Source organism: Polyodon spathula, chromosome 1 (genome assembly GCF_017654505.1).
Source record: "Polyodon spathula isolate WHYD16114869_AA chromosome 1, ASM1765450v1, whole genome shotgun sequence".
NCBI lineage: Eukaryota > Metazoa > Chordata > Actinopteri > Acipenseriformes > Polyodontidae > Polyodon > Polyodon spathula.
The window spans coordinates 53,187,381-53,248,328 of record NC_054534.1 but is presented as its reverse complement, the minus strand read 5'-3'; the positions used below and the strand labels follow the sequence as shown (position 1 = coordinate 53,248,328).

Sequence of the window (60,948 nt, the reverse complement as noted above, 5' to 3'; positions counted from 1 at the left end):
ACGTTGTCCTCTGAAGTGTGTGCCATCAGTCGACTGCTTCTTTTCACACTGCAGACACCATGCAGCCACTTCAGAGCTACAGCGTTAGAGGACAACACAGCTTTGGCAGCTTACAAGCAAGCCCACAGGCGCCCAGCTAGACAACAGGGGTTGCTGGTGCGTGGTGAGCCAAGGAGGTGGTAGCGTTGAGCTGAGCTTAAATAATAATTGTATATTCTAAAAAGAAAGATGCCACATGGCAAGAAATAGCAGAACAATTGGAAATTGACGGTATGTCTATCTCTCTTTATTTCACCTTAATTTTAGTCAAAGTGACGGGGAGCGCCACACACGGGTTCATATTTTTGTAAAATGACGCTTCTTTGTTACCATTAATAATAATCACATTCACACAATTACTGCCGATTTTATTAAAACTGTTTTCATAGAAATATGTGTAGATGTGTTATTTTTGAATAATTTACGTTAAACCAGAACACACAAAACTCACTGATAATTTTTTTTTTTTTAGTGTGTGGTGTACCAATACTCTATTTCTTTGTTTTGTTTATTTTATTTCATCTCCACAAAAGGATCAAAAACAGACAGTATTTTCTAGCTACAGTTACATTTGTCGTTTTGTTTATGTACTCGTGTTGTTTGCTTCTTTTTCGGTGTGCATAGCCCTTACGTCTAGATCAGTGGCATAGCTGTCAGCCATGTGCAAAAATCTTGATCACCAGCACCCCACACCTGCCCCCCCCCCCAAACAAAATCTAGGTTTAAGGTTATTCATAAATCCCATGGTTTTTCAGTAGGGGTCTCACTGGTGTGAACTCTTAGGGGTTGACATGTCTGTTAGTTATTACATTATTCCATCTCCAACACAGATAGTGATGGCAGCTTTTGTAAAAACGGTTTCCAAGAGGAACATTATTTGAAAGAACTTAGAGGAAAGCACAACAGAACTTGTTTTTTTCCTAGGAATTTTCCAGAACACTAAACCCCTCCCCCCATTTCAACAGGTCAAGAGCTGAAGGGAAGCAACCAACAACAGGATACGGCAAACAATGTTTCCTCATTGTAAAAAAAATGATAGAAGTAATTTCCTCTGTTAAAAAAAAAGCTGGAACATCAGGCAGTTAGGATCATACAACTCAAGTGAAAGACTCTTACAAGTGCAGAGACTAGAACAACACACAAGGTCTTGGTCTGAACAGTTCTAATTAGATGTTTGGAAACAAAGTGGTCACCCAAAGATGAAGTGGATAGTACTTTCTTTTGTATATATGTTAAGTGGGGTTTATGGTTTTTTTCTCAATAATACTAATAATGGTACTGCAGATGGGCATATACCTGTTGATAACAGTAGCATCAGCACAAATAATATTACTGGCAATAGCATACGACTGAAAACAAATTACTTTGAAGGACTAGTTAGAAGTATAAAACTCCCTCAGCCAACAGTGAAGGCACCTGAAGAGGCAAAGGCAGATGAAGCCACCACCAGATTGAAACATGCAAAGGAACAAGTGACAATTCAGAATGGAGCCAAGGGGGTGCCTAGTGGAAACAAACTTTCCAGACAGACCTACAGCAAGATCAGCATCAGCAAACCCAGCTTTGAGACGACAAGGGGAAAGTAAGATTTTTTTTTTTTTTTTTAAATGGAAATTGTATAGCTGTTGCTTAATCACTAGATTAATGATTAGGTACACTATTAAGTAATACCCAGTGTATACATTTATGAATAATTATATCTTATTGAGCCATGCTCAGTGTTTAATTATACTGTTTTAGGGAGATGGTCACTGTTAGATGGTCGCTGTTAACTGCTGAGCATGGTAATTAATAAAGCAATTAAATGATTTGTTTAGTTTCCATTTAATAACTGCTAATATTGGTTAGCCTAGAGTTGAGTCTGGTCTTAGGTTAATGAAATAAAAACATAAAAATGATTTGGTAATATCCTATAATAGATAAATATATAGATGGATAGATAGAGATGAAATGCTGTGTTGGTTTACTACATGGCTCAGATAATGAAGGCCTGAACTGAGACTTGAACAGACTGTTTAATTGTGTGGTTTAGGCGTACACTGGAGAGATGAAATACCATTAAGTCCAATGAAAAACTTAATATGCCTGTTTTTTGTTGAACCCAGATGTAAAGGTTATAGCAGGCAGTGGCGTAGTCCTAAATCTGAAAGTACCAGACTAAAATATAGATTTTCCTAAACAAACGAGGTAACATTTAATTATTTAACTTGAGATAACATTGTGTCTCACATGCAACTTTTATAGGCTACTCCCTCTGATCAGAGCTGCCAGATTGGCTCGTTTTCAAAGCATCTAGTGGGTAAATACTGTCTTTGGTGGTTTGGTTATTTTTTGGCTATTTTTATCATGCATGTTTTTTTGATTATGAGGTCATCGCTATCTGCATCCAATAAAATTACTAATCACACAAATGCTCAGTTACTTTTTATTGGTCACCAATTTATGAACTGTATCAGGACAATTATATATATATATATATATATATATATATATATATATATATATATATATATATTTTTTTTTTTTTTTTTTTTTCAACTGTATCCACTGACAGTTCTAGACAATTTAATTTTACACGATATTCTGAATACATATTTTTTTCTGGACCTACCACATTTGATCTCATCAGATTAAAAAAAAAAAAAAAAAAAACAGAGGTTCTGCTACTATAAATTGTGAGAAAAAAACAAGCAAAGCAGAAAAATAAATGCATAGTTTATAACATTACTGTTTTTATTTTAAATAAATGTGTAGCACTTATTTAAACATTTTGCAAATATATATATAATATATATATATATATATATATATATATATATATATATATATATATTATATATATTCCTTTATATTACATCTTAAATAGAAGTGCGTTTTTTGGCTAGTTAAAAAAACACAGTTTGGTTACTTTTTGGTGGGGCATTGAAAAAAAAAAATATCTGCCTCTTCTGCCCTTGATGCCCTTCTGCCTCCCTCAGCTAAGTCAGAGGCTGTGTTCGCCCAGCTAGATTGCATTCACAGTCTGCGGCTGGTGTCACAGATTTTGAAGAGTGTGAACGGCTTTGGGACATTGGCTGCCAAGCAGACAGAGGAAATTGACTTGTGTGAGATCCTTATTGCAGAAGTGGATTTTGTGGCACTTGATTACACAGTGATTGATGGAAAATATTTGATTGAAAACATGCTGTCATATTGTGGTATTCATCATAAATGTAATATCCCCCATAATTATCTAAATTATATTGAAATGCACTGCTTAGTGTTTAAACAGAGCAATTCTACCACATAATGGCCTTGCAGATAAGTGCTCCAATCAGCTGTCACAAAGGGATTGTTTGAATTGAGATGTGTTTCACCCTTGGTGTTTTTACCAGTAACTGCACTCACAACAAGACCAGCAGGTTGTCAAGGAACACTCTGGGCATTTTACAGACTCATGCAGAACATTCCAAAATGCCCTTCTTAAACTTTCACATTTAAAAAAGTGCACCACTGTGTTTTTTTGCTCTGATACCACACAGTTTCATCAACACTAGGGGACATGGCAAATGTCGGGTTTTGGAAGTGCTTATTTCAATAACTTTAAGGTCCTGGTATTTGCATCTAGTAGACTAAATCATCAGAGTTTCTGATATTCCTCTCAAGGCAGGTATGAGAGCTCTGACAGACTCCTGAACAGATTGGGAGACTCAATTAAGGATTGCATATCAATGCGTATTTTATATCTTATGAAAAAGATTTGTCTGAGATGCATACATACATACATACATACACACACACTCTCTATGTAAGCAATACAACACGACAGGGTGTGGGATTTGCCTTCAGCTCCTGGAAGTTATTCTAGTACACCCAACACCCAGGTGTGTCGAAGATTAATTATGGCCTCAGCTAATACTAGCGTTATGGGAAGAGGAAAAAAGAAAAAAAAAAAGATAGTAATTTTTTTATTAGTCTTTCTGCCTTTAAACCAGTGGTTTTCAACCTTTTCATCTCAAGTACCAGTGTTTCCAGAAGGGACCATGAGGTGTACCAGTAACTATGAGCAATCTAAGCCTGATTCGCTCTGGACTAAAATTCACCACTAAACAGGTGGTTTCGGAATTTTTACAGACATCGGTAAAATCCCATGTGAACTGTTCATTTCTTCCTTCTCTGGCCACAAAATCTCATTTGATTTTGAATTTATCGTCTTTTGTTGATAAAAACTAATCCATGTCTGGGAGGCTACTAGACTTCTTCTGCTTTTTTTTTTTTTTTTTTTTTTTTTTTTTTTTTTTAATTTAGTAGCCGGCAATTATTTTTTATTATTTTTGCCCAATTTAGAATATTCAATTATTATTTAAACTCAACTCACTGCTACCACCCCTGTGCTGACTTGGGAGCAGCAAAGATGATCACATGCTGTCCTCAGAAGCATGTGCCATCAGCAGACTGCTTCTTTTCACACTGCAGACTCACCATGCAGCCACCTCGGAGCTTCGGCATTTGAGAACAACGCAGTTCTGGGCAGCTTACGAGCAAGCCCGCAGCCACCTGGCCAGACTACAGGGGTCGCTGGTGTGCAGTGAGCCGAGGACACCCTGGCCTATCTAAACCCTACACAAACATTTTTATAAATTATTACCACTCTGCAAAAATCCACCCCCCCACCCCCCCTAAAACAAAATCCTGGCTACGCCACTGATCAATACATTTGGAAAGGGGAGAGTCCCTTGCAGGTCTTCGCTTGCATTGGTGTCCATGGTGAAGGGGGCTGACACAGAGGGGGCGGTAAGTACAGACGCTCTTGTCAGAGCGTGTTGCAGCTGAGCAAAGGCATCCTCGTGCTCGGCAGTCCACTCAAAGTGACGATTGTGTCCAGGAGGCGGTGCATGGGGCTAGCAATGATTGCAAACCCTTTTACAAACATCCTCTAGTAAGTCAGTCCCAGAAAACTTTGGAGCTGCCGTGTTGGCTGGATGTGGGCCACTGCTGCACAGTGGAGGCTTTCCCAGGGTCAGAGGCTATGGCCTCCTTGCTGACCTGATGACCAAGGCAGGTCGTCTGCCGCCTGAATAGGGTGGCACTTATCGGGATGCAGCCTGGATCCTCTGTAGTACCCGCTGCAGGTGGCACAGGGCCTTGGAGAAGGTTGGGCATGTACCAGCAGGTCATCCAAGTACACACTTGTGTGGGGATGCGGTCTTTGTCTTGGTGTCAGTCTTGCCAGTAGCTGCTTCTCAGGTCAAGGGAGCTAAACCAAGAGGACCCAACGATAAGGTCCAGCAACTCATCAATTTTGGGAAGTGGGTATGAATCTTTCCTGGTAACCACATTCAGTCAGAGGTATTCGATGCAGAAACGTAGTCATCTTGTCATCTTGTCATCTTGTCATCTGTCATCTGTCAACGACAGATGACAGCTGCAGCCTAGGGACTGCTGGATGACTCGATCACCCATGCCTCCCATATTTCGTGTATGATTTCTTGTCCACCTCGCGCCTGAATAGGGGTAGCTGACATGGTGGCTTCGCTTTCCGCCGTCTCTTTGCACTGTTGCAGCTGTCTGGGTATCTGGCACACCACTCTGTGGGACCTGTCCAGGCCCCATGCACTCTGCCGCCAGTGGGCATGATCCACCAACGCTGGCCAAGGCTCATCTCTCCTTGCTTCAAGTATCCGATGTGACGCTCTGCGGGACCCAGCCAGGTCACGTGCACTCTGCCGCTGGTGGCCGTCATCTTTCAACGTTGGCCAAGACACGTCTCTCCTCACTGGTGCTGGCTTGTTCCTCCATCTAGACGACCTCCCTCAAGAAGTCCTCCTTGCCCTGGATCAGTCGCTCCAGCACGTCGCTCATCTCTCTGTCTCCTAACCGCTCAACCACGCTTGGGGGTTCCATCTCAAATCCCACTTCTGACATCAATGTAATGTTCTTGCAGGAGCTAGAAAACAGGAGTAGAGTCTCTTTTTTTAAAATGCTTTCATTGACACACCTCTGTCAGCTACTCAGGTTACACGCACATGCAGGCTAGTTTTACAAATACACAGACAGGTAACAGACAGCGGCGAGAAATACAGAGCGGGGAATTACAATTAGAAACAGTGGGAATGAGATAAACACACACACAGCATGTAAATACACATACGCAATGGGAATTACAGTACACAGATTGCTACAGTATTATTCATTTTAATACAAGACACTGATAAAATTAAAATAAAAATGAAACTTGTATAAATGTGCTCAATCCTAGCAGCAGCAGAATTCATATAACACAGTACTAACAATAAATTATTCTACCAACTTATTTTCGGCACTTAAAACTCCTCCACCGTTAGTGCCAGAAACAGACAGTTTCTGACATTTGGGTCATCAGAAGAAAGATTTTTGCTATTTTCAAGGTTTCCACCAAACTTATCTGCATTCGTTTGCTCATTACTACCACTAAATAAACAGTGCAATCCTATAAACTTAAAATGTCTGTTTCACTTCAACCAATCGCTCAAGATTATATGTGAGTCCACACTTATGAAACTGAAATTTTGTAAATCAATTGTACACAGTGTGAAACCAAGTATGGCTGCGGGTGCTAATGTTTCTAAATGAGACAAACAGGGTCAGGGTGGGTTCATACTTCTGTCGCAGATGAATGCAATTTGTCAGCTGCAGACAGCTATAAAAGCTGTGTAGCTTCGCTCTGATCATGCAGCAAATGTTCACATTTTTAAACATTATCCAATCCTATGCAATTTCAGGTCGCAGGCGCATGACGCGTAATAATTAGAAAACCACTGCAATCATTTTTTGGCTATGGGCACTAGCAGATGTTACAGATGCAAAAAGGACAAGAACCACTGCTGGTATTAATTCATTTCCCTAAGCAGTTTTGTCCAAAAACAAACTTGTCAAATGTAGGTATAGAATCTTGGGTAGACATTTTCATAATAGCATGGTTTTAATTTTAAAATATCTTTCCACATTAGCTGGATTTACTTTTTGATTTTAGAAAACAAGTCACATACACTCCCACACACATCTTAATGCCAGTTACTGGCACTCACTGTGTAATCAGATTTCATCACTAGCATTTGGAACACCTACTCATATATAATGACACATGCAATATTGTGACTTGTGTACCCCCACTAATCAATAATGTAGAATATTTGAATACATTGTTTTGTTTACTGCTAATTAAGTCAAATGGCAATATGAGCAGATAAATGAGAATGGGCAATTATGGTAAAGTACAGCACAGTCATTCAAAAAGCACCACTTTGCAGTTGGCATAACAGATTAGAGGGCTGATTGTTGTCACTCGATTGACATGTGCAAGTTCATATCAATTCTCAAAAGAGATGAATCTATGATGAGCCATTCTAGAGAACAAACATTGATGCAAAATTTTATCACCAACGTTTCTGATGGAACTTCGGCAGTAATTATTTAGAAATTGTCTCAAAGCCTTTTAGAATAATTTAACCACTTCATCACCATCCATACTGGTCCTATAGTCAGAGCCCAGTGTTTTTTGCAAATACAAAATAAAACTAAATGCAGATATAAAACAAAATAATTATAAAGCAAACATCGAATGACATTTTTAAATTGGGAGGTTTATACAAAAAAAAAAAAAACTTCAAATAAATGCTTGCAATCGTAGTTGTCAAGGCTCAGTCGTTACCATGGACACGGTGTGAAGGGAAACTGAAGCTCTGACAAGACCTTGTGCAGATGTATAATTTGGAGTGAATCACTTGGGAATTACAATTGTGATGGAAGAGAAGACATATTTTTTTTGGGACAGACTAAAACGATAACAGAATGCCCATTGACTATAATGGAGAAAGGAATGACCATTGAATATAATGGAGAAAAGAATGCCCATTGAATATAATAGGAAAAAAGATGAATAAGGAATTAAAGCTTGTATCTGAAAATCCTTAACAGAAATCTTAAAACCCCTAATAGCTTTCTTACAAATAAACTTTTATACAAAATAAAAGTGGAATGGCGTGGAATGACAGGCCGGTAATACCTAAAAACAGTAAAATCATAGATACAGTGGTTTGCAGAAGTATTCACCCACTGCAAAGTTTTCACATTTTGTTGGCACCTGAGCGTACTCCATGACGCTTTCAAATTAGACTTTACGTGTAGAATCTACACAAACAATTCCACATTGATACAGTTAAAAAATGCATATAGAATATAAATAAGAAAGATTTACAGATCTACTGCGGCCCTAAATCAGCACAGGTGCAAATGATTTGTTTGAAAGGTCATAAAATTAATGAAATGGGTTCAGCCTGTGTGTACTTAAAGTTGTTTAACTGGTAGATAATTTCCCTCAGGTATATAAAGACTTTTAAGCTGCAACTCACATAGAGATCCAACAAAGGAACCATGAAGACCAAGGAGCTTTTGAAAAACAAGTCAGAGATAAAGTGGTAGAGAGGCACAAAGCAAGAGAAGGGTACAAGAAAATTTCAAAGGCACTGATTATCCCTCTCAGCACAGTGAAGTCCATCATTAAGAAGTGGAAGATGCATCATACCACCCAGACACTACCCAGATCAGGTCGCCCTCCCAAACTGAGCAGCCAGACAAGCAAGAAACTGGCTCAGGATGTCACTCTGAAGTCTGAAGCTAACAATGAACTTGAGTGATCTGCAAAATTCTGTGTCTGAGATGGGAGTCAGTGTTTACACATCAACAATAAGCCAGTCCCTACACAAAGCTGGCCTGTATGGACAGGTGGCAAAAAGAAGCCATTACTCAAAAAGCCTCATCTTAAAGCACATATGTAGTTTGCAAAAAAGCATGTAGCTGATACTGCAGACATGTGGAAAAAAGTTTTGTGGTCAGATGAGACAAAAATGGAACTTTTCGGTCTACATTCCAAGCGTTATGTTTCGCACAAGTCCAACACTGCACATCACCCAGTCAACACCATCCCAACTGTCAAGTATGGTGGTGACAGCATCATGTTAAGGGGATGCTTCTCTTCAGCAGGGATTGGGAAGCTTGTCAGGATAGAGGGGAGAATTGATGATGCAAAGTACAGGCGAATCCTTGAGGAAAACCTGTTTGAGTCAGCCAAGACTCTGAAACGGGAGGAAATTTACATTTCAGCAGGACAATGACCCGAAGCACAAAGCCAAAGCCACACTGGAGTTATTGAACAAGAATTAATGTTATTGAGTGGCCCAGTCAAAGTCCTGACTTGAATCCAATCAAAAAATTATGGCGAGACTTAAAGATTGCAGTCCATCGACAATCCCCAATAAACTTATCAGAACTGGAGCAATTTTCCTGTGAAGAATGGACAAAAATTTCACCATCCTACTGTGCAAACCTATTCAAAAAGACTCATAGCATTAATTGCTTCAAAAGTTTCTTCTACCAAGTACTGACTTAAAGGGCTGAATACTTATACCAGTAAATTTCATTTTGTACATTTTATTTGCACGTTTTGCTGACATTTAACCTCTTCCTCATATAACAGTGTTCAGTTTAACAACTACAGCTTTGACTAAAAAAAGTTTGTTTGAAAAAACTGTGCATAAATTATTTGTAATTAAGGAAGGACAGCATGTATCTTAAAACCCCAATACCATTTCTTACAAATAAACTAATGTACAAAATAAAAGTGGAATGACATGGAATGACAGCTGTTTTCCAGGAATACCAAAGAAAACAGTAAAATCCTAGATAAATAAGGAATGACAGCTTGTACCTGAAAATCCCTAATACCAATTTAACTCCTAAAATGCCCCAGTTACTTATTCAATTTGTGTTATTGGATAACATACAACTTGCTATCTGTGCCATGTTTGCGTGCAGTTTTTGTACCAAAATCCAGGATAAATACATATGTGTGACGTAAAAGGGTCCCCCCTCTATTAGAATCAACTTTGATATAAATGGCTGTGACAGAGATCGAGTGGCAACTAAAAAGGAGAACTGTGCTGTGATAATCGTGAGTGTTTGTTTTGTTTTGTCATTATTAAATACTGTTTGTTGTTATTTAGACAGCTAACATGATCTGGAGTTGTTTCCAAAGGCCAGCGCTAAACCCAGGTCAACATCACTGCACTTTGTATCACTAAAGAACTGTATTCACTACGAGCACTAGAGAAAACTTTGTGGACTAGTGTTTGTGTTTGTGTATGTGTTACGTGTGGGTGAATTGAAACAGGACTTATTATTTCGAAGCCAACCTGCGGATTATAAATAAGCAATACACGCCACTATATTGCTTCTTCAACATTGTTATTATTTACTGCTGTTTGCCATCAGGCCATTGGATTTAAAACAATTAAACAACACTGTACCCGGATTGTCTTTGTCTGTCTGTTTCTTAATCACTGCTGTATTACCTTCACCTGCACACAGTTAACCTCTTGGCCACAGTGGCCCAAACCGATTTTACCCGTGAAATACCCCGGTTACTTATTTAATTTGTGTTACATTTGTGGGATGTAAATAAGAAGCTGGAACGCAAATAAGAAGCTGGGGAATAAGAAGCCATTAAGTATTATGTTGTTTGTTGTGGCAAAGACACATCAAAAGCTGAAGTCAGGCTTGATGATCATTCGCTGAAATAAAAAATACTCCTAACTTCATCTTTAATGTATTTTGAGGTCCAAGACTACTGTTAAAATTGTTGTCCAATGCATCTGATATTGCCTTTTGCACATCGCCAGCAAGTTTGAAAGAAATGTTACTAATATTAATGTTCTCCATTTTGATTGCCCACAAATTTTCGGGACAAACTGTACTAGTATTAGAGCAAAAATAATAAAATGTTAGCCATGCTTTTGATTATTATTATTATTATTGTTATTATTATTATTATTACCGGTATTAAATACAGCGATTAGCTTTCTTGTCCTTCAAAACAATATGCAGTTTTCAAATAATGCCTCATCATTAGTCTTTTCATTGAAAAGTTATGCCTATCTTCGTCACTAGAAAGCGCTAATACTCAGATGGCAAATGTGAGATATTAGTAATTTTCTTGGATGGCGCATTCAAGTATAAGACTATGTGTTTCTAAGTCTATATGGTATGACAGTAAGGACCCCAAGGGTGTCCGTCACAGTGTCATTTAGTATCCCAACCATACTGTTTATAAATTAACTATTTTGTAAATAAATTAACTATACTGTTCACAAATTAACCAATGAATTGTTTCCTGAACTGCACCTTATACTTTTTCTCATTATTTTGTTTATGCCTAAATAAAGACAATTACTAGATAGTAACAGTTATAGATGGACAATTTCATATTTTAAAGCATGCAAAGTTAATGAAAAACAAGATAATTAATTAATGGAATGATGTATATCTCTTTGTTGTTGTTATTTTCCTATTTTTATTGTTTTATTGGTTGCAAAAAATGCCAGGATATAGACATGTACAAAATATATAATTAATTAATTTGAGAAATCACATTTCTGATATTTCTGCATCAAATTGTACCTCACTATTACTAATATATTTCTACATATTAGTCACTAATAATGTTCCAACTTATCACAAGGTAAAATAAATAAATATTATATATATATATACACACACACACACACACACACACACACACACACACACACACACACACACACACACACACAGTGCCTATAGAAAGTATACATCCCCTTGAACTTTTTTCACATTTTGTTGTGTCAGTGGCTCAGTGTTTCATGCATTTAAATGAGTATTTTTTCCACTTATCTACACACCATACTCCACACTGTTAAGGGGAAAAAAATTATATATTAAAAATACAAAACTGAAAGATCATAATTGGATAAGTCTCCACCCCCCTGAGTTAATACTTGGTGGAAGCACCTTTGGCAGCAACTACAGCTGTGAGTCTGTTGGGATAGGTCTCTACCAACTTTGCACACCTAGATTTGGCAATATTTGACCATTCTTCTTTACAAAACTGTTCAAGCTCTGTCAAGTTCCTTGGGGATCATTGATGGACAGCAATCTTCAACTCATGCCATAAATTTTCGATTGGATTTAGGTCGGGGCTCTGACTGGGCTACTCAAGGACATTTACCTTTTTGTTCCTTAGCCACCCAGTGAGACAGACTGCAGTTCAAAAAAATAACTATTTTTATTATAAATAAACAAAAATAAAGTGCACAAGGGCAAAATAACAGATTTTCAAACACAAATAAAGCAAAAACAAAACTCACAAAAAAAAAAGTTTCCAGGCTGGGCAATGCCTTCACTGGATTCAAACTTTCTACACAACCAAAAAAAAACCAACCTGCTTCCTCAGCTCCCTCTCCCCCAAATGAGAAGCTGAGGCCTCCTTTTATATCAGGTGGCTGGGCGCTGATTGATCGTTAATCAACCTAATCAACTAATCAACCCCAGCCACCTGAACATAATAAACCCAGGCAGGCAGGGGAAGTTAACCCCATCCCTGCCAATTTAAAAGGGCAGAGCTTTGCTCTGCCACACACCTCCCCCCATGTACAACGTACACCGGCCGCAATCGGCCAACTCCCCCCTAGCCCCCCCCCTCCTCCCGAAAAGAGTCCAATTATGTCCCTTGGGTGGGCTGTTATGGTGGGTGGTGGTGGGCTGGGTTGATGTCGGAGCCCCCAAGCCTTCTTTGGTTGAGGGGGCCCCGAATGTCCAGGGTAGCATGGCGACGGCGGCCCTGGCTCCCTCTGGTGGCGGAGGCGGCGACGGCGGCCCGGCTCCCTCTTGTGGCGGATGCCCTAGCATTCGGCGGTACTGACTACCACGTCTGGCCCTAAGGCAGACAGGCGGCGACGGCGGCCCCAGACCCACTGGTTGGCGCGGCGGCCCGGCTCCCTCTGGTTCTGGGAGGCGGCGGCGGCGGCCCGGCTCCCTCTGGGCGGAGGTTCAAAAAAACAGATTCTCCTGGGCCATCTGGTGGCACCAGGCGAACTGTTGCCCTCTTCTCCGAACTTTCTCTAGAAAAGCCTGGAGCAACAGTATTGTGCGAGCGTCTGGTGGGGCGGCGGCGCGGCGGTGGCTCCTCTGTCGCCCGGGTGGCGGAGGCGACAAAACCAATAAGCCTGCCCGGCTCCCTAGATGTAAACTTATGGCGGCGGCCCGGATCCAAAATGGAAAATTACCTATATGGTAACAGTATCCTGGGAGACAGTCAACATGGTTTTAGAAAAAGGAGATTGTGTGTAACCTGCTTGACCTTTTTGCGGATGCAACATCGGCAAAGCTCCCTTTCAAACTAAGCGCAGTAGGGATTCAAGGAAATGCACACACATGGATAGGGAGTGGTTAACATTTAGAAAACAGAAAGTACTGATTAGAACCTCAAAATGGAGCAAGGCGGTAAGCAGTGGAGTCCCTCTGGCTCTGAGAGCGCCGGCGGCTCCTCATCCCTCTCTGGCTCTGGGAGCGCGGAGGCTCCTCACTCCTCTCTGGCTCTGGGAGCGGCGGAGGCTCCTCACCCCTCTCTGGCTCTGGGAGCGACGGCGGCTCCTCACTCCTCTCTGGCTCTGGGAGCGACGGAGGCTCCTCACTCCCTCTCTGGCTCTGGGAGCGACGGCAGCTCCTCCTCCCTCTCTGGCTCTGGGAGCGACGGCAGATCCTCCTCCCTCTCTGGCTCTGGGAGCGACGGCAGATCCTCCTCCCTCTCTGGCTCTGGGAGCGACGGCAGATCCTCCTCCCTCTCTGGCTCTGGGAGCGACGGCAGCTCCTCCTCCCTCTCTGGCTCTGGGAGCGACGGCAGATCCTCCTCCCTCTCTGGCTCTGGGAGCGACGGCAGCTCCTCACCCTCTCTGGCTCTGGGAGCGACGGCAGATCCTCCTCCCTCTCTGGCTCTGGGAGCGACAGCAGATCCTCCTCCCTCTCTGGCTCTGGGAGCGACAGCAGATCCTCCTCCCTCTCTGGCTCTGGGAGCGACGGCAGATCCTCCTCCCTCTCTGGCTCTGGGAGCGACGGCAGCTCCTCACTCCCTCTCTGGCTCTGGGAGTGACGGCAGGCTCCTCCTCCCTCTCTGGCTCTGGGAGCGACAGCAGCTCCTCACCCCTCTCTGGCTCTGGGAGCGACGGCAGCTCCTCACCCCTCTCTGGCTCTGGGAGCGACAGCAGCTCCTCACCCCTCTCTGGCTCTGGGAGTGACGGAGGCTCCTCCTCCCTCTCTGGCTCTGGGAGTGACAGCAGATCCTCCTCCCTCTCTGGCTCTGGGAGCGACAGCAGATCCTCCTCCCTCTCTGGCTCTGGGAGCGACGGCAGATCCTCCTCCCTCTCTGGCTCTGGGAGCGACGGCAGCTCCTCCTCCCTCTCTGGCTCTGGGGACGACGGCAGCTCCTCACCCCTCTCTGGCTCCCGGGAAGGCGGCTCACCCCTCTCTGGCTCTCGGGAAGGCGGCTCACCTCTCTTTATTGGAGTGACCGGTGGATCTCCCATGTCTACCGCCAGGTAATTAACCACCATGAGGGCAACCTCTGGGAAGGACGCTGGGTGGTGTTGTTCCTCCCACTGTTCCCACCTCTCCCCATCTCGACGCCACAGCGTGTTGATAACTATGGGGAGATCGTGGACGAGGTCTGCCTCAGGGTGCATCAACCAGTCCCAGATCTCCTGGGACGGTGGTGAAGGTGGTGGTGCTAGAGGTAGTGGGGTGGCCCCTGATGCCCGGGGTGAACACTGCACCTCTTCCTGGGCCTGGTTGTAGGGGCATCCTGCCCAGTTGTGGCCGTCCTCCTCACACCGGCCACACCAGTTTGCCGGTGGCACGTCTGGGCAGGACCGCCAACGATGGTCCTCCTTACCGCACCAGGAACACCAGGGGAAGAGGCTGGCCGGGTCCTCCAGCGGTGGCTGCAGCAGCTTACATTTCTTCAGCTGCTGCTTTTCCTGCCTTTGCCGCTGTCTGCTCTTCTTTCCCATTTTTTTTTTTTCAAAAAAAAAAAATAAATAAATAAATACTGCTCTGAGCCTCTAGGTGGCGCTATCCCACTTCTGACACCAAATGTGGCAGGCTGGCGAGTGGATAGAGGCCCAGAGACAGACTGCAGTTCAAAAAAATAACTATTTTATTATAAATAAACACAAAAATAAAGTGCACAAGGGCAAAATAACAGATACTCAAACACAAATAAAGCAAAAACAAAACTCACAAAAATAAAGTTTCCAGGCTGGGCAATGCCTTCACTGGATTCAAGTTTTCTACACAACCAAAAAAAACCAACCTGCTTCCTCAGCTCCCTCTCCCCAAATGAGAAGCTGAGGCCTCCTTTTATATCAGGTGGCTGGGCGCTGATTGATCGTTAATCAACCTAATCAACTAATCAACCCCAGCCACCTGAACATAATAAACCCAGGCAGGCAGGGGAAGTTAACCCCATCCCTGCCAATTTAAAAAGGGCAGAGCTTTGCTCTGCCACACTGGGCTACTCAAGGACATTTACCTTTTTGTTCCTTAGCCACTCCAGTGTAGTTTTGGCTGTGTGCTTTGGGTCGTTGTCAGGTGAACTTCTGTCCCAGTTTCAGCTTTCTTGCTGAAGGCAGCAGGTTTTACTCAAGGAATTCTCTGTACTTTTCTCCATTCATTTTCCCTTCTATCCTGACAAGTGCCCCAGTCCCTGCTGATGAGAAACTTCCCCCATAACATGAGCTAGTTCCACCAATTGGTTCAAGTGGAAAACCATATCCACCTTATGGAGGAAAGCGGGGTTCATGCGCAACAATACCCTGTTTCCATCATCCCAAATATGCATACAAGTACTATGCACTGCCAGAGCTTGTAGCTCACTAACCCACTTAGTGGAGATAATGGCTAGCAAAAAGGCTCACTTCATAGAGAGATATTTAAATTCTATGGAATGTATGAGCTCAAACGGGGTCTTGTTGAAAGCCTCTAATACCACATCTATACTCCATTCGCAGAGGATGTCCTTTCTAGGAGAACGTAGCTGTCGAGCACCTTTTAGAAAACGGGTCGCAAGAATATGAGCACCCAGGGAAACTGAGTCAATGGGGACATGGTATGCAGATATAGCTGCCAGGTATACTTTCAGCATAGAGGGGTGCCTGCCCTCTTGTAACAGATCTTGAAGAAACTGTAGAATAGTTGCTGTAGGGCAATAAATGGGGTCATGACCTCTGGTCACACACCAATTTGGAAAATATCTCCACTTATATGCATGCAGTGCCCTCGTAGAGGATGCCCTAGCATTCTGCAGTGTACTGACTACCACGTCTGAGAGCCCTAAGGCAGACAGATGGTCCCATTCAGGGGCCAGACCCACAGTTGGAGTCCGGCCAGTTCTGGGTGACAGGGTTGGCCTCACAGTAGCTGGCAAAGGTTCAAAAAAACAGATTCTCCTGGGCCATCTGGGGGCACCAGGGGAACTGTTGCCTCTTCTCCGAACTTTCTCTAGAAAAGCCTGGAGCAACAGTATTGGCGAGCGTCTAGGGCATCGACGCCCAGTGGACCGCCGCAGAACTAAAAAGGGAGACAAAACCAATAAGCCTGACTTCTATTAGATGTAAACTTATGGAAACTATAATAAGATTCCAAATTGAAAATTACCTATATGGTAACAGTATCCTGAGAGACAGTCAACATGGTTTTAGAAAAAGGAGATTGTGTGTAACCTGCTTGACCTTTTTGAGGATGCAACATCGACAAAGATTAATTTCAAACTAAGCGCAGTAGGGATTCAAGGAAATGCATGCACATCGATTAGGGAGTGGTTGACATCTAGAAAACAGAAAGTACTGATTAGAACCTCAAAATGGAGCAAGGTAGTAAGCAGTGGAGTACCACTGGGATCAGTACTAGGTCTGCTCTTCCTAATCTACATTAATGACTTAAATTCTGGTATAGTAAGCAAACTTGTTAAATTTGCAGACCACACAAAAATAGGAGGAGTGGCAAATGATCTAGACTGCATTCAGAACTGGGCAGACACATGGAAAATGACATTTAATAGAAAAAAAAGTGTAAGGTACTGCACACAGGCAATAAAAATGTCCAGTTACAGCCAGAGGCCAACGCTTCGACCTGTCCTGTACAGGAGCAGGGGAAGGGAGCATTGTAGCCACCTGTTGTAATGCCTCCTGCTCTCTGTGGGAGCATTGTAGCATCTCCTCAGCGACTGGCTCGAAAGCATGGCTTGGAGAGATAGGTGCATCAATTTGTTTGCATCGAACCCTGGCCTGAGATGGCCAAAGCTGTCTACGCACCACTACAAGTCACGACAGGTTTCTACCTAAGGCTTGCCCTTAGAAGCCTGAAATGTGGAGCAGTGTACTGGACACTAGGCACAGCTCTGAGGCTATCTGCTCAGGGAAGGGCGTTGACCGCAGGATGCCATCCAGGTAGGCCATTAGGAGACCTGCCATGTTGGCTAAGCGCGTTTCCTGCGCTTCAGCTGCACAAGTCTTCTTAAAGTGGGCCTCTGTGATCCTGCATTGGCCATTGCTCAAACCTCCTCCTGGAGGGGCTAGCACCAGGGCCACTATGGTGGAGTTCACCGGCAGAAACTGCAGTAGCCCCAGTGCCTTCCAAGGAGGCCAGCAGGGCTGTGTGCTTGGAAACGCACTACATCGAAGCCAGTCGGTGCCAGGAAGATTGAACCTCCTCCATGAAATCCGGGAATACCAGAAAAGGCTGGGGGGTCGAATCTTAAGCCGGTCTGAATACAGAATGGCGCTGATGGAGGGGTAACTTCCTGTACCACTGGAAATCGCGTCCTGGTCCCCTTCGCTCATCTGCTCATCCAGGTCCGGGATGTTGTCAACCGCCGGTACAGGCGGGGGTGATACCGGGGCAGATTCTGAGCACCGACGCATCGAGCCGAGGGGTCAAGCACCGAAGCACTGATGCACGGGATGTCCATGCACCAAAGTGCCAAAACACCGAGGCGCCGAGGCTCTGGAGCACCGAAGTGCTGAAGCACAAATGCACTGAGGCTCTGAAGCACCAAATCCATGAGGGTATCGATGCAGTGGGTGCCTGTGCCATGAAGGCAATGAAGCACCAAGGCATCAAGGTTCTGCGGCACCAAGGGTGTCGAAGCACCAATGTATGAGGCTCTGTAGCAGGGAAGCACTGAATGCACCGAGGGTATTAATGCAGAAGGTGTCTTTGCAACGAAGGTGCCGAAGCACTGAGGGTGTCGAAACACTGATGCAAAGAGGCTCTGAGATACCAAAGCACCGAGGGCACTGGGGGTATTGATGCAGGGGGGTGTTTATGAGCTGAAGCATCAAGGAGCACTGAGGGTGTCGTAGCTCCAATGCACTGAGGCTCAGAGACAGCTATGCACCAAGGGCACAGATGCAGGGAACGATTAAACACCGAGCTGAAGGAATGCCAGGGCCTGGTGGAGGAAGCGACTCTCTTTCTCTCTCTGTTTGTTATTTTTTTAAGCTGCAAGAGCAGAGATAAATCACAAACAGCTGATGCTGTAGGTTAGAAAGCAGCCTACTATCGACAAGTGATGTAGGCTGTTGAAATGAAAGAAGTTTTCTTTTTTTAAATGGAGCACAATTTGCTTAGCGTTTCCTCAATCCTCAATTGCGAAGTTACTGATTCCGGGAAGTGGCAAACTGACTTCCAGCAATATTTGCTTGGAATTAGCAGAAAACTCGAAGTGAGAGCTCTTTTACAAAGATACAATCATGCAACTGGAGAGGTTAGTTATACCTACCTACCTTATCTACCTGATGGTGAGAAGAAAAAGAGAATGAGTTCTCCATGTAGTCGTGTGACAAAGTGGTTTGCAGTGCGCAGATGTAGAGGTGTTGCTGTGCTCAAGAGAAGGACAACAACAATGTTACTGGTGAAATCATGGTTATATTTGTAATCCAAAGTCACTTGACAACAGTATATAATAATATTAACTGGCAATAAACAATGATGTGTATTGCTCGGTAAAATCATGGGGTTCAGTCCCAAAACAATAAACGCAGTATTTAATATACACACAATACACAAACATGGTCAGAAGTCCAAAGTGAATGTGTAGTGCTCATGCTGCAAATACAGTTTATTGTGAAACAAGTGCAGTGTTGTCCGGGTTTTGTGCTGGCCTGTAGCAACAGCTCTGGATCATGTAATAACAATAAAGTATATATTTAGATACAACAAAACACCATAACAAAGGAACATATCACCTTGCTACGTCCCCTTTCTAGATGGCCAACTTCCACTTAACCCTGGGAATTAATTGTCTGGACATCCAGTCCAGGGCACTCTGATCCCTTTACACAGTGTCCTCACAAGTCGGGAGTGAAGTTAATCACCAATAATCCCTCTGTCTCTGTCATAAGTGACTATTTATTACCTCGGTGAGGTGGGAACAAGGACGTCACTCCATAGAGGGACCTATTGGCAGCTTTGATATGAAATGTTCAGTGAATACCTGACCTGTGGCAGGCATATCCCAAAAGTATAGTTGGTGGTTGTCTTCAAATTGAAAGGGAACCCCCTCACACGAACATGGTCACACACACTGCTCATTATCCTGAACGTCTTCGCAGCTCTCTCCTCTTTCTTTTTAATGAAGCTTTATAAAGTATTCAGCTACAAACAATTGGACTAATTAATCAATTACAGCGCGATTTCACACATGCTTTAAAAAAAAAAAAAAAAAAAACATATCAATATAAAATAATCAAAATAATCTTAAATTATAATAACTAAAGTGTAAAGAAAATATAACCTGTTAAAAAAAACCCTACCGGTTTTTAAATTTCTGTTAGGGATTTTAAGATACAAGCTGTTATTCCTTATTTATCTATGGTTTTACTGTTTTTTCGGTATTCCCAGCCTGTCATTCCATGAAAACAGCTGTCATTCTATGTCATTCCACTTTTAGTTTGTATAATAGTTAATATCTATGTAATAACATAATGGGTTTAAGATTTGTCTTAGGCACGTTAAGTTATAAGCTGTCATTGTTTTTTTCCCTATTATATTAACTGGGAATTCCTTTCTGCATTGTCAATGGGCACTTCGCTTTGTCATTAATTTTAGCCTGTCGCATTTGTTTCTAAAATGCCTAAACTGCACATAACAATTAAACCACGCTGCAAAGATTTCTCCTGACTTCTATTGGCCAACTGTTTCATCCACTGGAGCTAGCCACTTGGGCATCAGTTGATAAAAATATGTGAACGTACCACTGCTAAGGGAAGTAAAAATACATTATTTTCTGTTGTGGTACATGAAACTAAGCGACAGTGTGAAAGATGCAGTTCAGAATAATTTTGACAGCTCTGTAGGTATTACTGACATGCTGTTTGGGCTCAGGTGCCAGTATGAGAGCTTATCCAATACCGTGATTTCTTGTCTCATGTACCCTGTAGTTTCCATAGACTGTATTCACTGATTGTAACTGACAAACCATGAAAAAAGAAAACGTAGCGTTCTGTTGTATGGTTGTGTTTAATTCTTAATTTGAATATTGTGTTTGAGTAAAACAAAACATTTTAACAAATAATTTCACAGAGCTTTAGCTTTATGTTATTTGAAGAAGTCCATCCATGCATACATTTCCACGACATCAGAATATCAGAAACATTATCCATAAGTGTGGCAAATGGTACTTCCTCTGTCTGAGGAGCTGAGCAAAAACTGCAAAACGTTTGCCTTTGAACTTCAGTGATCTGTATCCTTTAAATAAGCTAATTCCACTATTCCATACAACACTGAAGGTCATTGTTTTACTATACTGTAGTTACTATAAAAATCTTAACCAAAAAGTGTCTGTATCAATATTGCTTCTGTCAGTGAAGTTGCAAAAATATATACTGTAGGAATGAATTTAAGAAGGAACTTGCGTGCTGATACCTTCATCCTAATCATGTTGGAATATCGATTGTTGTGCACTGTATAGAATATATTATCCATGTTGTGTGTTGTAAGACAAATCAATAAACACATCAAATGACAAGCTTAATAATCTTTAAAAAAAAAGAAACCGGTGATTTATTATTACCACTATTCATGAAAGAAACCTGTCCCAATGAATCAACATGTAATAATTATTTTTTTTTTTCATAAAGAAAGTAGCCAACTAATGCCTGGGTTGGATATGGTCATAAGTGTAGTTTGGTGTTCATCTTAGCCCAAGCCATCCACATAACAAAACCACCACAAAATTCTGCAAAATAAGGCTCAAATAAAAATTAAAGGATGCTCAGGGGTGAGATGATTGTATAGTTATGAGGGGTTCTGATTGTGCCGTTCAGCAACGTATCAGAGTGTAGCCATTCTCACACCTATCATGATTCATAAGAAGAACAAGAAGGACAGAATTAAAAACAATCTGTAGCAAATGAATAGATCTTGACTTTAGGACTGAGTAAAATAAATTGTATTTACTATATTATTATTAGTTTATTTAGCAGACACCTTTATCCAAGGTGACTTACAGAGACTAAATTTTTTTACAACTATAGATGTGTATTACATCATCCATCAAGACTAAATGCAACTGGTGACTATCTTCCACATCATTTTGATGTGTTGCAATTTACTAAAACTGGAAAACTTTGCCATCTGCTGGTGGTTCTCAAAATTTAACACTTTTACAGGATTTTTAACATTTATTTTGCACACTTCAACACTGTACAGCTTTCTCACTACCTGCATTCATCATTTGGGTTTTTATGCACAGTGACCTTCCCATTTCCCATTGTTTAAGGTGGTTGTAGTTTTTATGAAGCCTGTCTGTCATGCAATTCCATAGACTACAGTGCCATTAAAAATATTTGCCCCCTGTCTGATTATCTGCATTTTTGTGCATTTTTCACATTGAATTTGGTCAGATCTTTTTGTGGGTTGTAGTAGTATATAGAGGGAGTCTGAGAGAAAAAAAATTACACCACAATTTGGTGCTTCTTTCATTTGTTTGATGAAAAAGTCAGAATGGAGAAAGTCTGGGATTGTAACGAATCTTCCCAGGAGTGGCCGTCCTGCCAAAATCTCTCTACGAGCAAGGTGTAAAATCATCCAGGAAGTCACAAAGAACCCTAGAACAACATCCAGGGATCTGCAGGCCTCTCTCGCCTTGTCTAAGGTTAGTGTTCATGACACCACCATCAGAAACACACTGGGCAAAAATAGGATTCATGGCAGAGTAGCAAGGCAGAAACTACTGCCTACTAAGAAGAACATGAATGCTTGTCTCAAGTTTGCCAAAAAGCACCTGGATGATCCTCAAGAGTTCTGGAACAATGTTCTATGGACAGATGAGTCAAAAGTGGAATGTCTGGCAAAAACCAAACACTGCACTCCACAGTAAGAACCTCATACCAATGGCCAAGCACAGTGGTGGTAGTGTCATGATTTGGGGATGCTTTGCTGCATCAGGACCTGGACAACTTGGCGTCATTGAAGGAACCATGAATTCTGCTCTGTATGAGAGAATTCTACAGGAGAATGTCAGGCCGTCTGTCCATGAGCTGAAGATGAAGCAGCAATCATACAGCAAGAAAATGATCCAAAACACACAAGCAAGTCTTCATCAGAATGGTTGAAGAACAAGAAATGTATAGTTTTAGAATGGCCTAGTCAAAGTCCAGACCTAAACCCCATTGAGATGTTGTGGCAGGACCTGAAACGGGCAGTTTATGCTTGAAAACCCACAAATGTCACTGAATTGAAGCAGTGAACTTGAAGGAGTGGGCCAAAATTCCTCCACGGCACTGTGTGAGACTGATCAATAACTACAGGAAGCGTTTGGTTGCAGTTATTGCTGCTAAAGGTGGCGTAGTCTAAGGGGGTGATTACTTTTTCATAAGGGGGCATTGGGTGTTGCATAAAGTTCTTTAACAAATAAATGAAATAAGTATCAAAATTTTGTGTTATTTGTTCACTCAAGATCCCTTTTATCTAATATATTAGATTTTGATTGACGATCTGATAACATTCAGTGTCAAAAATATGCAAAAATGCAGAAAATCAGACAGGGGGAAAATACTTTTTCACGGCACTGTATATGCTTTACGTCTCAAATGTGCAGTTTCGAAACAAACATGATTTTGCAAAAAAATGACATCTGGTACTACAGTAGATAAAATAAAGTTTTCAGGGTTCTTGCCTTCCCTACCAGGCATCTGTTACTCTTGCACTTCCTGGATCATTTCACCTCACCAGTGTCTTTGAGGTGAAGCACCTTATTAGCTGCACATCATCTCATTCATTAGGGAAAGCAGCACGATTTTATTTTATTTTTTTAACTGGAAAGGTGGCTGTAGGGATGGAGAGAATTTTACTCTCTAGGTGAAATTACCATCAATATGCAAGACTATCAGAAAGCAAGGCCTACAAACACACATTTCTCTATTCAAGTGTAGTTTCAAATATGTTTTAAAATGAAAATACACAAGTTTCTTTAAAAAATGCAAGAGACTATATACTGATGTGCAAGGTGTAGAAAAATCATGGAATTATTTTGTTACCAGCAATCAGGTCAAAGTCTCCTGACACTGTCTCCTTGACTTCCCAGTTGCAGTTTGGTATACAGATTATCTTTTTGGGCATCTCTTGGGAAATATTAACTCAGACATTAGACATTATATTATTTTCATTTTGATTTGAAGATATCACCTTTTTTTTTTTTAATACACTTCTGCTTTGTTTCCCAAAACACTTTCTTTCCAGCTAATACTTTGGTGAATTAAATCTTAAAACTACTTCATTCTTAACTGTAACAGTATTTGACCTATTAAATGATAATTAATCCTGAATAGAAATACTACTGGTAGCCAATAACATAAAATAAATCAACTTTAAATTGTCAGTCAAGTGTACTCTTTATTTTATTTTAATGTAGAAGGCATCCACCAGGCAACATTCATAACTGAGAAATGCATGTTTATTTTTGATTAACATTATTACCTCTTCGACAGTTTCCCTTTTTCCATTCCAGAAGTATATAAATTAAACAAGCAAACCAAATCATTCTCAGCATTTTTATTAATATTTGGGTCAACATTTTGAAAAATCAATGGCTATATTCAGTGCTTGCAGTCCTGCATTACCATCTAGGAGCCATGGGAGTTCAGTCTCACACTCATCCAGCCCATCACTTCTCATCATCAAAGCTTCCAACAGAGATGCTGTTATATGCGGATGGTGATGGTTTTGTGATATTCACAGCTGAACCCTGAGAAATAGGCTAGGTAATATATTGCAAAGGGCTTAAGTATCTATTCAATGGAAATGTCTTAACCCTGTGATGCCATTTGATGGGCTCATATAGCAACACATGCAAAACTATAAAACTAGCAAGGAATTGATCAGAGTATACAAATATCTGAGCAACATTTGGAGTGATCGCTTAGGTTTTCCTCTTATCACTGTTTTTCTTCTGAAATTATCTTTCTTTGATTATTAATTTTTTTAATTTTTATATTTGGGTAAGCACAGGATCTTCAGAACAGTAGATGGGTACCAATAACAAAATGGATGTCAAAGCTTTGGTTATCACTCCCTTACTCAACACCAAAAGCTAAATACCACTGAGATACCATTTTGTATTAAACTAAAGTAACTCTATCAGAAAGTGAGCACTATCCTCAAACAACAAAGCGAGTTTGGGGTAAAAACATTGCACATGGGTCCTGCTATGGTACTGCATTAACAGTGTTTATCACAATGGAAATGATTTGAGGGACTGCCCTTATAAGAATAAGCAATTTGGTAAAGGTACTGACTGAAGCTGAAATCCAACCAGTAGAGTGAAAGATTAAAAAAAAAAAAAAAAAAAAAAAAAAAAACTACATGCAAATATCAATTCAAATCAATTCAATTATAACCATGCAATGGTTGGCTACACATTGTCAAGAGTATATAATACAAATAAATGTATGGTGATTTGCTTGATTTTTAAAAAAGTCTGTCTGCAGTACATATTTAGTTAGTTTTATATTGGCTTAGAGCTGTTAATGCTTTGTCTCATCAACACAATTTGTAAATCTGTTGAGCTCATTCCAACATAAAATCTTCCTAAAACCTGTACCAAACATTTTTTTAATCAGTTATTTATAGTCAGAATGTTGTTTAAAGCCTGTTTGTATTTCAAATTTGAATAATTTCTCCTTGCTAGATCACATCATTTTAACGCATTCGTCCAGCAAACAGGCCCACCCAATGTACTACAAGACAGCACAGTTTTTTGCTAGTGGAGAAAGCAGAGTGTATGTTGTGGCTGACAATCTGATTCCATTAAACTCATTCACTGCTGACATATAAGTGTGATTATGATCAAAATCCACTCTCTGGCAATCTTTCCAAGAAAGTAGAGCACACAGAGGCTTTTATAGGGTAGTGTAAGAGTCTCCATCCACCAGTGCAGAGGAATGCTGTCAAGAGCTTAATATATAGATCTATATATATATTATATATATATATATAATATATATATATATATATATATGAATGTACTTACATGAATGTCTTTATGTGTTTATTACATAATTTTTTTACCTTACATTTGTTGACTAAATTAAGTAATGCTGCATTATTATAGCACAATGGAATAAGGCACAAAAGCACTAAGCCTTGTAAAGAAAGAGAAATGGGTAAAGGTAAAATATAGCTTTGCAGAGTCAGTATGGTGAAATATTTTAGATAACAAAAAATGTTTTATAAATAAATCTCAATCTAAAGCAAGAAAGATTACTTTAAAAATAACAGAATTCAAGTATTTCTTCTAAGCAAAACCTTTTACTTTGTCTTCTTTGAGAAACTAATTGTGCCAAAAAAAATCCTTACCACTTGAATGTGCTGTATTTCAAATCCTTTTATACATTAGCTAGTGAAACTTATCCCAAGAATATTAATGAAACATGAGCTACACCAAAGGCTTTACATTTAAAATGAATCACTTAATATTCCATTTTGCCTGAACAGCATTTTCCTAATTAGTAGTCAGCATGATTAGTCAGACTAATCTGTCTCATACACTGAAGAGTATTTAGAGTATAAAACTATATATATATATATATATATATATATATATATATATATATATATATATATATACACACACACACACACACACACACACACACACACACACAGAGTGCCTATAGAAAGTCTACACCCCCTTTCAAAATGTTCAACTTTTGTTGCTTTATAGCCTGGAATTAAAATGCATTAAAATAGTTTGTTTTTTTCCATTTATCTACACATCCTACTCCACAACTTCCAAGTGAAAAAAATATTCTAGAAATTTGTAAAAAAATGAATTAAAAATAAAAACTGAAATAGCTTGGTTGAATAAGTGTCCACTCCCCTTGTAATAGCAATCCTAAATTTGGTTAGGTGTAACCGATCGCCTTCAAAATCACACACCAAGTTAAGTGGTCTCCACCTGTGTTAAATTGTCGTGATTCTCATGATTTCAGGATAAATTCAGCAGTTCCTGTAGATTCTCTCTACTGGGTAGTGCAAAGATTCAACCGTGAGCACCAAGGTGCTTTCAAAAGAACTCCGGGACAAAGTTGTTGAAAGGCACAGATCAGGGGATGGGTATAAAAAAATATCAAAGGCCTTGAATATCCCTTGTAGCATGGTCAAGTTGATTATTAAGAAGAGGAAGGAGTATGGCACCACCAAGACCCTGCCTAGATCAGGCTGTCCCTCCAAACTGGATGACCGAGCAAGAAGGAGACTGATCAGAGAGGCTGCCAAGAGGCCAATGGTAACTTTGCAAGAGCTACAGACTTTTATGGCCAAGACTGGTCAAAGTGTGCATGTGACAACAATATGACAAGCATGTCATATGGTAGGGTGACAAGAAGGAAGCCATTACTCAAGAAAGCCCACCTTGAATCCCGTTTTGAAGTATGCAAAAAAAAAAAAAAAAAACACTCAGGAGATTCTGTAGCCATGTGGCAAAAAAGTTTTGTGGTCTGAAGAAACTAAAATAGATATTTTTGGCCTAAATGCAAAGCCTTATGTTTGGCACAAATCCAACACAGCGCATCACCCAAAGAATACCATCCCTACTTTGAAGCATCGTGGTGGCAGCATCATGTTATGGGGATGTTTCTCATCAGCAGGGACTGGGGCACTTGTCACGATAGAAGGGAAAATGAATGGAGCAAAGTACAGAGAAGTCCTTGAGGAAAACCTGCTGCCCTCTGCAAGAAAATTGAAACTGAGACGGAAGTTCAGCTTTCAGCATAACAACGACCCAAAGCACTCAGCCAAAACTACACTGGAGTTGCTAAGGAACAAAAAGGTAAATGTCCTTGACCTTAATCCAATCAAGAATATTTGGCATGACTTGAAGCTTGCTGTCCATCAGTGCTTCCCAAGGAACTTGACAGAGCTTGAACAGTTTTGTAAAGAAGAATGGTCAAATATTGTCAAATCTAGGTGTGCAAAGTTAATAGAGACCTATCACAACAGATTCACAGCTGTAATTGCTGCCAAAATGTGCTTCCACCAAGTATTAACTGAGGGGGTGGAGACTTATCCAATTGTGATCTTTCAATTTTGTATTTTTAATATATAATTTTTTTCACAATAAAAACTTTTTTCCCCTTAACAGTGTGGAGTATTGTGTGTAGATAAGTGGAAAAAATCCTCATTTAGATGTATGAAACTCTGAGGCACAAACACAACAAAATGTTAAAAGGGGGTGTAGACTTTCTAGGGGGTGTAGACTTTCTATAGGCACTGTGTGTGTGAAATTATATATATATATATATATATATATATATATATATATATATATATATATATATATATAATGTACATATGCATACACATACAGTACTGTGCAAAAGTTTTATGCAAGTGTGAAAAAATGCTGTAAAGTAAGAATGCTTTCAAAAATATATATGTTAATAGATTATATTTATCAAATAACTAAATGCAAAGTGAGTGAACAGAAGACAAATCTAAATCAAATACATATTTGCTGTGACCACCTTTTGCCTTCAAAACAGCATCAATTTTTCTAGGTACACTTGCACAAAGTCAAGGATTGTGTACGCATATAGTCAGGTGTATGATTAAACAATTATACCGCACAGGTGCTCATGATCATCAATTCAATATGTAGTTTGAAACACAATCATTAACTGAAACAGAAACAGCTGTGTAGGAGAAACAAAACTGGGTGAGGAACAGCCAAACTCAGCTAACAAGGTGAGGTTGCTGAAGACAGTTTACTGTCAAAAGTCATACACCATGGCAAGACTGAGCAAAGCAACAAGACACAAGGTAGTTAAATTGCATCAGCAAGGTCTCTCCCAGGCAAAAATTTCAAGGCAGACAGGAGTTTCCAGATGTGCTGTCCAAGCTCTTTTGAAGAAGCACAAAGAAACGGGCAACTTTGAGGACCGTAGACGCAGTGGTCGGCCAAGGAAACTTACTGCAGCAGATGAAAGACACATCATGCTTACTTTCCTTCGCAATCAGAAGATATCCAGCAATGCCATCAGCTCAGAATCGGCAGAAAACAGTGGGACCCTGGTACACCCATCTACTGTCCGGAAAAGTCTGGTCAGAAGTGACTTTCATGGAAGACTTGCAGCCAAAAAGCCATACCTCCGACGTGGAAACAAGGCCAAGCGAATCAACTATGCATGAAAACACAGGAACTGGGGTGCAGAAAAATGGCAGCAGGTGCTCTGTACTGATGAGTCAAAATTTGAAATATTCGGCTGTAACAGAAGGCAGTTTGTTCGCCGAAGGGCTGGAGAGCGGTACACAAATTAGTGTCTGCAGGCAACAGTGAAGCATGGTGGAGGTTCCCTGCAAGTTTGGGGCTGCATTTCTGCAAATGGAGTTGGGGATTTGGTCAGAATTAATGGTCTCCTCAATGCTGTGAAGTACAGGCAGATACTTATCCATCATGCAATACCATCAGGGAGGCATCTGATTGGCCCCAAATTTATTCTGCAGCATGACAACGACCCCAAACATACAGCAAAAGTCATTAAGAACTATCTTCAGCGTAAAGAAGAAAGTGATGGTATGGCCCACACAGAGCCCTGATCTCAACATCATCGAGTCTGTCTGGGATTACATGAAGAGAGAGAAGCAACTGAGGCTGCCTACATCCACAGAAGAACTGTGGTTAGTTCTCCAAGATGTTTGGGCCAACCTACCTGCCAAGTCCCTTCAAAAACTGTGTGCATGTGTACCTAGAAGAATTGATGCTGTTTTGAAGGCAAAGTGTGGTCACACCAAATATTGATTTGATGTAGATTTTTCTTTTGTTTTCTAATTGATAAATATAAACTATGAACATGTCTATTTTTTAAAGCATTCTTACTTTACAGCATTTTTTCACACCTGCCTAAAACTTTTGCACAGTACTATATATATATATATAATATTATATATATATATATATAATATATATATATATATATATATATATATATATATATATATATATATATATATATATATCACAAAAGCAGTCTGTTATTAACTAAATACACTGTAACACCTTAATTCTCGGCATATGGTGTGTATAACATGCATAACTAAGCTGCCTTTGGTATATGTACTACTTTAGCAAAACACCAAAGTATAATATGCAGAAAACTTTAGCAAGCAGAATTTCACCGAAAATTTGTAAAAGACTCTATATACTATATACCATAAAAATTACAGTAATGTTAAACAGAGGTGTCAAACACTTGGACAGTTTTACCAAACTCCAAATGATGAGGCTTCCGTTAAACTGGAGAAGTTGGAAAGGAATTGCAATGAGGTATATAGATGTTAGCTTTATATCCTTCTAATGGATTTGTAGCATCAGAAGGGGGGTCATCATATCATTCTGTGCATGAAAGTAACAGAATTGGAATATACAGGTGGCGGGGGTCTTAAACCATTCTCTGTGTCTTCTTGGTTTCTGGTCTCCAACTCCCCCACTGACAAAGAATGCTTCTAAAAAGAGTCATAATCTAAATACTGGATACATGGCTTATCTTCACAATTGCTGAATGATCCATTCAGCGCCAGAAGCCAAACAATTCTAGGTGTCTTCAAGCTAGATGGGAACCAGTCCTTGTCGTAAATCCAGCCGATAAGGGGCCTCATTGGTACGAGAACAACCAATGAAAGATGCTTCATGTGGACTTAGGCACTGCCCAAAATAATCGGACTAGCCAATCACAGGGTTGAAGAGAGAATCACAAAACCCGCTGACTTTCAAAATGTAAGCTGTGAGCTTCTGCTGTGTGAGCGAGCTTCTGCAGCATGCTGCTGCTTCCAGTCGTGACATCTGTATATGGAAATGGATAAGTATTCAACATGTTTAATATTAAATACTTTATGACTCGAGAAAGTAACTGAAGCAAGTGCTATCAAGTTAAAGGGAAACTGTTCTAGGAATAGAATATAACTTCTTGTTTTACAGTATGTAAGAAATCTATTATGTTTGTTTGAAATGTGCAACTCAAAAGGAGTTGCCTCATAAATGCAGAGAATTTCATCATTGCCCCATTTGAGTTAATTTGAATATATAATCAACCGAGGTTGATAACATATTATTAGTTTATATATTATTCTAAACTAAATTAACACAGTAAAACTAATTTCCGGATTCCGTTTTGAATGGGAAGTTGAATTCATTCTTTTGCATATTGACATGATTAATTACAACAAGAAACGTGTATTGAAAATACTAATGCAAAGTAGACACTTTGTGTGATAAGACATATTCAATATTAATATATTAATCAATATTATGCTAATGATGTTATGGCCGTTGTAATCGTTTGACTATGGAATCAATGAACTGGTTATTACTATTCACGCATATCTCTAGCCAATAGCCTTCCCTATCTGTAATATTAGATTAGTTGTGCACCCCCGTTTCTCTTAAATAAACAATTGTTTAGTATTTCTGACACATTGTGTGGATGTTAAATGTTGTCAAGGGAATCCGAGTTCTACATGATATCACCGAACTATTATGGTATGTCTCAGTTATTAACATTTGGCCGTTCTTAAACAGTACTTATATATAAATATATTGTATACCAAAGTCACTACAGATTATTGGGATTTTAGTAAGGTTTTTATATGATGCTTAAAACCAAATTGAACAAATGCTCTCCACAAAATACTTATGCTTTATGAAAATATTGTGTCTTTATAGCAATAAGGAACTAATCCTGAATCTATCTCAGACAAGTTAAAAACAACAAAAAAACAAAACACATTAGAGTGTAGATTAATTACAGACCAACAGAAATCAAGAAAACAAAAGAGAAAATAGGGAGCCACACTGGGATTTGAGGTGTGCCTAATGCAGAGTCTTTGGCCTTGATTATCTCTGCCTGGTCATTCCAGGTCCCCCTCCCAGGGAGATAGAATTGGTGAACAGTGGTGGTGGAGGTAGGGAGAAACACAAGACAAGACAGGTAAGATCACAGGTATAAATAGCATGAAGGTGTGGAGGATATTACCTGATTCAAAAGGGGGATGTGAAGTGAGGTTGTCCCTGTGCCTTTCAGAACTGCAATCAAACTTTAATATACTCTTTCACAGAAACTGGTGTGCATATGTCCACACAAGGCTCTCACCAACAGTAGTGATGGACAATGTGGAATCATATGTGACCATGTCCACAGACCCATGTTCCTGGAACACTGGGGGTTGCCCGGTCAGGTATGTACTGTAACACATTTAAACTTGGATCACACCAGAATGACTTAATAGCAAACAAAAAACTATAAAAGAACATCTACAGAAAAGTTGCAGCCTTTTTGATAGGTTCACTTGGGTGTAATTCACATTTCTCAGGTGCTATGTATAGCATTGCCGACTAGCCACTAGATGGCATGCATTGATACAAAGGAATCTGATGTCTTTAATTTCCATCTGTTGATAAAATGTACTTGTCATATTAGCTTTCAAAGAAGGCAGGAAATAAGGAGGGGGGGGGGGGGCATAGTGACATGTACTTTTGTTGAAAACATTTTAACTGATACTTTCCTTAAAAAAAATAACAAAGTAGATTTTTTTACCCCTGCAACTATCTAGTATTTGGTTGAAATATCAGATTAGTAGTTCATTATTTTATTTTTAACACACATTTTATAGAATCTCAAATGAATGTTACTGTGGCTGTCGTCCCCGTAAAAAACCTTGTCAGTGACTTGAAAAGCTCAATGGAATTTCTTTCCTGGTTCAAATAGGAATAGATAAATAAACAACTACATTTCCTTGAGATAAACTGTAGCAATTCCATTAAATACCTGTTTTATACATGTTACAACAGAGGTATTCATATGTTTCATTCCAGATCTTTTGCTTGGTAAACCGGGTTTTATTGAAGTTTTGTTTTTATTTGTTATTCAGATATCAGATGATGAATCGCCCTGCCTATCGAATGAAACACAAAATAGTCACCTCTTTAGAGTGGAAGTGCTGCCCTGGTTACATTGGATCCAAGTGCGAACCTAAAGGTCTGTGTATGTGTTATTTATTTATTTTTTTCATTATAATATATTTCTATATTAACATGCTTATTAAAAAAGTAAATTCCTTTATTTATTTTTAAATAAAACAATTCTGACCATTGGTGAGTGAAACGGGATACTGTTTTTTTTTTTTTTTTTTTTAATTGTTTTAAAACATTCCAAGAACACAACAGTTCAGATAACTGTGATAGAGATAACAGAGAGAGAACAAAAGAAAACAGCCCTTAGAATATTGGGGGATGGAGTCTCAGCTGCTTGAAGTAGATGAGGAAGAGGGTTGCCATGCTGTATGGAACATTGCAGTGGAGCCACAGAGGTTGAATTTGTAGTGGTAGTGAAATATAGTATTGTTTAAATAGAAAACATGTGGCTGAAAACTTTTGACACCATTTAAAGCCCCTGCTCGGCCAATTTACGATATAAAAGCATTAAAACAACCTTCAGCTTCTATGCATTGGGTCTCATATGGCGCATAGGATATGATGTCAGGTCATTGATTTCCCTATTTCAGAACACTGCTAGTCTATAGCTGCAGTTAACAAAATTATTTGCGACAGCATTTATCTGACTATTATGGATTAAAAAAGTCAAATAGAAGGGTACTTATATGGACCGCTGAGGTCAGACTACCCCAATTTAACACGGTCAGGCAGCAATAGTAAATACTTCAAGGTACATAGAAGCCTACACAGAAAAAAACAGTCTGTACCGTAACTGGATGAATCGTCCAACACACATTATTTTGGTAAGCTTATAATGTGTATTATCCTGAAACCCATGCACGCAACTTTTGGCCTCTCAGGAAAATCATTAACTTGACATCTTGTTGCCACCTGAAAGGCTCCAATATGTCAGCTTCCTCAAATGTTATTTGACCCAGAAAGTCGACAAAGAAATTGAAAATATCACTAAACACACGACTTGTTGACCAAATCGATGCAGCAAGAATCATTTATTGGATATGCGGAGTACTTATAGAGATTTGTTATTTTTGGGTACAGGTACCCTTTGTGATTGCATAATATCCCTAATCCAGTGGAGATTGTGGTGCAGTATGCTTCCAGTTCAGCAGAATTACACGTCTGGTCAGTAAGGTTTGTAAAAGCCAAACTGTCCAACTGTAATTTTGACAAGTTAATATCCTTGCGCGTAATTCCAAAGAGTGCTGACAGAGGGGAGCTACTGAAGTTTAGTCTGAATATTTTTAGAGAAGGTGGACCAGAGAACCAGAAAGAGATCAGCCTGGGACAAGATCAAAACATATCATATTACTGAATTACAAATGGTACATTGAAATTTTGTTCTGTTCGATATTTTATTTTAAAACACTTAAACTCAAAATCAATTATTGTAAGGTGACATTGGTTTAATGTTGGGAAATATTTTTAAGAAAAATAAAAAACTGAAATATTTTGCTTGCATAAGTATTCAACCCCTGTGCTGTGGAAACTCCCAGTTTGCACCTATGAAAGAAATTGCCCAAACGAGGACACAATTACCTTACCATTGGCCTCCACCTGTGAACCATTAAAGTTGATGTCACATTTTCTGTATAAAAACCCCACTGTTGAAGGATCATTGGTAAGGCTGTGAATCTGAAGGAAAATGAAGACCAAACAGCATTCTACAGAAGTTAGAGATAAAGTAATACAAATGCATAGATTAGGGAAAGGGTACAAAATAATATCCAAGTGTTTGGATATCCCAGTGAGCACAGTTGGATCAACAATCAGTAAGTGGAAGCTGCATCACACCACCCAGACTTCCAAGAAAAGGCTGTCACTCAAATCTCAATGCTCAAACAAGAAGGAGACTTGTGAGAGAAGCCACAGAGAGGCCAACAATCACTTTGAAGGAGCTACAGAGTTCAGTGGCTGGGAGTGGAGTAATGGTGCACCAGTCAACCATATCAAGAGCTCTGCATAACACTGGCCTGTATAGGAGGGTGGCAAGAAAGAAGCCGTTATTCAAAAAGTACCATCTGAAAGCATGTCTGGAGTTTGCCAGAAAGCATGAGAGTGACCCAGCTGCGATGTGGGAAAAGGTTTTGTTGTCAGATGAGACCAAGATAAAGTTTTTTGGCCAAAACTCAAAGCGCTATGTGTGGTGCAAAAACCTAACACTGCCCATGCCTCAAGACACACCATTCCTACAGTGAAGTATGGTGGTGGCAGCATCATGCTATGGGGATGCTTCTCATCAGCAGGGACTGGGCATCTTCTTACAATTGTAGGAAGAATGGATGGAGCAAAATACAGGAAAATACTGCAAGAGAATCTGCTTCAGTCCGCTAAAAAACTGAAGCTTGGAGGAAATTTACCTTTCAGCAGGACACTGATCCCAAGCACAAGGCCAAAGCAACATTGGAGTGGTTCAGGAACAAAAAGGTGAATGTCCTACAGTGGCCCAGTCAAAGTCCTGATCTCAATCCCATTGAGAATCTGTGGCACTATTTGAAAATTGCAGTCAACCTGGAGCAAATCTGCCAAGAAGAATTGGCCAAAATCACTCTGACACTGTGTGCAAAGCTGGTACATACTTACCCCAAAAGACTTAAAGCTGTTATTGCAGTGAAAGGTGGCTCTACAAATATTAATGTGTGGGAGTTGAATACTTATGCAAGCAAGATATTTCAGTTTTTTATTTTCCTTAAAAATATTTCCCCAACATAAAACCAATGTCACCTTGATTTTGATTTTAAGTGTTTTAAAATAAAATATCGAACAGAACGAAATTTCAATGTACCATTTGTAATTCAGTAATATGACAGAATTGGTCAGGGGTCTGAATACTTTTGCAAAGCACTGTATAAGTGATTCAGGGGCTTTTCTGCACCTGTCGCAAATTGGATTCAACTTAGGGTAAATCTTAGCCATCTTAACTTTGGACAGGTGTAGCCGATGCAGAACTTTATATTGAATCAGTCTGTGCCTAGCACAAACAGAGGAAAAGTGCATCTGCCGCAAGATGGGCTTCCAATCATCTTCAGTGATCTTCATTTCTAGGTCTTGCTGCCACAACTTTTAGTGTGGAAAGTGAGGAGCAATGAAGTGACAATATTATGGAATAGATTTCAGATAGCAACCTCCTACTGCTTGGTTTGAGTTTAAGGATGGAGTCAAACGATGTCCCGTTAGGCAGTCCCGTCAACAGAATTAAGCGATCTTATTGTGCACAATTAATGGATCTGTAGGTAGCAAAAGAAGTTGGTACGTGGTAGATAAGTGATAGCTGTGCAAAAGAAGCAAAGCAATTCCCTGCAAAGAGGTTGTTTAAAGATTTGATTACACTTCTATGCCAAATACAAAAGGCAAAGTCTCCCAGCGAAGGCAGAAATAGATGGTTTGCATCCACAGGACAGAACATGGATAGTGCTTGTAGACCATAATTGAACCTGAACTGGGCCCAGATCCTCAGAGAATGGCATACTAAAAGATTGCTGCTAAAGCAGGAGGTGGCTAGAGGAAGAGAGGCACATAGCACAGCAGGTAGTGAGGAAACAATGCATGAAACCCGCTCCATATGTAACCAGGTCAGGAGGGGCCCCTCTTAAGGAGGTTGCAGCAATTTAAAACACTAAGAATATTAGCGGACCAATAATTGAACTGAAACTTGGGGAGGGCAAGACCCCCTAATGTTTTATGCCTTTGGAGGTATTTATATATACAACTTACTGCAATCTCAATTGTGTTTCTTTACAAATTCCTTCTTTTTGTTTATTAACGTATTAAGTATTTTAAAGTACAATATTATTATTATTATTATTATTATTATTATTATTATTATTATTATTATTATTATTATTATTAAAATCTGTGTTATTATGCACAGGTCACCACTTACCTTGTATTCTTATTTACTGTTATTTAGTTTTTCCTTTTAAAAGAGTCTGGTGAACTTGACAGAAAATGTTTTATAAATATGGCTCATAATCTTCAAAACGATGTATGAGCTTGGTAATGTTGGGATGTGTCACATATTTATCATAAAAACAAACAACCAAACCAAAAAAAATCCCCCAAAAAGTCATAGCTTAAAATTAGGTCATATACTGTATTCAAGTTGTGTGAATGTGGGGCCTTTGTGTTATTTATATGAGCCAACAAAAGTGCACATTTTTGCATTTACATGTATGGCCTGGTTTATTTTTGCATATTAATAAATTTTTTATGAAAGAAAATGTCTCGGTGCTGCTAAATGCACAACCCTCAAGCCACCCAGGCATTGTCTTTCTTCTGGATGTCTTTGTAGTCATTCAATTTGCAATCATATACAGTAATAATGGATACTACTGCACCTCATAAATTACCTTTTCGGTGACCATAATGAACTTGTTTTGAGGCGTGTGTTTCATGTGTGTCAAGGGTCTTAACCTTGCTTCTGATTGGTCAGTTTCATTTTAGTCGCTGGACAAAAAAATCAAATAAAATAAAAAATAGAAACAGGTTCTATTCTAGCGACGCAAAATTTTCTCAAAGCGACGTCGCTCGCATTGCTCGCTGCTGGCGTGGATACTCCCATTTGACGGCAGTGACTTATTGGCTCGCATCGATCACGTCCAGTGTGGAAGCAGAACGATGTTGACAATGCGCAGCATGCTATCTGGTTGTAAACTGGCCTAATTACTGCCTGGTTTTTTTCTTATTCATGTTGCCATTTGGGACAGAGAATGTTCAATGTTGACACGTTTTAAAGTTCCTAATAGCTCTATCTTAATCCCATAGCTTTATTTTAATCCCACTGGAAAGTTTGTGTTTGTACCCCACCCTATGCATCAAAAGGAGAAACAATTCAAACAGTTCAGGCAAGGGCGTTGCCGCCACTGGGGCCAAGTGGGCCATGGCCCCTGCACTTTTCCGACAGGCGGAGGGGCGAGTATATAGTTTGGCCATAGTACTAATACTCTGAAAAAATAAAGCTGACAATTTTAATTATTATTTTTTATTTAAATGTCCTCCGTGTGGTGATGTGGCGCAATTGTGTATTAATGCGCTTTTTTCTTAAATGTTGGTTAATTTAAATTTGAACACTCTTTTTATGGTCATAGACCACCGTTGGCTATGGGAAAGTAAAACAGAAGTGCATATAACAGTTTCTTAGCTGGATTTGGCCAGATGTAATCGGCAGTACCGATCTGCATTGTGGAAAGTGGATACACACCAGAGATTATTTAATCAGCTAAATACATTTTTTTTTTCTATAGACCTTACAGTTTTGTCATTAAAATAATTGATATAATTGTGAGAAGCAAATATTAATCAATTCAGAATTAAACAGCAAGAGAAGATAGCATGTAAGAGTTTGCATGACCACATTTGTTTTACTGTTAAGAAACAAGGCTGCGGTAATCACTTTATTTAGATAAGTGGGTGTAGTTTTGTATAAAATTAAACTTTGCTCTTTTTTCCAAAATAACCTATTTTAGTATGCTATATAAAAAGTTTGATGTTTATTTCTGTCCTCTCTACTTCTGTTAAAGCTGTAATTAGCATTGTTAACCCATTTCTATTTCTTAATTAAGTCATGGATATCTGGCAAACAAGCTAAAACATTGTTCTACCTATTTGTTCAAAAAAAGGTATCTGGTGGTTTACTATGTTTGCAGATTATTGATTGGAAATTAAATTGGTTATCAATAGAGATGTAAAATAACACTGTTAGTGTTTTTGTACTACTTGAAAAAGACAATCACATACATCTTTTATGCACAGGTCTACTCCTCCAGCATAGTCTAGTGGACCCCCACTGTTAAAAATTAGTAAGCTCTTAAAAATCAATAAGCAATTTGACATCAGTACAATTCACATACCATGTTGTCTAGGTATAATTAAAGTCAATTCAAACACATTTATACATAGTCCAAATACTATCGAAAAGGGCTTTTAAAATAGTTAAACATGTGCTGGACGATTATCAAAACTTTCTCCAAGTTATTGTAGACCCCACTGATCTATCCCTCTGATCTCACTGTACACACCGATCTACCCCCCTGATCTCACTCTACACACCGATCTACCCCCCTGATCTCACTACACACCGATCTACCCCCCTGATCTCACTGTACACACCGATCTACCCCTCTGATCTCACTCTACACACTGATCTACCCCTCTGATCTCACTCTACACACCGATCTACCCCTCTGATCTCACTGTACACACTGATCTACCCCTCTGATCTCACTCTACACATCTACCCCTCTGATCTCATCTACCTACCCCTCTGATCTCACTCTACACACTGATCTACCCCTCTGATCTCACTCTACGCACTGATCTACCCCTCTGATCTCACTCTACACACTGATCTACCCCTCTGGTCTCATACGCACCGATCTACCCCTCTGATCTCACTGTACACACCGATCTACCCCTCTGATCTCACTCTACACACTGATTTACAGCAGCATGGATCCAGTACTGCATCACCAGCTATATCCTGCCAACCCACTGGACTGATGCATTCTGCAAACTTATTATTATTAGAATACTGCTTTTTATTCATTTATTGTAATTCTACCATATGTGGCTTATTTATTGTATTTGTCAATTACTGCATAGTAACCTTGGTATCCCTTATGTGCTAAAAATCCATCAAGACTTTGATAAACAAGATAGATTATACTAGAGGTGTCTGCACCAATTATCCCCGGGTAGACTAGCAATAGATGTGTCCTAAACCTCTGCGGTCGGGTACTCTAGGCATACGTACTTCTTGGACTACTCTCCTATACTTAGACACTTGGTTCAACACTTCTAAACTACCTACTACGTAAGACGTTTGAATAATCTTAATCTTATTCTGAAAAATACGCTAATAACATTAACTTCACTGGTACCTACACCGATAAACGCTCATAAACAAGTTATGACCTTTATTTTGTCTACCTAATTGAAGGACGGTCTATACTTTACTCTTTTATAATAATAATAATAATAATAATAATAATAATAATAATAATAATAATAATAATAATAATAATCTATCAATAAATGTGTTCTACCTACGCCTAAATAAAACTCCATCAAGCACAGACCGCCAGTACTTTCAAGCTGGTAAGCTTCACGCGATAGGTAACTACTCTTATCACTTCAACTGACTACTCCTAGACGATAATCCCGAAACTTACTTTACTTACTCTCTAATCTAACACTCTACCTTCCCCCCCCCCCCTAATTTAAAAAACTCTCTCTTATTCTCTTTCTACTCCTTTAACTTTGGTTTACTGTGGTGCCCCACATCATAGATGTTATCACAAGATAGATTATATATTTTTTTTTGTTCGTTTTGTTTTTTGTGATTCAGGGATTCAGTATGCACCAATGTAAACCTGTTTTTCTGTTAGTGTTTGCTGTGATTGAATTACTTCCACAAATTGATTAATTAATGATGAATTACTCAATTTCTGGATTGATGAATGAATTGACAATTCATTTCTGAATTGATTGATTAATTCATGAATTGACCAATTAATTTATGAATTGATGGATTAATTAACAATAAATTACAATAAATTCAGTGAAAAGCAAAGTAAAATATAAAATAATCATAGTGAATAAATAAATTAAACCATGAAAACAAACCCATTAACGAGCACACTAACTACATAATTTGATCCTATGTATTAAGAGGCACACTTATTATATAGGCACTCTGTCCACCACACCCAAAGACCTTGGCTGTCTACGGAAAATGGAAGGAAGCTATTGTATTTCCTGCATCTTCTTTTCCACAAACCCATACAAAATGAGTACTATCTTCCAAAAACAGGAAGCCAATAGACACGACATTTGCATGAAATGAGCTGTATTATAAAAAAAATATAGTGTACTAATTGGTATAATCTTTTAACAGCCCAGCAGTCACAGACCCCAGTATCAGAGAGTCAAGCTGAGAGTGATACCGCTGTTAGTGAAGGACCAGCTGCAGACCAGCAGACCACAGACCCAGGTTAGTCTGACTACTATAATGAATCCCTTAAATTGCTCACTGTTAAACCTTGTTTAGATATTGGCAGAAGGTAAATTGGGAAATTCCCTGCTTAATGACTTTACTTAAATTGATCAATTAGGGATAAACAGACATTTGCGCAGTAATTATTACTTTGGGTGTGGTTCCCCACATTGACCACATGACAATGGGTTATAAATGAGGGCCTAACACAATGGTGAATTGGATATGTCTTGGGACATAGCAAGATTAGTACCTGTGATCTTAGTCGCCACAAAATTGAAAAAAAAAATAAAATAAAAAAAAACCCACCATATTATTTGCTTTGCAAAATACTTCTCTGTGTTTGTCAGGATGTGAGTGGTGTGGGTAATGATCAAATGTCCACAGCAATTGATGTATTTACAAAAGACCAGGATTTTAATTAGTCAAAACACTCCCCTCTACCAGCAATGGCATTGTAGAAGTGACAGTGGGCTTGAGGACCCAAATAAACAATAAATTGAGTTCTAGGGTGCAGCGCCCGTGCTCTTTGGTGTTGTATCAGGTTGGCTCCGTAGCTTCAGCTCCTGTGGTGTCTGTCTGCACAAAATACAAAAACAACAACACCACTCCGGTGTCTTTACTGTTTCAGCATGCAGGGCTGTACTCACGTAGCTGTGTCCCCTTTGTACTGCCAAACTCCTCCCTGTGATCAGTGCGGCGCCATGCTCGATCCAATTACCGAGCGCAACACAACTGATCATAATAGAGCTGCTCAGCAGTCTTACAGCTGCACCCTTTCGCCGAGTCGGCCTCCCTGTGAATGCTTACTTAGCGTCCTTCCAGGTCGGGAGGTAGATTTACAATTTCAATTAATTCTGTCCAGTTCAGTTTTGTTGCAACAAAGTCTTGTAAAATAAATACGCTGCTGCAGTGCCTGAACTGCATTTTTAACAGTGCACTCTTTCTGAGCCCTCACCCAGCATGAATGAATACTGCATCGTAAATGAGCTGCATAAAGTGTCATATGTTGTTTACCTCTTCTGTATATATTATGTTATTTGTTTGTTCACAATTTGTATTCCACTATATAATTAAACAGTTCTGTTATCACTCATGTCTTGTCATTTTCTTTTGAAGCATTGACTCAGAAGATGACTGATCAGATATACAGCCAGGAAATGAAGCTCACAATTTTGCAGAAGAAAATTGATAGCATCTCCACTAACATGAGTGACATAAGAAGCATGTTGTTCTCTTTGGAAGGAAAAATTAATGAAGAAAGGGGGAAAGATCCACAGTCAACACTGAAAGGTGCACACAGTAATGTATATACTTTTTTTTTTTTTTTTTTTTTTTTTTTTACACATATTAAAGCATTTATAATACTGTAGCCTCAGAGCTGGGGATATGTACAGTATGATATGTAAGCAATAACACAAGAGATGCCGCCCAAGCTCCTTTATATCTGAACCCACCCCATTGATTGTACTCTTAACCATATGGGATTCGAGTGTATGCAGGATGAGGTGCATGATATGTTCAAGACATTTATAAATTGTTACATGTGGTGAACACTTTTCAGACTGTACAAAAATACCAAAGGCTTTAAAATGTATTTTCTTAGTAGCATTATCAACATTATCTTTGGTTATTTGTGCTTAAGATATTTTGACTCTTGTTTGTTTTATGTTAATTATGATTTTCAAATACAGTACAACAACAAAGTACAATTCAAACACCTGCCTCCTGGTACCTAATCACTTTCTGCACTGTAGTTTAGATTCACGTCAATGGTTGACGTGCAATATACCATCTGACCTGTATGTCCACTGTCCTATTAAATATACACATCTTTACAAAAGCAAGCTACCAAAAAAGTATATTTAGCACACAGAAGAATTGGTAAGATTGTTAATGCTAATATTTAGTTGCACATTTATTTTAAAGCCATGGTTATCTCTCCTTTAACAGAACAAAAGTATAATAATGGGAAATGTGCAGCTGTAATTGTTCCAAACTAAGTAACTGACATTAATGAATATTCTATTAGTACATTTAAAATATGACACATTGTTTTTAATATTTACAGATTTTAAGACAAAGGGGATCAGTGACCTTGTGAAGGAAATTGTACAGGAGCAACTCAAAGTATATCAAGATAGCACACAAGAGACCGTTGCCCAGTTATTTAAGACTGTATCAATTTTGACTGAAGAGCTTGAGACCACAAAAGAAACAGTTCATAGATTAAATAAAACAATGTCTTCAGTATCAACAAACTACATGCCCCTTCTAAAAAATAACAATCAAACAAAGACTAATATCCAAAATATACAAAATGGGATGACAACTTTGAGAGAGGAAGTCTTCAGTACTTGTGATAGTATAACTAAGGAACTAATAGAAAAACAAAAATCTCTAGAAGAGGAATTTGAACTTGAACGAGAAAAGAACAATGTTTACTATGAAACTATAAACCACACCCTTTCTCAAATGAGGGAGATCCATGAACAACTCCAGTCTGGAGAGCAACTTGAAAGCCCAACAGTCCCTCAGAACGATAATGTTACTGAACACGTTTCACTTCTGAGTGAGACTGTCAAAAAGCAATCACTGGTAATTCTACAGCTACACGATGAATTATCTGCACAAAATATAAAGATCAGCAATCTTACACTTGCAGATAGGCACCAGAGAGAGCTTGCAAAGACTACCTGTGAACTACAGAACCAGATGGAGAAGATGGAAGACCATATGAATATTTTAAATAAAACTGTATGCGACACCATCATGCCCATGGATGATATGTTCAGCGTGATGGAAGAGAGGATCAGTCATATGTCCTATGATCTTGAAGAACTCAAACCCTTTATAGAAAAAGAGACATTTCAAAAAGACGATCCAAGTAGTGAGCTCAATTCTGAACTTTTAACCATGAAGAAACAAATTGACAGCCTTAAATCTACTGTAAACAAGCTGAATTTGAAAACCCAGTACTTAATGAAAAGCCAAGATGAACTTGGCAATCTAACCAGAGAAAAAGAGGCACAGTTTGATAAACATCTTGATAGATGTCGCATGGAAATAGAAGATGGTCTTAATGACACTATGACTGTTATTAATGATGCCATTGATTCCGTTAAGGATAACTATTATGTTCTTCAGAATGATGTGGCTAGTATACATAGTTATGTTAATGTGACCCATCATGACATCACTGAAAAAGTAGAGACTGTATTGGGTAAAATACCTCAGTTTGTTCAAATGAATTACCCCTTAAAGGCCATACAAGATAAAACAGACATGCTAGATAACACACTGCGAGCAATTGGCATTTTTTCAGATCAGCTATTAAAAGATTCTGAAAATAATAGACCTCCAAACCTTGTGAAAGTTTCCCAGCAATTAAATGAAGCAGTATCTATAATTGAAGACCACCAACAAGCAATTAAACGTTTAGAAGAAAAACCCTCCAGCTCTTCTCAGGACCTTAAAACCATCAAATTACGTCTCCAGAGCGTTGAATCCAGACTAAACTTGCTAATTGCAAAATCTCAAAAATCTAAATTATCACCAGAAGAAAAAAACGCATTACCTCCTACAAAATACCAAGAGCTGAATAACAAAGTAAAAGAACTTGTAGCTCAATCTTTAAACCAAACCAATGATATTTTATCTTTAAAGGCAACTGTCTCAAAAGCTTGGGTTTTATGTCAAAATGTGTCCAGTTCACATGAAATGATGCAAGCCAGTGGTCCTCTGCTTTCTAAAGAAGACCAACTAAACATCACAGTTTTGCATGAGAGGCTTAAAGAATTACTCAACCCAACCCATGAAGCCACCAGCAGATTAATATTAGCCAACATTACACTCTACGTGGAAACTGCCATCTCCAGCATTTTCAAGGATGTCACAAAACTCCAAAAACAAATGAGGCAGCTCTCAAAGAAGCAAGAAACAGCTTTAAAACTAACACTGAATGCTACCACTACTCTACCGAACCGGAGTCAGCGAAATACCGAAAATGCAATAGTTTCAGGTAAATCCTTTCATGTGCAGTTCTGAAAGAAGCACATGTTATGCCAAATGTGTATTTTCATGTTTAGTCTGTTACACTTGCAATACCCAGGTATTTTCACCCCAGCTACTTTCTTGTCATTAACCAACAAACTGCTTCCATGGATAATGACTGGGTGCAGCCAGTGGCATACTCATATCAAGAAAATACATTATTGCTTCAATATAACATATGCTTCATTCACAGAGAAATGATGAGCCTCTAAAGTGGACAGCACCCCAGAACTCAAAAGAGATAGCAGATACACACTTGTGTTTTTGATAAGTCATAAAGCGATTTTTGCATTACACTTTTTCCTTAAAAATAGCACATTTTCACAATTAAATAATGGTATTTTCTAAGTTCACATGCATCTAGACAGCAAATAGTTGATGGAACACATAGCAAAACAAACTGTGGTTTAAATGTAAATTGTTATCAGGGAAACTATGTACAGCATTCACAGTATTGTATACAGTTTTTAAACATTTTCTTTGTATCCATGTCTTGTTTTATGACATTACAGAAATGTATTTCTTGTATAGTTTTAGTCAACCATTTGAAATAATATAATACAATAATCTTGTGCCAGCAATGTGAGCATCAAACCAGTACTAAATTTCTTATGAACAGGTTAACCTCTGTTCTTTTTATGGTTGCTGTATCTCTTTTAACAGGTAAATGAATTAAAGGTTTACAGACTCGGGTGAGTGGTTTCTGGTTGGTTAACCTATAATAAGTGATCAGTTAAGAGTAGATTTAGCAGGAAACTCATTGTCCACATTTTTGGCACATGATTACAGTATTTTATAATATTCTAAAACACTAAAATGACTGACCTTCTCTTGTAGAAAGACCTCTGTATTGCCATAGGGACTAGTCTCATCAAGGGATGGATACAAATATAATTCTGTAGATAATGCACATTGTTAAGTTGATAATAATTTACTTAAAAGCCACAGTTTGCTGTTCCATCAATTATTTGCTGTCATCCATCACAGGCACCCCCCATTAGGCCCATAATTTAAAAAAATAATGAGAGTTGAGAACTAATATTTTGGGAGTCTTCCTAAAACCCTTCCAGGAACTTCCAATATCAAAATAATTTTAGACGGCGAGATGCGGAATATCCAAAAAATGTGCCAATTTGGTGTGGAATGACCCAGTACGATTCCGCCAAGCCCTATTATAAATTTAATAAGCACATCTTAATTAACAGAAGGTGGTGTATGCATTATTGAGTTTTTAATTATATTACAGACATCAGCTGCCACTAGATGGAGTTTCTTTGGAAATAAAAACTGATTTAAAAATAATTAATTTTTAAACAATATTAACATAATTTAATTAATGTAAAACTTATAAGAAACAGAGGGCACTGTTGGATTTTCCAGCACTTGTATTGCACCTACTTATTTTTACTGGTAACCCTAGTATAGCCATGGATAGGTGATACCCTAGTGCTGTTAAAGGGTCAAAAACATACAGCTGCTGTTTATCCCGACAAGATAAACCTCTACTTAAGTTTTTAATTTGAGAAATTTATTTGGACCAATATAACAGGTTAAGACAAGCTTTTCATAAGGTGAAAGTGGATTTAAGAAAAATGACTGAAAAAACATTTTGCTAATGCACAGTCCTTCTGAATCAAACTATAATTCTTCATAATGTTTTATTTCTTAATGTTTTCTCTAGCTACCTATTGTAAAGATCCACTGGCATAACACATTAGCATTCCTAACACATTATAGGGATATCGACTGAGGATGTTCACACTCTACTATATCAAAAGAGCCAGGCTCCATTTTACGACAGACAGACCACCAGTATTCATAAATAAATAACTATTTATTACTGCAGGTTTGTATAGGCACCTCACAAAAAGCAGTCCCTGCTTGTTTGATAAGCAGAAATCACTTTATATGAGTAAGGTAGTGAAAACAATCTAACCTAAAGATCAAGGAACCAGTCTTAAAAAAAATCTGTGACATCACCCTTTGACTATTTAATTTAATGAGTTCTAACTAAAAGCTGCTGTGAGGCCTTGAAGACAAGGAGAGTGCGGGGCAGATAGATAAGTCACCCTTTACTGATGCTCCAATTTGTGTAACTTACAATTGTACAGTTGTAATTAGTTATTTGATTAATCATGCAGTTAAAATGAAAATAAATTAAACAAAGTTCTAGATTATTCTTGACAATCACACATTACAATGTAACCATATAAATATTTGCCAAATTGCTATTGGAATGGCTCTTTTAAGTTGGCTGGTGTGTTTGCCTGTATTGGTGCAAAAAGACACCACTTAGGAAGAGAGACCGATTCCTTTTTCAGAAGAGATGTTTACCCAGCAATTGTCATGTTGCTCCCTGTAGGCTGGCTTTGGCTGCCTACCTAGGAGTTTTGGGCTAGAAGATCTTACATTATACCTGTGAGGAGTGCTATTGCAGCAACAGAAAAGAGCAGAACAATCAGCAAGACTAGAAAGCATTCCAGACTAAATGAAAAATGTACAGTGCTTTAAGACCATCAGTATTTTTAGGTTCATATCCTCACATGAGGTTGAGGGTTCAACTCCCACTTGTGGTTGTGGTCATATTTTTTATTAATTTGGACACCCACTTTCTAAAGTGATCTGTGGGACATATTCATTGAATATGATAATAATACATGAGGTTTGTATTAGAAATGTAACTGGATTCATTAATGAAACTGTCATGCTGGTCATATGACAGTGTAAACTCTTGTTGCGGGGTGCTCATGAGCCACTGAGCATTGGCTATTTCTGCTCAGGCTTTTGCCTTTCCCCCCAGTATTGCCACAGTAACTTTGCATTTCTCAGCAGTAGCATCTTTCCTCAAACCACACAATATCTGAGCTAATAAAGGATTTGCTAGGGCAGAGCCAATGAATGTCCTGAATAGTGCTGCACATTTCTAAGTTAGGCACCAGATATTAGGGCTGCTATCTTGATATGCAACCACAGGTGGTGTGACTAACTGCACATGCTTATCACCCTGCCAAAACCAGATGTTCAAGACAGCTTTCAATCGAAAGACATTCACTGGCAAATTAACCAAAAAGGCGACTTCTCTTGCCCTTGTATCCACTTATATTGGGATGACACTTCCTAAACTGTACGCTAATTGTACTTGCAAGGCCTGTACAATTTCTTGTTTTACAGCAGTCCTCAGTCTCGTTGCTTGTGGTCTTTGACTCGATTGCAGCTTGCTCATCTTGGGTCCGTTTTTACAAGTCCCGGAGTTGCAGATCTGCTGAGCAGAGTGACAGCGCCTTGTTTAGCATTCGATGTGGAGCGCAAAATGTTTAGTTTTCCTTGGATATTTAGTGTTTTTCACTCTGTTGAGTAGCTACTTTCATGACGTCATTTGTATATCTTGCCTCTTTAAACTCACAGTACTTTGATGTTTTAATGTCCTTTTCCACTGGGACATCGCTAGTTTATGTTTTCCTTGCGACAAAATGATTGTTGAGCATGAGTAAATTATCTATACATAATTCAACTGTCCGCTCAAGCTAATCCAGTTCAGGCACTGGTCACCTAATCAGTAGTCCACATACAGTGCCTAAAGGAAGTATTTACCCCCTTGGACGTTTTCAGTTTGTTGTGTTACAACCTGAAATCTTGATGCATCTAATTGGGATTTTTTTTTTCAAACTGTGAAAACATCCAAGGGGGGGAAAACTTCCTATAGGCACTGTATTTGCTTATATTGTAAGAAAATTAAGCTTTAGCACCCTTACAGAAAACTATATATACTTTTTACATTATATACTGTATACAGTGTGTGTATGTGTGTGTGTGTGTGTGTGTGTGTATATATATATATATATATATATATATATATATATATATATATATATATATATATATATATATATAATGCCAGTGTATTACCATGAATAAAACCCACACACACAAACAGAACACAGCACTACCATCAATGACAATAAAGTGGTTTTGGAACAAAAACTGTACAGTGGCCTATACAATAGCATTATGTTGCTACAATGGACAATTTACAGTCTATAAAGAGACAGCAGTGTTTTTTTTTTTTTTTCTCCAGTAAATCTTTTAAGAAAAGAACTGACACTCATTTATTTCTCCTTTTTTATTGATAGCAGAGTATAACAGCTGCAGCAGTTCTCCCTGCCAGAACGGGGGTACCTGTATTAATGAAAGAAGTGCTCATGTATGTGCATGCCGCCCTCCCTTTGGTGGTGTCAACTGTTCCATCAAGTTAGTGAATGAAAGCAATCTGTCTACTGGTAAGAGATAATAGAAAATATTTTTCTTACTTTGTGTATACAATACAATTACTTATCCCACAGCTGAAATCTGCTTGTGTAAAAGTGTTAGACCATCATATTTTTTTGTTCCATTCGGTTATACACATTTTAATAGATGTTGAGAATGTCATTTGAAATAATATATATCTATCTCTCCATCTCTTTATATAGATAGATAATTAAATGTAATTATTTCTGATATAGCTGGTTGTACTATCCACTTATCCCCAGTAATAGAAACTGGTATTACGGCACACTCCTGTAGTTACATTTTGAACAGTTCAAAAAGGTGAAATAATCGGCATCTCATGAAAAACAATTTTTACAGATATCCATTTGTTTTAAAAAGCATAGATCAACGTGTTTCGACACAATGTCTTCATCAGGTTACAAGTTTGTAACAGGAGTGTGTTGTTTCTGTTATTGGGGACAAGTGGATACTACAACCAGCTGTATCAGAGACAATTATATTACATTTTCTATTCCTATTGTGGTAACACCCTTTGTCATGTTAAACTTTTTTGTGCAAGAATGACTGTCCCAAAAAAAATTATATATATATATATATATATATATATATATATATATATATATATATATATATATATATATATATATATATATATATAGTATTGTGCAAAAGTTTTAGGCAGGTGTGAAAAAATGCTGTAAAGTAAGAATGCTTTCAAAAATACATGTTAACAGATTATATTTATCAATTAACTAAATGCAAAGTGAGTGAACAGAAGACAAATCTAAATCAAATCCATATTTGGTGTGACCACCCTTTGCCTTCAAAACAGCATCAATTCTTCTAGGTACACTTGCACAAAGTCAGGGATTTTGTAAGCTTATAGTCAGGTGTATGATTAAACAATTTTACCAAACAGGTGCTAATGATCATCAATTCAATATATAGGTTGAAACACAATTATTAACTGAGACAGAAACAGCTGTGTAGGAGGAATAAAACTTGGTGAGGAACAGCCAAACTCAGCTAACAAGGTGAGGTTGCTGAAGACAGTTTATTGTCAAAAGTCATACACCATGGCAAGACTGAGAACAGCAACAAGACACAAGGAAGTTATACTGCATCAGCAAGGTCTCTCCCAGGCAGAAATTTCAAGGCAGACAGGGGTTTCCAGATTTGCTGTCCAAGCTCTTTTGAAGAAGCACAAAGAAACGGGCAACGCTGAGGACCGTATACGCAGTCATCGGCCAAGGAAACTTACTGCAGCAGATGACACATCATGCTTACTTCCCTTCGCAATCAAAAGATGTCCAGCAATGCCATCAGCTCAGAATTGGAAGAAAACAGTGGGACCCTGCTACACCCATCTACTGTCAGGAGAAGTCTGGTCAGAAGTGGCCTTCATGGAAGACTTGCGGCCAAAAAGCCATACCTCCAACGTGGAAACAAGGCCAAGCAACTCAACTATGCACGAAAACCCAGGAACTGGGGTACATAAAAATGGCAGCAGATGCTCTGGACTGATGAGTCAAAATTTGAACCTACCTGCCAAGTTCCTTCAAAAACTGTGTGCAGGTGTACCTAGAAGAATTGATGCTGTTTTGAAGGCAAAGGGTGGTCACACCAAATATTGATTTGATGTAGATTTTTCTTCTGTTCACTCACTTATGTTAATTGATAAATATAAACTATTAACATGTCTATTTTTGAAAGCATTTTTTTTCAAACCTGCCTAAAATCTTTGCACAGTACTGTACATATTGTGCATTGAAGTGGAGACACCATAAAATCTAGTGTGCATGTTTTAATAATAATAATAATAATAATAATAATAATAATAATAATAATAAGAATAATAATAATAATAATAATAATAATAATCAGTGGAAATGTCTGCTTTAGCTCTATCCTACTGGTGCTTATCAACAGGGCTTATGTTCATTTAAATAGACTTCACAGATCTAATAAGTATATTTGTCTGGCTATATTGACAAACAGCCTATTTTAGCTGAATGCATATCCGTTAACACACTTTTTTCCATTATTTATTTTAAAGATTTTTCGAAAGGATCCTACAGGTACGCTCCGATGGTAACTTTCTTTGTTGCACACACCTTTGAAATGAAAGATTCTGGCATAATCAAATTCAACCATCTCTATGTAAACTATGGAGCATCTTATTCACCGGGAAGTGGAAAGTTTGTGATTCCTTACCTGGGGGTGTATGTCTTCAAATACACCATTGAATCCAGCAGCCCACAGGTCGCTGGGTACCTGGTTGTTGATGAAGTGGACAAGCTGGCTTTCCAGTCTGAAGCTGCCACGACTGCAGTGTATTCCAGCAGTCTAATAACTGGGGATGCTATGCTTGAGCTAAATTATGGGCAAAAGGTTTGGTTAAGGTTGGAGAAAGGGTCAATTCCCTCAAAGTACCCTCCAGTTACGACATTTGGTGGTTATCTGTTATACCGTACATAGTACTCTGCTACACAGACAGTATACTAGTAACTGTCTTGTCACTTAGTCTGATTCATTAAACAGTATAGTAAATCTGATGTGTACTGACTTTTCAGAATTAGGCGACACATAAAAACACTGTTAAATATATTGCATGTTATTTTGCGTTAGAATCCAATGTTTGTTTCTATTTCCATCACTAAACTAGGTTGCCCCAGTTGTGACAGCTTGGTTCTGTAGTAGGGAATTCTATTCTATTAAAAAAACTCACTTGGGACTAATGGTGTGAAAAATCTTTTCCAAACCGAAACAAAGGATGTCACCTGTCAGAGATAATTTTGTGATGTAATAAATGTGGAGACATAACAAATGAATACACAATCTACATAGCATTTAGGAAAGATGCAGATGGCAGGAATCCAAGTCAAAGTGTACATTATTAATTTAACTTTCTATTGTAGGGAGGGTTAAAAAATACTCCAGTGTTTCTCGGTGTAAAATCTCAAATAAAAATGATTGGTCAGTGATATTCAGGTGCTTTCCTGTCTTTATCTTTTGCAATTAATTTTATTTATACCCAGTCAGTTCAGCTGACAGTTGGAACTTTCCAACAGCAGATGTTTATCTAATCAGACCATCCTTTCATCCATTGGAACAAAATGTATTTTTTACTCCAAAAGAAAATGCATTTCACAAATGTATGATTGTCTAGTTATTTGAATGCTCTTTAATCTTGCCTGTAAATAAAAAGTTTAGAACAGTGGTCCTTATAATATGGCATGCTGGCCATATGCAGGTCCCTGATAAACTGTGGACTTGATGTATGTGATTACATGTTCAGTGTTTCATGTGTCTTTGTAAAGACAGTTGTTCGACCTAACTTAAAGAGCCAACACTATAGTGTACAGCTACTGGAGATAAAGTTTACTTTTATATTGCAGGCAATGCTCAGTAGCTGTGGACTAGACAGCAGTGGCTCTTACTATTTTAAAGACACTTTCAAATCTAGCCTGTCTTATAGGTGTCTGTGGCAGGAAAGTAAACCTCAATCTTCTGAACTCAGGCTAAACACTTTAACAAGGATATAAGAACAGTTTTTGTTCTTTTGTTTTGTTTTTTAGACAATTACATTTGAAACATTATTTTTCTACTAAAAAAACATTGTTGCAGAATCTAAAAAATAAATTGACCTTTTTTCAAGTAGGTGTTTTAAATACAACATTACGTACTTTTAGCAAACTAGTACAGTGTGATATAGAAAAAAACTATTATAAATTGTACTCCTAAATACTCGAATGCAAGTCAAGTAGAGAGAAAAACTATTGGGGAACGTAAAGATAATAACATAATAAAACATGCAGGTAAAGGAGACTCCATGGTGATGAAGCTAAAGCTTTAAGAATTAAATAATACAGGTATTTATGAGCCTCTGCCTAGTGAGCCAATCTTACGATTAAAAAACGGGAAGGATGTGATTTTGGATCTAAAGTAATCTGATCACATATATCGCTAATGATATTAAAAGAATAGTCTCAAAACACTGGAGGATATTGGAATGCGATCCTCAACTTCGGCCTGTCGTTACCTCGCCACGTAGATTTTGTTTTAGATGTTGCAGGAATATTAAGGATGAGTTAGTCGCTTCTATGTATACGTCAATACAATCTAATGACGACTGTCTTACTAAAACAGAACATGGTAGCTTTCAGTGTGGAAGATGTGCTCATTGATCTAACATGCACAATACCAAATATTTTAATCATTCTCACTCATAAAGACATGATACAATGTTTTATCAATTGTAATACAACCCATGGGGTATATATGTGCTTAAATGCTCTTGTGGCTTAGTTTATGTAAGACAAACAAAAATACATTTAAAAAATACATATAGCAGAACATAAAGTTACAATATGAAATAACATGGATTATGCAATAGCGAGACACTGTAAATCCAAGTGTTAAATTCATAGGACTCAAAAAGTTTCAGTTTCTGAGAGAGGTGGTAATACAATTAATCTGCTAATGAGAAGTCATTCTGGGTTTATACTGGAAATATATAAAATCTATGGAACCACATGGACTTAAGGAAACATTAGCTCTCAATCCATATGTTAAATGCTTTAAAAATTAGATATGCCAACTTGAGTCTTCAGGTAGCCAGGGTTGAGAATCATGTTCCAGTGTCTTCCAATTTTTAGTATTGAATAACTGTTTAAATTAACTATGTAACATGATGTGTAACGTACAGCAGAATATAATTTCAGTGTTTTAATATATCAGTGCTTGAGTTTAATTATTGTATAATTACACTATGTATGGATTAACAATCAATTATAAAACCATTTTCAATTAATGAATGCTATGGTAGGTGAAAATTGTCACCTGTAACTAAATAATGTCTATGGCTATTATTCAATTAATGATTAACTATTGGATTGATTGGTGTACTTTATATATGATAAAGCTGGGTTTTTAAATTGACAATCGCTGTAACACCTGATGAAGACACACTCTGTGTTGAAACGCATTGTGCATGTTTCTTGTTTTTTTTCAATAAATAATAAAATGTTTTTAAAACAAAATACAAGGTGAATCTTATGCATAATATTAGCGGTCAAGTCTAAAAGAAAAACAGATTTTTGAGTGTGTGGCCAACCTTGTCTCTACGAGCATTATCGAGAAAGCTATACATGATTTATATGTCATTGCTGTTAACTGTTTTTTTTAAACTCTGCAGCAAAATTAATATATAAAGTGCCTTATGGTCAGCACCTCTTTTTGAAAAAAGCTTTGCTGTGCATGAATGCCTTCATTATCACCCGATGCGCATGCCAGAGTCAGTGACACACTGTCAGTCATGGTGAAAAGCGTTCAGTGTTCACTGCTGCTGGTGTGTAATTCCGGTAATATGCAGGTCATCATTAAACCACCAGTCAGTGTAGCACTGTCACTGATCAGCAGCCAATAGCAAGCTCGCAAGCTAATACAACACAACAAGCAAACACACACACACACACACACACACACAAGGTATTCCATTGGTTTGTATAAAATGTTCGTGCTAATATCTTTTGAAAAGAAGCCCTGATCAACCCATAAGCATTGTACTTTTTAACTATTAGACTAAATATTTACAGAATACTTAAACTGCTCAGAATACTTAAAAAACAAATCACGTTTTTATTTACAATGAAGGGAACATACTGTATTGCCCAAATACTAATAATGAAAACATGTATTATGTTTTCCCTTCATTGTAAATAAAAACGTGATTTGTTATAATTTAATTAAAATGCTATTAATAAATGAACTATGGTTGTAGCAGCAGTTTTAAAGTAAAAAAAATCCCATTTAAATACATCAGGATTTCAGGTTGTAACACAACAAATTGAAAACGTCCAAGGGAGGTGAATACTTCCTATAGGCACTGTATTAACTAGTTAACACAGCGATCAGCAAAAACAAAAATATTGCTAGAGTTATTATTGTGATCTTAATATAGCCCCATACCTGTGAAGTCTATTGCACTTAAAATACACATCCTTTTGATAATAATTTAAAAAGTTATATTGACACCTTTTAAAATTATATCTCCAGCCATACACAGCACTAATTAAGGGTACACTGATTCCGAAGTGCTGTGATTGACAACTGCACAAATCACCACGAACAAAACAAACTGTAGATCACCCACAAAATTGTATATGTATACAATTTTAGATAATCCAATTTGTTGCTAATCAGTTAAAATCATATACATTTGCTGAATTGTGAAAAAAATATATATTAGAAATAACTTTAAGGGCCAAACTCAGTGTCCTTGTTTTCTGAGCTACAATCATTTGAACAGACCTGGCAAGTGCAGTACATGGCATACCTCCAAAGAGTGCAATAAATGGTGATGGCTCAGTGGGAGTCTTTAATATCTGTGAGAAAGTTTCAGAAATGGAAGACGACAAAGAAAACAACCTGGGACAGGGCCAGAACATATGGAAAAGACACGCAGGTGCTTGTTTGCATCTGTCGCAGGTAGGGTCCAAAACACAGATTTTGGCTAATGTAGTTAATTTTCTAATCTTGCTATAGATAGCAGACATAATACCTCTGGATGAAGGATTTAGCGCTATAATTGAATCAACAGGTGATGGAGGGGGCAGGGATGGAAACTGTGCAACAGTGTTACATATGAAATTATGAATTTGCGAATATCTAAAAAGAATGTGTTTGAGGTCATCCAAATTTTAGTAACAATTGTTCAAATGAGGCAAAATTATTATCAATATATAAATCCTTAAAATTTATTATTACGCAAAATACGGAAAGCAGAGTCTTGTAATGAAGGGGGAAATAGGTGGTTTGTATCTATGGGAGCTGAAATTGAGGCCTGAAACCCAAAGTGCAGTCTAAACTGTGTGCCTAGAACCGCAGAGAATGACAAACAAGTTGTTTTTTACTAAAGTTATATGTAGTGGAAATGGGGCACATAAAAGGCAGATAAGGAGGAGCCATTACATGAGTTTTCCTCTATATGTAGCCACTCAGGTCTATCTGGATTACAACCTGGTTGTAACCAATGCAGAACACTGTGGATGTTAGCAGAGCAGTAGAAGTGGAAGTTTGGAAGGGCTAGTCCCCCCGTAGGCTTTAGCTTCTGCAAGAACTATTTTCGAATACGTGTTATTATTCCAAATAAAAGAAGAAATTGACTGATTAAGGAAATGGAAAAAAAAAGATTTTGGTATAAAAATTGGAATACATTGAAAGAAGTATAGAAACTTTGCGAGAATATTCATTTTAACAGAATTTGTTCTGTCGATAAGTGATATAGGTAAAGATGACCAGTGGATGAAGTCCTGTTTAGTTCGTTCTAACAGGGGTTAAACTTAGCACTAAAAAGATTCTTATATGAACTTGTTACAGTGATCCTGAGGTAAGTAAACATACCATGAAACATTTTAAAAGGAAAATTATTAAAATTATAATGTCGTGCTGATAGGAAAAAGTTCAGTTTTGTGAAAATGAATTTTATAACCTGAGAATTTAGTTGAAAGTGCTTGGAGGCAGATGTATAGAAGAAGATAGCCTGTTTGGGTCTGCGGTAGTTTGGGAAGGGACAAAACAAATGGTTTTGTTAATCAGGATCGCTGCACCTCTGGCCTTGCCATGAGAGTTTGAATGAAACAGCTGCCCAACAGTCCCTACGAATGTGAAACTGGTCAGAGCTTCATAAATGGGTCTCCTGCAGGAATACTATTCCCACTTTCAACTGCTGGAGATGGGTTAAAACGTTTTTATAAAATAACTGGGGATCTGCTAGATTTAGTTCAGTTGACAGACATCACCTTTTAAAGGGAGTAAATAGGAAAAGCCCAGAATCCCCACACAAAAGCAGTAGCAAAGCGAGACATAACAAACAAAAGAAAACAGTTAAAAAAGGAGAAGAAAAAAGTAAAGAAAAAATAACATTGAGTTCCATCCCGTTTTAACAGACCCATACCCAGCCCCCCATGATAATACACCTCTGCCTCTTCACAAAAGGCAGTTCACTTTGTTTGGCCTGGTTGACTGGTTTGTAACAATACAGAGAAGCACCATGCTTTCCCTGTATTGGCTCCAACTATTTTACAAATAAAGACTAAACAGCAAATTAGAACAGTTCACCTGAACATACAGTAACTGTAAGGTGTTAATCATTTTTCAGACAGAGAATGATGTACTAACCAGTGGACATCTAAATCGCAGAGGCTACATAAAAGTTTAAAAAAAGACATACATACACACACCCATAACTACATAATCATAGGTACATATGCATACCCAATAACAATATTAAACAATACTTAGGTAAATTCAACATGCATATTATTTTTGTGTGCTTGTCTGCAGAGGTTGGTACTGGGATAAATAATAATAAAATATTTAAAATAATAATAACAACAAATAAATACACATACCTACATAGTCAGAGTAGATCTGTATACATGTATATCTACATATAGATTCTTATAAGAAATTATAACGTAATGTTCATGACGTGCACTGCTATTGATATATCTATATATATATAATATATATATATTATATATATATGCTATATATATATATATAATATATATATATATATAACATAATAAACCGCATTAGGTATATTTTGCAAGCAGTCAAAATGTAGGCCTACACTATTTTAATAGTAGCCTGTTCAAAATTGAAAATAATACTAATAGCAATGAAATAAGAAACAGAGAACACGGGCAAATCTATCTCTCAACAATAAGTTAAGATAGGTACCCATATGAGAATAAATACCTGCAAGCAACCCTATATCTTACACATGCATCACCCGATTACAGCCACCCACACACGGCTGCTTGTATATAATTAAATAAATATGTAAACTTAAAGAACTAAGAATTGAGGAGCAGAAATGGGGAGAAAAAAAATGTGCAGATCACATTTTGTTTTGCTATTCAGCTACTTGTAGTGAAGCCATTGAGAAGAAAAAGAGTAAAAAAAAAAGCGGAAAGCAGACTGTACCGTGTTCGAAATGGAGTTATGCAATCAATATAAATAGGCCTGGTCAAATAATACACTACAGACAAACCTGTAAAATAAAAGTAATCACTTTCCTTAACAATAAATCTACGAGAAGTATATTTGCACATATATAACAGATAAACAGATTACATTGTCATTACATTGCGACACACATATTAATAACATAAAATAATAATAGCAGCCTGAAGTCAATATTTGCATTCTGTCCAAAAACCGCCAGTTTGACTGTTCTCCCAGCAGCTCTTTATTATAATACTATCGATTTAAAAAAAAAAAAAAAAATAATAATAAATAGTACCTTTCCTGTAATATAGAAGTGGACAGTCATTGGATGTTGTGTGGGAGGATGGATTTAGTATAGAATTCCTTAGCTTCATCAGGAGTTAAACACTTTATCGGTGCCATTGAATGAGATACTCAGCCGAGCTGGTTGCAACAAACAAATTTAGCTCTGGCGTTGTAGAAAAGGGATTTAATTTCACCATATGCAACCTGTTTCCTCGATAACTCTGGGCTAAAATTGGGAAATAGGTGGACTCTAGCACCTTGAAACGGAAGACCACCCCGTTCACAAATGTTTTCCATTACTTGGTTGTGATGCATTTTCATAATAACATGCCTGGGAAAATTCCACCATGAAAGCATCCGGTCATGCAATGGCAGAATTGGAAGTACACGCTGCGACAGTTCTACTGAAGTCGCGGGTGCCCAAGATGACGCCAGAGGATGACCCTGAGGCCTTTCTGGTCGTTGTTGAGCGACTGGTTACTGCATCCAAAGGTTTTTTGAAGATTCCAGGCTGGTGTGCTAATCCCCTCCTTTCTCAAGCCACGCCGATGGCTCTACCATCCTCCCCCACACCAAAGACCCAACACCCACCTACACCGAGCACCCTTCGAACCCAAACGAGTGGCCTCCTTCCCACACCGTGGACTCAGGTTGGCTCCCACCTGGGGTAGATCAGAGGCCCCCTCCCTGCTGTCCACCCGGCAGCAGGACACGCAGGCTCCGTGGCATCCTTATACTCTGGTTTGCTACTGGCACCATGAGGCAGGTCACCTCGCCCAGAATTGCCCGGTGACAATGAAGTGTGGTGTGGCCTCCCATTATCCCTCACCAGAAGCAGGTAAGTCCAGGGGTAATGGTCGAGGGGTTCCTTGAATTATTGATGTTACGGTTGGAAATGTGAGCACTTAGTGGACTCTGGGTGCGATCAAACTTTGATTGACAAGGCTTCCTTGGTAGGAGTAGCCTGGCGGTCACTGGGTGCAGTGGACATCTCTTGTATCCAAAGAGAAACCAGGACCTACTCTACCACTAAAATGTATGTGATCACTGCAGGTCAGACATGTCATGTAATCATGGCTGTCGCGACATAGTTGCATAACCTTGTCATTTTGGGTCGAGACTGCTTGGTATTCCACCATAGTTAACCCCCTGGTGGATCTCACCAAAAAGATGGCTCCAAAAACAAAGTGGACAAGGGAATGTCAGGGAGCATTTGATATGATTAAGAGGAAGCTATGCCAAGCTCCCACTCTCATTTCACCAGATTTCAGTAAAGAATTTATCCTCCAGACTGTGTTACCTCCCACATTGGTCTGGTAGCTGTCTTGTCCCAAGAGGTTAATAGAGTAGAACACCCATCATTTATATAAGCAAGAAAATGGCTTCTTGGGAAATAAACTACTCTGTGATTGAGAAGGAGTGCTTAGCTATTAAATGGGTTACACTGCCCTTTGATACTAACTATTGGTACATTCCTTCTTTCTTGTCACTGATCATGCCCTGCTGAGATGGTTACATACGACAAGGGACATGAATGCCCAGATAACTCAGTGATATCTGGTGCTGCAACCCTTCCACTACAAGGTTAATCATTGTTCAGGTAAGGACCATCAAAATGCAGATTTTTTTTACTGGGAGAGGGGGCCATTAGGGGATGTAGGATTGGTCGAGTGTTCCTTCGGCTCCACACTGAGGGGTGAGATATGTGACAAAGAGAGAAGGGATCTAAACTGTAAACCTCCTGGCCAGAGAAGGCACTGTGTGAGGTTGATGGTACACTTTCCCAAGATGAATTCAGAGTAACCGGGGATAGACACCAAAAGTCGGCCATCTTGGGGAGGTCAAGTAGCAACAGAGCTGCTAAACTAATTGATTGCAATCAGCTGCGTGGTCCGTGGCGAGTAGATAGACTGGGGCGCCGAGCTGATTGCGAGGTGGAGTTGGGCAGTATTAAGGGGCTGTAGCTATACGAGTATGACCCCCTTATATTGATGACTAACAAACCGGAGCACTGTGTTTTTGTTTCATTTTGTTTTCGCTTGGTTGTTGCAAAGGACAAATAGCATGGAAGCTGCCGCAACAGCGCCAGCTGTTGATTGCCACACACAAACCTCACCACTCTACACAGGACACTTGTACAGCACTGGAGTGAAAAGAGCACCTTGCTGTGCGTGACCAGACGCAAATGAGCAGGATTTATAATGTATTACCATTGTTTCTGTGACTTTTTGCGTGCTCCCTACCATCGCTGGTAATGGAGCAGATTATTACTTAAGTGCGGGTCTGTATCCTTTTATTTTATACACTCCCTACCTTGTAGACGAGTGTATTATTGTTTGTGGATTGTTTTTTTTTGTTTCAATAAAAGTACCCTGAGGGGTTTAATAATTGCAAGTGTTGACTGGACATTGACTGCTTAACCCTCATGTACAGTACCACTCACATCATGACAAATCTGCAGACCCAAGACTAATTGTACAACCTGCAAAATAGACTTTTTATGTAAGAATCAATTTAAGGTCAATCTTGACTGGTTACCAGCTTCAGTGTGCTGTTTGTAGAGTTGAAATTGAATGTACACTCCATTTATTGATGGGTTCCAAAAAAAAAAAACAATGACTGGAATACTTATCCACAACACTACAGTCTGGACCAGCATTCTAGTTGATGATACTTGGGACCTATGAAGTAGCATCTATCATGGGTACCTACTAAGGACAAAAAAGTCATGTTTGTACCCCAAAATGTATTAAAGTAGCATACTGTAACTGGGAATTTGTGCCCTTCGTCTCCTTTACTGTATTATTGCTGCGGGTTACCTCAGTAAAATCTAAAAAAAAAAAGATACGGGCCTAAATATCATACAAGACAACATTTCAGAAAGCACCTACTGAGGAACGTG

The 60,948-nt window shown here is 38.6% G+C and overlaps 1 protein-coding gene across 2 annotated transcripts; it reads left to right on the top strand.

Moving 5' to 3' along the window:
• Positions 1–1,136: 1,136 nt before the first annotated feature.
• LOC121319594 (multimerin-1-like) lies at positions 1,137–53,785 on the top strand. Of its 2 annotated transcripts, none has more exons than XM_041257198.1 (8): positions 1,137–1,621; positions 31,534–31,653; positions 32,347–32,453; positions 40,323–40,418; positions 41,541–41,714; positions 42,493–44,442; positions 48,608–48,751; positions 50,800–53,785. In XM_041257198.1, the coding sequence occupies exons 1-8, from the start codon at positions 1,239–1,241 to the stop codon at positions 51,219–51,221; spliced, it is 3,396 nt and encodes a 1,131-aa protein (XP_041113132.1). In that variant the 5' UTR covers positions 1,137–1,238; the 3' UTR covers positions 51,222–53,785. The 2 variants fall into 2 exon arrangements, with proteins under 2 accessions (XP_041113132.1, XP_041113123.1); XM_041257189.1 differs by having other exon boundaries at positions 48,605–48,751.
• The last annotated feature ends 7,163 nt before the right edge of the window (positions 53,786–60,948 follow it).

What these genes read in the sequence shown, in the direction of transcription:
- LOC121319594 (XM_041257189.1), top strand. Translation starts at nt 1,239, where the DNA reads ATGAAGTGGATAGTACTTTCTTTTGTATATATGTTAAGTGGGGTTTAT. An exon ending in ATCCAAGTGCGAACCTAAAG is followed by an intron (nt 32,454 to 40,322) that starts GTCTGTGTATGT and finishes ATCTTTTAACAG; the next exon opens with CCCAGCAGTCACAGACCCCA. An exon ending in TGAAAGCAATCTGTCTACTG is followed by an intron (nt 48,752 to 50,799) that starts GTAAGAGATAAT and finishes TTTATTTTAAAG; the next exon opens with ATTTTTCGAAAGGATCCTAC.